The sequence below is a fragment of the Pelophylax lessonae genome (assembly GCF_965119305.1).
Source record: "Pelophylax lessonae genome assembly, chromosome: 1".
NCBI lineage: Eukaryota > Metazoa > Chordata > Amphibia > Anura > Ranidae > Pelophylax > Pelophylax lessonae.
The window spans coordinates 95,809,124-95,881,212 of NC_138768.1; positions in this window are offsets into that span (position 1 = coordinate 95,809,124).

Genomic DNA, 72,089 nt, shown 5'->3' on the forward strand with positions numbered 1-72,089 from the left:
TGCTGGCATGACCCCTGAGTATTCAAGAGGGGCCCATCCCCTGCCAGCCCACCTTTCTGGGGATTGGTTGGGGCCCCTGTCAATACTCTAAGCAGCTCCTTCTAGACTCCACCCTCCACTTATGGAAGCTTCTCCAGAGAGCAGAGGGAGTTACACGAGGTGCTACATGAGACATCCAGCCTCTCTGAGTCACTTAGCCCTAACCCAGATTAAGCCCAGGCCTAATGCAGTGAGACCTGTGACCATCACCCTGCAAATTTGCCTTTTTTTGCTTACTCTATATTTACACTTATCATTTACAGTTGATTCAGTACTTTTGATAGTTATGGGCAAACAGGATCAATGCTCTTTTAGGGACACTTACACTGTTGTTTTGATCCAGTATGGGATTTTATTGATGTACATATTTTTAATGTATATTGTGTTAATAAAATTCTATGAATTTTGAGGTTGTGTATTCACTTTTTCCAGAGTTATGTTTGGCACCTTAAAGTTTTTCTTTACAGAGTAAAGTTTCACCTCATTCCCTAAATTTTGGGGAAAATTCCCTTGCAGAGTTCAACTTCACTTACAAAGTGTACAGTCTATTTGCCTTTAGTAAATCAACCCTATTGCTTGCCTTTTACCCCCTTCCACAATGCGACCTGACTTCACATAGTTTGGAAGCTATGAATTGTTGCACCAATGACAGCTAACAAGCTTTCAACACTTTATAAATGCTGGGTAAATAGTTCTATATTTGTTATACATTTGTTATAAATGAAGTGTTCTGAATGTGCAGCAAGCTATAGGGACATACAATAATGGTCTACTGTATATAGCTCTGGCTACTATCTTTTGTAGGATCTTCTGTTAGGATAAGGAATACATTTAAAATGGGAAAAGGTTGAATATCACATTTTTTAATATTTGAACTGAATTGAGTCAATTTTGTAGAAAAAAATACAAAAAGATGGCTTGTCTTAAAGCTTGGATATAAAACTATATTTACAGAGGTATTTTAGAGTTTTTGTTCACTACTGTGTTACAACAAAGCCTTTTTGAAAGTTTTTCTAAACGCAGATAGACGTTTCACTGAAAAACAACAAAACGGCCATGACATTTATAATATTGACAATTTCAGAAAACGTGGATTCTTACTTTATTTTTATTTTTTTCTTTCAACGAAAATGCAATGTGCCTGTTCCTAAAATAAGCTTCATGTGTCCATTTCACATTATACAAAACCAATTTTACCATTGTTTTCATTTGCCATTCACTCCTTTCTGTATCTATATCTTTTGTTTAAATTCAGGCAAGAACTGTTCCTCAGAAATAAAAAAGACTGAACAATAACTATGCCTTTTTTTTTATAAAAAAAAAAAACAAACAACCACCAAGCACATTTACGTGAGGGCACCTCGTGCAATGCTAAATACAAAAGAGCTAAACAGTTGTAGGGGAATAGATAAAGGCGGAATTGGATAATTTATTAGAATTGCCTTCTGTATACATGTGAGCCTATGCATATGGGGTTAGCTAACTCAAACATAAACAGTCATCAGGTCATCAGGTCCATGGTTAGTTATTACACCTCACATCACAGTTCTTACCCATTTTAGATAATATAGGCAAAAAAAACTCCCTTTGTGACTTCAAAGGCTTTTAACTCCTGCTAAATTATGGAGAAATACATTTAAATGTAATATGTTCTTCAACAGCCACACAGGATATAAATAAACTTTGCGCACAACAACATGTCTTTGCAAACCCAAATATTATCTTGTAAAAACAGCAGTGACATCATCACTGATCTGCACAAAAGGGTGGGGGAAACGAGCAGCGCCGTCTGAGTGTAGTATAAAACCGTTTATTCGGCAAACAGTATATGTAACTCACAAGATATCGGTAGGAATGCACAGGGAAACAGTGGTTGTCATCCCCTCTGTGGACATGGAGTAGGAGGATAGGTGTGCAGCCACTGGCCAGATGTGTCGGTGGTTTCCGGAACTTCCTGGATCTTTGGCGCCTCCGCCTCACTAGATGTTGTCACGTCCGGTATAAGCATATATATATATATATATATCAGAGGGAAAATATATTCCAAATAAAGTGTAAGTGTAGGAGATATATATGCAACAGACCACTATTTCCCTGTGCATTCCTACTGACATCTTGTGAGTAGGGATGAGCTTCGAGTTCGAGTCGAATGTAAGTTCTACTCCAACATCGGGCATTTGTGTGTTCGCTGAACACATGAACAAATGGGGTGCTCAGCGGAAAGTTGGCCCGCTGGTGAGCGCCCCATAATGCACTGCGCTGGTGCAGTGAATAAATCACTGATTTTCTGATGATTGGCCAAAGTATGCACAATACCTGTATGCTTTGGCCAATCACAGCACAATGTCCGTGATTGGCCGAAGGCAGGGTGCCTTTAGCCAATCATGGCTCAGGGGCTACGTCCACGCCACACACTATATAAAGCTGCTGCTTATACAGCAGCCGTGTATAGTGTGTTAGGCGAGATAGGAGTGAGATTAGGCAGGTAGTTAGTGGATTGTGTATTGAATCTAGTAATAGATCAGGCAGTGTAGTATATATATATATATATATATATTAGTCATTGCAGCATATATATCAAGCAGTGCAGTGTAGTGTAGGGCTGATTCTTATGACATTTAAACTTGCTCGCAGCTGTAATGTATTGTCGGCTCCCGGCAATACAGATAAAAAACAGGAAAAAAACGGTGTGGGGTTCCCCTTAAAATCCATACCAGACCAGATGGGCCTGGTATGGACTGGGGGGGACCCCACACTGTTTTTTAATGTTTTTCTTTCTGTATTGCCGGGAGCCGACAATACATTACAGTCGCGAGCAAGTTTAAATGACATTTTTACCTTTAGAAATGTTAGTATAGCTGCAGCAGGCTAGAAACATCGCAAAAATGTGCCACTTTACAGGCACATTAAGGCCCCCCCCAGGCATGATATTTAAAGGAATTTTTCATTTTTATTGTTTCACTTTAAGCATCATTAAAATCACTGCTCCTGTAAAAATTATAGTTTTTAAAAACATTTTTTGCAGTGATACATGTCCCCCCATGGCAGTACCCAGAACCTAATACACTTTTTTTTTTTTTTTGGGCAATAACTTGCATTTAAGCCTTTAAAATTAGGACTTTTGATTTTTCATGTTCAAGTCCCATAGACTTCAATTGAGTTTGCATGTTCTAACGAACTTTTCCCCTGTTCACTGTGTTCTGGTGCGAACCGAACCGGGGGGTGTTCGGCTCATCACTACTTGTGAGTTATGTATACTGTTTGCCAATAAACAGTTTTATACTACACTCAGATGACCCTGCTCTTTTCTCTTACCCTTGTCTGTTCACAGAGTTCCTTCTAGCTCTTTCAGAGCTGACAGCTTCCCTAGCAGTGTGGTCATCATCCAATAGACTCTACTAAACGGACTTCCTTAAGGACTTACACTATTGTGAAGAGCATTGATTCTCACATACTGTGTTGTGCACTGTCCCTTCCCATTTACATCATGCTCACTGTGCACTGATTATTGTAATTGTTACTGATCTGCACATAGCCTGTGTAGAGAGCAGAAAAGGGGACACCAACTACAGGCTGCGCTAGAAAACTACAGAAGGGGTGGAGACAAGACCAGTCAGCCAGCACGAGGAGTGAGATCATCAGTGACCGGTCTTCATTACAGGAAGCTCCTGAACAGAGGCAAAGTTTTACACTGGATTACTTCATAGATCTCGAATAAATACAGAAAGCACACCAAGATTCAAATGAGAATACACATGCCACCTATATTTAGACAATATCTGTTTATTCTAGATTTCACCTTTAAAACTTTTTTTATTTGGTATGCTTATATTCCACTACTGTGTGAATCGTTATCTCTAGTAAACTAAATTCATGTTTTTGTGACAGCAATTAAATCTAACACCAGATTGTAAACCAGGGCCCTCCTGTCCCTTCTGTATTGAACTGTATTGTAATTGTACTGTCCCCCTTTATATTGTAAAGCGCTACGCAAACTGTTGGTCCTATATAAATCCTATATAATAATAATATAATAATAATATTAATAATTATGCGTATAACAAACAGAACAGAGTTCATGCTAAGCTGTCCAGTACTGATCATGTATGTACAGGAAAAGCACCAGATTGTTCTGATTGCTTTTACCTTTACTAAGTTTAATGTTAAAGTGTTACTAAACCCAGGACCCTGCATTCACTATATCTGATCTCCCACCGTACACAGAACATGGAAATGCAATAGTTTTAGTAAATATGAACTGCTAAAAACCTTTTCACATCAGCAGTATATAGCAAATCGTGTGACTTCTATCAATGACTGGGTAAAGCTTCTAAGAAGGAAGAGTTTTCATTCTCCTCTGATTGTCCTATGAGGCTATAGGATACTTGACCCTCTATCTGTACAGTACTGATTGGCCCTTTGCTGATCACATGCACTTTTTCTCCCAAGAAAAAAAAAAACCTCTCTGGCAATAAACACCAAACTGAGCATTTGCAGCATGTCCCCAAGGCTCTGTTCTATCAGGAAATAGCATGCTTTACTACATATACACACTGATGTAGTAAACATAATAATGTATCAATAATTTGTCATTAAAAATACACTTTTTGTTATACATTAAGGTCTTTTGGCAAATGTTACCATCCCAGTATGGGTTATTCAGGCTGATATCCCAATAGTGCAGGCTCAACCATTCTGTCACCAGACTGTATAGCCTTCAGTACCAGGTAGGTTTATCATCAAGAAGGAGCTGTAAAACAACAAGAAGCACACATCTCTGCTACACCCTTTAAGCTGGGAATTCAGAATTCAGTGACTTTGCGTGTCAATTATGAAGCAACCACTAGTGTTGCTAGAGTGCTAGAGTTAGCTTTTGTACAGACAGAGTAGTTAAATTGTTCAGGCTTGGCTGGCAGCCAAGCCTGTATTGTTGATAATCTGGATCACTAGAGTGACTCAGGGAGGGCTGGTATGACTCACAGGCAGCATCTCTAAGACCTCCCCCTACTTCTAGAAACATGCAGAAGGTTCTAGAAGGATGGAAGTGGAGGGGAGGAGGAGCTCCCTGGAGTATTCATGAGAGCCCTGAATAATCCCCAACAGATGAGTTGGCAGGGGATAGGCCCCCTCAAATACCAAGGGTCAGCCCAGCTGGGGCAGTGAAGTTCCATGGAAGATGAAGATGGAGTATTAGGCTGTTGGAGGTTTTTGAGGGTAACCCGCTAGTCTGAGGGGGTGAACTTGGGTCTGGGCTCGGGTGCAGAAGGAACCTCTCTTCAAGGCACAGGTCAAGGCACAGGGAGATCCTGACCAGGAGGCATGGGAGCAAGGAGAGGACAGCAGGAGCACATTGCCGGGTAAATCTCCAGGGAGAAAGACAGCCAGGAGACCTAGTGAGTGACATACAGTCAGGAGGACTGGGAGGCATGCCTGAGAGGACTAGGTGCAAGCAGTCTGGAATGGATGCAGAGTCATTCAGGAGAACTGTGGTGGAATAGGCAGGAGAAAGGGGCATTTGCAGCCAGGTAGGCTTGCAGTGCCTGAAGAGGTGGTACTGGGATCAGTAGCCACAGGAAAAGGACAGCTAAGCACTAAAACCTCTTTTCTGCTACACTACTAAAGGGGCCCGCAGTCCCAGCCTGCAAAGGGCACTTGCTCTGGATCTGACTGAGTCTGTGTTCAATCACCTTTTCAGTGATTGCTGGTTCTGGGAGATGTAGTTCTACAAGCAAGATGGTGCTGTAGGTATAAGAGGAGAAGTGTATATGTTGTGTGTATATATTTGTGTCCCTGAAGAATTCTGTGTTGATCAAGTGGGCATCCCATAATAACCCTATTCCCTATCCAACTCCCCTAATAAAATACAAAAAAAAAAAAAAACAACAGAGCTGCAAGGACTGACTTCAGCGTATGTGGGAAATGTGTGTGCCTGGCTGTGCAGAGTGGGAGATACCCACATAATCACCAGCGGCTCCTCAGAGGGAGTGCTACAGTAAGTAAATGTCCAATCCACCGTTTCACTCACACTGCCTAAACCATGAAACCAACTATTGACCAGTGCTGTTTCAGTAGATTATAAAGCCCGGACACAAATGTCACATCAAGTGTCTTTACCCAGATACCCCTTTGTTAAGGGTTATTTGCATTTGGCATTTTACCTCTTAGAGAGTTTTACCTGAAACAAGTGTCCCCACTGGAACATTTCCCCTCACATGTTGTTCTAGAGACAACTCTAAAATTTTGCATTTCCCATCACTGTCTTTCCAAGTCAATGATCACTAATTAAGGGAGGTGAATTTCCCAATGGGGACACCAACCGCAATGAAGTCTTGATCAAGGGTTTAACCAATCTGAACTCAATTCAAAACTAAAAAAAAAGTGTTTGACTAGAGATTAATTTTAAAGAATATCTCCATCCAAAACTTTTTAGTTTTGTGCTGAGCAGGGGTGGATGCGAATCTCTGTTTTTACTGATCTCTGTACTTAATGTGTTACCAGACCTGGCAGCAAAGGAAATCTACGTAATCTCTAATAGGGACAGAAAAAGCATAAAAACACTCTTTAGTAGTGTAGGGGAACACTACAGCCCCATCAGTTTTTTCCACATTTCTTGTCCAGGTACCAGCGTTTTTAGTGGACAGTAAATAAAGTTAAATAACCCCCAAAGAAGTCAAAATTGTTATTTGTAGCGCAAAACAGTTGAAATTAATTATGTTTTTAGGCAAGGAACCTGGTATATCTTTTAGGATTTTTTGATAAAGAAAACCCCTCATCTACCTCAAATACGCTAAATATCTTAAATTAGAGATGACGTTTAGGTATGGCAATTTCTACATAGTTACATTGGTCCAGCTTAAACCAGAGAACACTTTGCATTCACCAAGAAAATGTAGAGTCTCAATGGCTCCTGTGCTGAGCAAGGGACCTCCAGTGTTTAATTAGCAGCTAGGGGTACATTCAGCATAGGACATAATAAATATATATATACAGTATCTCACTAAAATGAGTACACCCCTCACATTTTTGTAAATATTTTATTATATCTTTTCATGTGACAACACTGAAGAAATGACACTTTGCTACAATGAAAAGTAGTGAGTGTACAGTTTGTATAACAGTGTAAATTAGCTGTCCCCTAAAAATAACTCAACACACAGCCATTAATATCTAAACCGCTGGCAACAAAAGTGAGTACACCCCTAAGTTAAAATGTCCAAATTGGGCCCATTTAGCCATTTTCCCATGTGACTCATTAGTATTACAAGGTCTCTGGTGTGAATGGGGAGCAGGTGTGTTAAATTTGGTGTTATCGCTCTCACTTTCTCCTACTGGTCAATGGAAGTTCAACATGGCACCGCACGGCAAAGAACTCTCTGAGGATCTGAAAAAAATAATTGTTGCTCTACATAAAGATGGCCTAGGCTATAAGAAGATTGCCAAGACCCTGAAACTGAGCTGCAGAACAGTGGCCAAAACCATACAGCCGTTTAACAGGACAGGCTCCACTCAGGCCTTGCCATGGTCGACCAAAGAAGTTGAGTGCACGTGCTCAGCCTAATATCCAAAGGTTGTCTTGGGAAATATGAGTGCAGCATTTCTGCAGAGGTTGAAGAAGTGGGGGGTCAACCTGTCAGTGCTCAGACCATAAACCGCACACTGCATCAAATTGGTCTGCATGGCTGTCGTCCCGGAGCATTTGTGGGGTGTACTCACTTTTTTTGTCAGCGGTTTAGACATTAATGGCTATGTGTTGAATCATTTTGAGGGGACAGAAAATGTACACTGTTATACAAGCTGTACACTCATTACTTTAGATTGTAGCAAAGTGTAATTTCTTCAGTGTTGTCATATGAAAAGATATAATAAAATATTTACAAAAATGTGAGGGGTGTACTCACTTTTGTGGGATACTGTATACAGTTAGTGATGAGCCGAACACCCCCCCCCCCCCCCCTGTTCGGTTCGCACAAGAACATCTCGAACAGGGGAAATGTTCTGGCGAACATACCAACACGAACATGAAAAATTGCATGTCCTCATTTTAAAGGCTTAAATGTAAGTGACTATTAATCACGCGCTGGCTAAGAATTCAAACCCTCAGCCTCTCACTTGCTAGCCTGTTTATTCTAACAGCTACACCACTGAGGCAGCTGAGCAACCTAAGACTCTCTCTGCCTAACAATTCTCTATCTGAGTTTGACAGCTCTTTTATAGGGCTCTGACATCACCAGCGCCCCATAATCCATTGCTCAGGTCCAATGAATAAATTACTGACGTCACTTCAGAAGGGGGGGGACAATTAATACATTTTAATTAAAATCCATAAGTAATATTAATGACCCGCTGGCCTGGGGATTCAAGCTCACAGCCTTTTGTTTACAAGCCTATTATTCTACCAGCTAAGCCGCCAAGCACCTGATTAACAAGTTCCCGCGGAGAAGTCCATTTGTTCGTCATTCGACGAACGAGTGAACAGCCAATGTTCGAGTTGAACTTACGTTTGACTCAAACTCGAAGCTCATCCTTATATACAGTGCATCCGAAAAGTATTCCCAGCGCTTTGCTTTTTCCACATTTTGTTATGTTACAGCCTTATTCCAAAATTGATAAAATTCATTATTTTCCTCAAATATCTACAAACAATACCTCATAATGACAATGTAAAAGAAGTTTGTTTTAAGTCTTAAAAATCTAAATTTTTTAATTTATTAAAAAATAAAAAGTAAAAAAAATCCCATGTACATAAGTATTCACAGCCTTTGTTCAATATTTTGTTGAAGGACCTTTGGCACCAATTACAGCCTAAAGTCTTTTTGAGTATGATGCTACAAGCTTGGCACACCTATTTTTGGGCAGTTTCTCCCATTCTTTTTTGCAGGGCCTCTCAAGTAGGGATGGCCTTGCGGTTCGCCCGGCAGTCGGTTCCCGGCAAATTTTGCTTGTTCACTACCCGCCAAATTTGCGAACACATGGCGTTGTTCGCGGCGGCCATATTATTTTACATTGGGGAGAGCTTTGACCCATGACACAGCTGTCAGATGGAACAGGACAGCCAATTAAAACATTTCAGCACATGGACATGCTCCCTACCCTATAAATAGACCTGAGCTGTCGGCCATTTCACATTCCGCTTTTTGCCAGTGTAGGGAGAGGTCTGCTGTGCTCATGAGGGAGATTGCCAGACACAAATAGCTCTGTGAAGATCCACAAAAGTCATTTTCAGGGCTGGGATTTCGGTATAGGTCTACTAGTATCTTCTCAGGTTAGGGGCAGGTATCCAGTCGGTGCTTTAGGGGCAGTTAGAGATCGACAGCAGTCATATACAAATTGTTCTGTTAGTGTCCACAAAAGTCCTTTTCAGGGGTGGTAGTTCGGTATAGGTCCAGTCTCTTTTCAGGTTAGGGACAGGTATCCAGTCTGCGCTTTAGAGGCAGTTAGAAATCGGCATCTGCAGTGACACAAATCGCTCTGTTAATGTCCACAAAAGTAATTTAAAGGGCTGCAATGTCGGTATAGGTATATTACAGTCTCTTCAGTATAGGGTCATGTATCCAGTCTGTGCTTTGGGGGCAGTTAGAGATCGGCATCTACAGTGACACAAATCGCTCTGTTAATGTCCACAAAAGTTATTTAAAGGGCTGCAATGTCGGTATAGGTCTATTACAGTCTCTTCAGTATAGGGTCAGGTATCGAGTCTGTGCTTTAGTGGCAGTTAGAGATCGGCATCTGCAGTGACACAAATCGCTTTGTTAATGTCCACAAAAGTAATTGAAAGGGCTGCAAATGTTTTGGTATTGCTGTGCAGTGCACTAAAAAGGGGGGGGGGGAGGGGGCTAATCCACAGTATAATATACTTTGTAGAAAGCATATTATAGTGGATTAGTAGTATTATTGTGCACTGTGCAGCATTGTGACAGGTGTGATGACTGAGCGTTGCTGCAGCAATACTACACACAGTGACAAAAGCACTTATAATGTATTATAACTGGTGTGATAGACCAATGGCCCCCCCAATACCACGTATACCTTTACATGTTTGTGTCCTGCAACAATATTGCCTCTTTTGCTGAGTTAAGTCTCATACACACAGTGCCAAACTCACTGGCCAATTTTTTTTGAACTGCTGTGATAGACCAGTGGCCCCCCAATGCCACATATTGAAGTGGGGTGTTATTTAACAGTATAATTTTCTAAGAGTGTTTTTTAGTCCTGCAAAAATTTGGCCTCTTGCTGTGTAAAATGTGGTACACACAGTGACAACAGTTACTGGCCAATTATTTGTAGAACTGGTGTAATAAACCTGTGGCCCCCCCAATACCACATATTGAAGTGGGGTGTTATTTAACAGTATAATTTTCTAAGAGTGTATTTTAGTCCTGCAAAAATTTGGCCTCTTGCTGTGTAAACTGTGCTACACACAGTGACAACAGTTTAATGGCCAGTTATTTGTAGAACTGGTGTAATAAACCTGTGCCCCCCCCCCCAGTACCACATATTGAAGTGGGGTGTTATCTGAGTTTTCCTTTACAAGTGTATTTGTGTCCTGCAACAATATTGCCTCTTTTGCTGAGTTAAGTCTGGTACACACAGTGCCAAACTCACTGGCCAATTTTTTGAACTGGTGTGATACACCAATGGCCCCCCAATACCACATATTGAAGTGGGGTGTTATCTGAGTAAACTTTTACAAGTGTATTTGTGTCCTGCAACATTATTGCCTCTTTTTCTGTGTTAAGTCTGGTACACACAGTGACAAACTCACTTGCCATTTTTTTGCACTGATGTGATACATCAATGGCCCCCCCAATACCACATATTAAAGTGGGGTGTTATCTGAGTAAACTTTTACAAGTGTATTTGTGTCCTGCAACAATATTGCCTCTTTTGCTGAGTTAAGTCTGGTACACACACAGTGCCAAACTCACTGGCCAATTTTTTGAACAGGTGTGATATACCAATGGCCCCCAATACCACATATTGAAGTGGGGTGTTATCTGAGTAAACTTTTACAAGTGTATTTGTGTCCTGCAACAATATTTCCTCTTTTGCTGAGTTAAGTCTGGTACACACAGTGCCAAACTAACTGGCCAATTTTTTGAACTGGTGTTATACACCAATGGCCCCCCAATACCACATATTGAAGTGGGGTGTTATTTAACAGTATAATTTTCTAAGAGTGTATTTTAGTCCTGCAAAAATTTGGCCTCTTGCTGTGTAAACTGTGCTACACACAGTGACAACAGTTTAATGGCCAGTTATTTGTAGAACTGGTGTAATAAACCTGTGCCCCCCCCCCCCAGTACCACATATTGAAGTGGGGTGTTATCTGAGTTTTCCTTTACAAGTGTATTTGTGTCCTGCAACATTATTGCCTCTTTTTCTGTGTTAAGTCTGGTACACACAGTGACAAACTCACTTGCCATTTTTTTGCACTGGTGTGATACATCAATGGCCCCCCCAATACCACATATTAAAGTGGGGTGTTATCTGAGTAAACTTTTACAAGTGTATTTGTGTCCTGCAACAATATTGCCTCTTTTGCTGAGTTAAGTCTGGTACACACACAGTGCCAAACTCACTGGCCAATTTTTTGAACAGGTGTGATATACCAATGGCCCCCAATACCACATATTGAAGTGGGGTGTTATCTGAGTAAACTTTTACAAGTGTATTTGTGTCCTGCAACAATATTTCCTCTTTTGCTGAGTTAAGTCTGGTACACACAGTGCCAAACTAACTGGCCAATTTTTTGAACTGGTGTTATACACCAATGGCCCCCCAATACCACATATTGAAGTGGGGTGTTATTTAACAGTATAATTTTCTAAGATTGTATTTTAGTCTTGCAAAAATTTGCCCTCTTTTGCTGTGTTAACTGTGCTACACACAGTGACAAATGTTACTGGCCAATTATTTGTAGAACTGGTGTGATAAACCTGTGGCCCCCAGATTGAAGTGAGGTGTTATTTAACAGTATACTTTTCTAAGATTGTCTTTTAGTCCTGCAAAAATGTGGCCTCCTTTGCTGTGTTAACTGTGCTACACACAACGACAACAGTTACTGGCCAATTATTTGTAGAACTTGCGAACTGACGGACCGGCAGATAGTGAGGAGAGGCAGGCAGAACTTGCATTGCACAAGAGGTACAAAGCAGACTGCAAATGTATCAGGAGCGAGCCATCAACCATGTACAGTCACATCTGGCGCTCCCAGGACGCCGTCACATGGCTCCGCAGTGTGGGCTTTTTTTTAATGTGTCCGTTGCTGACAGTGTTGCCATCTGCAGCCTTTGCAGTCAACGCATAAGTTGTGGTAAGCCCAACACTCACCTAGGGACAACCGCCTTAAGAAGGCACCTGAAATCCCATCACTGAGCCCAGTGGTAGTAAAACCGTCAGAACCCACAAAGCCACACTCCAGGCTCTCACTGTCCAGCCTCTTCTCGTTCTCCTATTCTCCTGTCTCCTCACAGTTGTCCAACACTCCACCTTCCAAATGTTGTAGCGTAAAAAAAGGTGTTCGACAGGTGTCCGACTACATTGGGTTAAGGGCCGATGTGGACGCTCTGAGGAGTGATGAACCCATGGACTACTGGGTGGGCAGGCTTGACCTTTGGCCAGAGCTTGCACAATTTGCAATGGAACTGTTGGCTTGCCCCCCGTCCAGTGTCCTGTCCGAAAGGACGTTCAGCGCAGCAGGGGGGATCGAGACCGATAAGTGCACTCGCCTAGCTCATGACAGTGTAGACTACCTCACATTTATAAAAATGAATGAGGCATGGATCTTTGAGGAATTCAACACATGTGACCAGTAGACCATGTTTCATTGAAATTCCTCATGACAGGCCCCAAATATCTGCCAGACCGCCATCCACCCACAACAATTCCTGGTCCTTGTCTTCGCTAAATACAGCGGCATAAAAGGCATTTCATGCCCATTGAATGGCTAATTTTTGCAGCCTATACAGGCCGACACTTACTTTATCCTGTGTGAATGTGTGAATGCCTAATTTGTGAATGCCTAATGTACCTCTAGCCATCAAATACTACGTTCTTTGCTGTCAGTTAAACCCATGTGAGCCAATTTTTGGAGCCTACACTGGCCGACACTTACTTCTGTATACTGTGTGAATGCCTAATGTACCTCTAGCCATCAAATACTACTTCTTTGTTGTCAGTTAAACCCATGTGAGCCAATTTTTGGAGCCTATACAGGCCGACACTTCTGTATACTGTTAATAACTAATGTACCTCTAGCCATCAAATACACTACATTCTTAGCTGTCAGTTAAACCCATGTGAGCCAATTTTTGGAGCCTATACAGGCCGACACTTACTTCTGTATACTGTGTGAATGCCTAATGTACCTTCAGCCATCAAATACTACATTCTTTGCTGTCAATTAAACCCATGTGAGCTAATTTTTGGGGCCTATACAGGCCCACACCCTCTTCTGTATCCTCTGAATGCCTAATGTACCTCTAGCCATCAAATACACTACGTTTTTTGCTGCCAGTTAAACCCATGTGAGCTAATTTTTGCAGCCTATACAGGCCGACACTTACTTCTGTATACTGTGAATGCCTAATGTACCTCTAGCCATCAAATACTACGTTCTTTGCTGTCAGTTAAACTCATGTGAGCCAATTTTTGGAGCCTATACAGGTCGACACTTACTTCTGTATACTGTGTGAATGCCTAATGTACCTCTAGCCATCAAATACTACGTTCTTTGCTGTCAGTTAAACCCATGTGAGCCAATTTTTGGAGCCTATACAGGTCGACACTTACTTCTGTATACTGTGTGAATGCCTAATGTACCTTAGCCATCAAATACTACGTTCTTTGCTGTCAGTTAAACCCATGTGAGCTAATTTTTGGAGCCTATACAGGCCAACACTTACTTCTGTATACTGTGAATGACTAATGTACCTCTAGCCATCAAATACACTACGTTCTTTGCTGTCAGTTAAACCCATGTGAGCTAATTTTTGGAGCCTATACAGGCCGACACTTACTTCTGTATACTATGTGAATGCCTAATGTACCTCCAACCATCAAATACACTACGTTCTTTGCTGTCAGTTAAACCCATGTGAGCTAATTTTTGGAGCCTATACAGGCCGACACTTACTTCTGTATACTATGTGAATGCCTAATGTACCTCCAACCATCAAATACACTACGTTCTTTGCTGTCAGTTAAACCCATGTGGGCTAATTTTTGGGGCCTATACAGTCCAACACTGACTTCTGTATACTGTGAATGCCTAATTTACCTCTAGCCGTCAAATACACTACATTCTTAGCTGTCAATTAAACCCATGTGGGCTAATTTTTGGGGCCTATACAGGCCGACATTTACTTCTGTATACTGTGTGAATGCCTAATGTACAACCAGCCACCAAATACTACGTTCTTTGCTGTCAGTTAAACCCATGTGAGCTAATTTTTGGGGCCTATACAGGCCGACACTTACTTCTGTATCCTGTGAATGCCTAATGTACCTTCACCACAGAATACTACGTTCTTAGCTGTCAGGTAAACCCATGTGGGCCTATTTTTGGGTCCAATACTGGCCGACACTTACTTCTGTATCCTGTGAATGCCTAATGTACCTTCAGCCACAAAATACTATGTTCTTAGCTGTCAGGTAAATGCATGTGGGCTAATTTTTGGGGCCTGGAATGGCCGACACTTACTTCTTCATCCTGTGAATGCCTAATTTTTCAGACTGGAATTGAAAATCAATGGGTCTGTAAAGGTTGCGCCAAATTTAGAAATGGATGCGGACCCATTTTACAGATGTGTGAATGGACCCTATATGTATTAGACATGTATTTACCGGCTGCTGTCAGTTCTGGCTGATTTATGAAAAAAAAAAAATATATTTTTTGCTGTAAAATAAAAAATAAAAATTAGGGCAACTTTTCCAATTGCAATACTTCTGTTATGACATTGTCCATGTGCTGGGACTATTTGTGCACAGCTAGTACGTCTTTTGTGGCTGCAAATATGACCAAAAGGTTTTTAAAGTTTGCCTCCCATTAAAGTCAATGGGGCCCACCGCGAACTTGCGGTTCGTGGACTTTTGAGAAAATTTGCGGCTGACGTTTGTGAACCGCCCCGGCCGATGTTCGTCCTTCTCTACTCTCAAGCTCCATCAGGTTGTATGGGGAACGTTGGTGCACAGCCATTTTCAGATCTCTCCGGAGATTGTTCAATTGAGTTCAAGTCTGGGCTCTGGCTGGGCCACTCAAGAACATTCACAGAGTTGTCCTGTAGCCACTCCTTTGTTATCTTGGCTGTGTACTTAGGGTCGTTGTCCTATTGGAAGATGAACCTTCACCCCAGTCTGAGATCCAGAGCGCTCTGGAGCAGGTTTTCATCAAGGGTGTCTCTGTACATTGCTGCATTCATCATTCCCTCAATCCTGACTAGTTTTCCAGTTCCTTCCGCTGACAAACATCCCCACAGCATGATGCTGCCACTACAATGCTTCAATGTAGGGATGGTATTGGCCAGGTGATGAGTGGTGCCTGGTAGGGATGATCGAACGGTTCGGGTGGACCATCGGTTCGGCCCGAACATTGGGTGTTCGAGGTTCGGCCGAATTTAGAACTTTTTGCCCAAAAAGTTCGGAATTCGGCAACCAGAACCGCCCAAAATGCAATGCTTCAGGAAATGGGCTTTAAAAGCCAGTGATTGGACCAGAACCATTAGCAAAAGCCAATTGAGGGGGCAGGAGAATGCTAGGAATGTGATTGGAGTGACTAGGGGGTCCCTAGACCAATCATTAGTGAATACGCCCCCCAGTATATAAGATCGCCCCCGCCATATTCCTAGCATTGTTATACTGGACATGGAAGAGAGTGGAAGCAGTTCTGTTAATTTTACTTTAAAAGTGTCATTTAGCTATTTTTAGTGTGAGGAAAGGGATATCTAGTGTAGTTAGAGTGCTCCTTTACACTTAAGTTAGCTTCAAAAATTTAGTTTCTGTAGGGAAAGTGTTAAGTGTAAGGGGACCGTAGTGTAGTGTAGGGTTAACTGGCAGTGACTGCTATGGCAGGGTGACAAAACCCTTCCATAGCAGGGTGACCGCTATAGAGAAATGATCATTTCTCTGAATTGCTTCGGCACACCCATATGGTTTCTCACCAGCCAAGCATTTTTTATGCTGCAGGGGCTGCACTGCCAGTGCTTTTTTGAGGACATGTTTGATGTCAGACATGACATCTGAACATGTGTATAGGGGGTATATATACACATATATGTCTGAATATATACCCCTAGACATATATAGGTGTGATAGTAGCAGAAATAAATGCTTGCGCTAATGAAATCATTTACAGTAATATATTTCTGCTACTATCACACCTATATATGTCTAGGGGTATATATTCAGACATATATGTGTATATATACCCCCTATACACATGTTCAGATGTTTTGCCTGCCTCAAAAGAACCCAAAAAAAATGCCAAAAAAAACGCTAGCGTCAAAAAAAAAATGCCCAGGTGTGTTTTTGCTGGCATTTTTTGGGGGGTTTTGGAGGCAGGCAAAACATCTGAACTTGTGTATAGTGGTGTATATACACACATCCATATATTTATATACACACCTAGACATATATAGGTGTGATAGTAGCAGAAATATATGCTTGCGCTAATGAAATCATTTACAGTAATATATTTCTGCTACTATCACACCTATATATGTCTAGGTGTGTATATAAATATATGTATGTGTGTATATATACCACTATACACAAGTTCAGATGTTTTGCCTGCCTCAAAAGAACCCAAAAAAATGCCAAAAAAACGCTAGCGTCAAAAAAAAAAATGCCCAGGTGTGTTTTTGCTGGCATTTTTTGGGGGGTTTTGGAGGCAGGCAAAACATCTGAACTTGTGTATAGTGGTGTATATACACACATCCATATATTTATATACACACCTAGACATATATAGGTGTGATAGTAGCAGAAATATATGCTTGCGCTAATGAAATCATTTATAGTAATATATTTCTGTACTATCACACCTATATATGTCTAGGTGTGTATATAAATATATGTATGTGTGTATATATACCACTATACACAAAGTCAGATGTTTTGCCTGCCTCAAAAGAACCCAAAAAAATGCCAAAAAAAAAGCTAGCGTCAAAAAAAAAAATGCCCAGGTGTGTTTTTGCTGCCATTTTTTGGGGGGTTTTGGAGGCAGGCAAAACATCTGAACTTGTGTATAGTGGTGTATATACACACATCCATATATTTATATACACACCTAGACATATATAGGTGTGATAGTAGCAGAAATATATGCTTGCGCTAATGAAATCATTTACAGTAATATATTTCTGCTACTATCACACCTATATATGTCTAGGTGTGTATATAAATATATGTATGTGTGTATATATACCACTATACACAAGTTCAGATGTTTTGCCTGCCTCAAAAGAACCCAAAAAAATGCCAAAAAAACGCTAGCGTCAAAAAAAAAATGCCCAGGTATGTTTTTGCTGGCATTTTTTGGGGGGTTTTGGAGGCAGGCAAAACATCTGAACTTGTGCACAGTACCACTATACACAAGTTCAGATGTTTTTCCTGACTGCAAAGAACCCAAAAAAATGCCTGCTTTGAAACCGGCAAGGTGTGAAAACCAAGGAGAGAAGCTAACCCCCTGAGCTGAAAGTTTTCTAATACATACAATCCTTTTTTTTTCTGGTTTTGGACATGCTACAGAGCTGAAACTTCACAGGTACACCTTTTAGACCCCCCAGACACAAAATCACACAAAAAAAGTTCTTAAAAATTGTCATTTTTGATAAAAAAAGGAAATTATTGAAAAAATAAAAAAAAAAGAGATTTTTGGATTTAGTATCTGGGGGGTCTAAAAAGTGTACATGTGAAGTTTCAGCTCTGTAGCATGTCCAGAACCATAAAAAAAAGATTGTTTGTATTAGAAAACTTTCAGCTCAGGGGGTTGGCTTCACTGCTGTAACACCTTGCCGGTTTAATAGAAGGCATTTTTTTGGGTTCTTTGCAGTCAGGAAAAACATCTGAACTTGTGTATAGTGGTACTGTGCACAAGTTCTGATGTTTTGCCTGCCTCCAAAAACCCCCCAAAAATGCCATCAAAAACGCACCAGGGCATTTTTTTTTTGACACTAGCGTTTTTTTTTGGCATTTTTTGGGGTTCTTTTGAGGCAGGCAAAACATCTGAACTTGTATATAGTGGTGTATATACACACATACATATATTTATATACACACCTAGAAATATATAGGTATGATAGTAGCAGAAATATATGCTTGCGCTAATGAAATCATTTACAGTGATATATTTCTGCTCCTATCACACCTATATATGGCTAGGTGTCTATATACATATAATTATGTGTGTATATACACCACTATACACAAGTTCAGATGTTTTGCCTGCCTCAAAAGAACCCCCAAAAAATGCCAAAAAAAACGCTAGCGTCAAAAAAAAAATGCCCAGGTATGTTTTTGCTGGCATTTTTTGGGGGTTTTTGGAGGCAGGCAAAACATCAGAACTTGTGCACAGTACCACTATACACAAGTTCAGATGTTTTTCCTGACTGCAAAGAACCCAAAAAAATGCCTTCTATTAAACCGGCAAGGTGTTACAGCAGCGAAGCCAACCCCCTGAGCTGAAAGTTTTCTAATGCAAACAATCTTTTTTTTTTATGGTTCTGGACATGCTACAGAGCTGAAACTTCACATGTACACTTTTTAGACCCCCCAGATACTAAATCCAAAAATCTCTTTTTTTTTTTTTTTTTAATTTTTTCAATAATTGGCTTTTTTATCAAAAATGACAATTTTTAAGAACTTTTTTTGTGTGATTTTGTGTCTGGGGGGTCTAAAAGGTGTACCTGTGAAGTTTCAGCTCTGTAGCATGTCCAAAACCAGAAAAAAAAGGATTGTATGTATTAGAAAACTTTCAGCTCAGGGGGTTAGCTTCTCTTCTCGGTTTTCACACCTTGCCGGTTTCAAAGCAGGCATTTTTTTGGGTTCTTTGCAGTCAGGAAAAACATCTGAACTTGTGTATAGTGGTACTGTGCACAAGTTCAGATGTTTTGCCTGCCTCCAAAACCCCCCAAAAAATGCCAGCAAAAACACACCTGGGCATTTTTTTTTTTTGACGCTAGCGTTTTTTTGGGTTCTTTTGAGGCAGGCAAAACATCTGAACTTGTGTATAGTGGTATATATACACACATACATATATTTATATACACACCTAGACATATATAGGTGTGATAGTAGCAGAAATATATTACTGTAAATGATTTCATTAGCGCAAGCATATATTTCTGCTACTATCACACCTATATATGTCTAGGTGTGTATATAAATATATGGATGTGTGTATATACACCACTATACACAAGTTCAGATGTTTTGCCTGCCTCCAAAACCCCCCAAAAAATGCCAGCAAAAACACACCTGGGCATTTTTTTTTGACGATAGCGTTTTTTAGGCATTTTTTTGGGTTCTTTTGAGGCAGGCAAAACATCTGAACATGTGTATAGGGGGTATATATACACATATATGTCTGAATATATACCCCTAGACATATATAGGTGTGATAGTCGCAGAAATATATTACTGTAAATATTTCATTAGTGCAAGCATTTATTTCTGCTGCTATCACACCTATATATGTCTAGGGGTATATATTCAGACATATATGTGTATATATACCCCCTATACACATGTTCAGATGTCATGTCTGACATCAAACATGTCCTCAAAAAAGCACTGGCAGTGGCAGCCCCTGCAGCATAAAAAATGCTTGGCTGGTGAGAAGCCATATGGGTGTGCTAAAGCAATTCAGAGAAATGATCATTTCTCTATAGCGGTCACCCTGCTATGGAAGGGTTTTGTCACCCTGCCTTAGCAGTCACTGCCAGTTAACCCTACACTACACTACGGTCCACTTACACTTAACACTTTCCCTACAGAAACAAAATTTTTGAAGCTAACTTAAGTGTAAAGGAGCACTCTAACTACACTAGATATCCCTTTCCTCACACTAATAAATAAAAATCAAAAAATCTCTTTTTTTTTAAATTTTTCAATAATTGGCTTTTTATCAAAAATTACAATTTTTAAGAACTTTTTTTGTGTGATTTTGTGTCTGGGGGGTCTAAAAGGTGTACCTGTGAAGTTTCAGCTCTGTAGCATGCCCAGAACCAGAAAAAAAGATCATATAGGTGTTAAAGGAGGGTCCCACATCCCTCCCTGTTCTACTGAAAAATTATCTTTTTTTTTTTTTCATGGTTCTGGACATGCTACAGAGCTGAAACTTCACATGTACACTTTTTAGACCCCCCCCCCCCCCAGATACTAAATCCAAAGTCAAAATCAAAAAAATCTCTCTCTTTTTTTTTTTTTTCAATAATTATCTTTTTTATCAAAAATTACAATTTTTAAGAATTTTTTTTTGTGTGATTAATAGTTAATGGGGCATGACCCAGAACCCTAGGCACTTTTTAGGGGCATTTATTGGGTTTTAGGGCTTAAAAATTGTGTTTTTTGATTACCGAAGTTCGGGTCCCATTGATTTCAATGGGGTTCTGAAATCCGAACCCAACTTTTGGGAAATTCGGGTGTTCTGGTCGAACCAAACTTTTCAAAAGTTCGATCATCCCTAGTGCCTGGTTTCCTCCAGACATGATGCTTGCTAATAAGGCCAAAGTGTTCAATCTTTGTTTCATTAGAGGAATTATATTAGTCCCAACCAATCAGGTCCTGCACCATCACCCCAGTAAGGATATGTATAGAAATTCGAAAGAAAACGGAGCTAGACAACTCCACTCAGTATGACACCATCAAGAAGAATGTAAAAAACATTCATTTTATTTGTATCAAAAATATAAAATGCAATCCAAAATATGATTCAATCATATTTCATACAGAATTATACAAAAACACATTCATCATAAAATGACCTCTTCCTCAAACAATCCAAACTTGACCTCTCACTGAAACACACAGTCTCCGTGTGCCCATGTGTATGTCAGAGGGCAAGACTGTTCCGACGCATTTTGCCTTACAGGTTTCCTCAGGGGTATTGGGCGAAGAGGGCTCACAATGCCAATTTACTACAATGAAAATAGTAGCTGTTAACTGTGGGACCTTATATTGACAGGAGTGTGCCTTTCCAAATCATGTCCAATTACCTGAATTTACCACAGGTAAGCTCCAATTAAGTTGTAGAAACATTTGAAGGATAATCAGTGAAAACATGATGCACCTGAGCTTCATTTTAAATATCATGGCAAAGGCTGTGAATACGTACTGTATGTATGTGATTTTTTAATTTTTTATTATTTTTTTTATATCAAGAAGAACTTTATTAAACTTTGTGCAAAGAAAAAAAACCAAGACAGAGTCCAGGGCAGGCACGCCCGCAGCATACATACAGCAAACAAATGAAATAAACATCCTGCAACACAGTCAGTAACCAAACAAAGCAAGAAAGGATACAGCACTCCCAGCACCCAAACGGGCAGCCCCCATCGTCCTCCATACAAGGAAGGGACAGTCCCGCCCCCCACAGAACCACAAGTGCCAGACCATACAGAAGTCCCAAAGATTACACTCACAGCCCACCAGCTACAAGTCTGTCCAGCACCAAATCCACAGGCACCAGCCCAGGCGCTGCCAGCCAGGGGGCCCATAGCTTTTCAAATTTACCCGGGCTGCCCCTGTGTTGATAAATGTATTTCTCCAATATAAGCGTCTCCCCCATCTGGGCAATCCACTTCTTAATAGAAGGAGGACTTGTAGAGATCCAGTGCCTCAAAATCAGTTTTCTGGCCTGAAACAAGGCCCTAAGAATGGCTTGCTTGGTGACCTCAGGGAGCTGGATCTCACCCATAATTCCTAACAGGCATAGCTTGGGATCCTCTGGCAGAGTGATCCCGAACGCCATTGACAGAGTGTCGAGCACCCCCCTCCAGTATATGTGAAGTTTTGGACACCGTCATAGATGCCCATGGTCTCTCGTGCACCTAATACATAGAGGGGTGTCTCTCCTACCCATCCTATGCAATCTTGCTGTAGTGTAGTGAGTCCTGTAAAGAATATAAAGCTGCGACAACTGCTGTGCCACATTCAGAGAGCTTAGCTGTATCGCCTGAAGGGCCTCCTCCCACTGCTAATCCTCAAATGAGCCAACATCACGTTCCCAGGGAGCTGACATACGCAGGGGGTGTTGTTCCAGAAATTAACCCAAGAGTAAGGAATAGCAGTGTGATATGAACCCCTTAAGGGAGCCCACCTCGGACATTTTTACACTTCAATTGGGATCCCATCCTCACCCTGGGCTTTAGTATTAGGAAACAGGGAAGTGGCATGGTGCAACTCCTCCAGAGTCAGGGGGGCATCCAGAAGGCCCCGTTCGGACTCGGACAGGGACAACAATGGGACAGCCTCTACGTATCCAAGAGCTCTGCCATAGAGTGAGTCTGCCATGACTGATATAAAGACGAGTAATATGATACCAGAACATCCATGACTCTATCAGGGTTAATAACCACATGACCCTCACTACCCCTCAGGGCCCCCAATCGAGGGGGAAGTCTGATGGGAATGAGCTATCTTGGCAAGGAGGTGACCAGTGCATCCCCCCTCCTTGTAAAACGCTAAATGATTGAACAATCATTTCCTCTCAGCCCCAGAGGTATTGATGCGCAGGAGGGCCTCCTGCCCCGCCAACCAACTATCCCGGTTGGCCTCTGAAGGCTCCTCGATAAAACGGGCCTCCAGGCGGCCAACCAACTCCTCCACCTGTACTCCCTGGGCGGCAGTCTTCCTCTTAATAGACTGAACCTCAGCTATAAACAAATCCCTCATGTAGGCCTTGAATGCCTCCCATTTAAGACCATGCTCCACTTCACCAGCATGCACCTCCCAATACTCCAACAACTTAGTTTTGATGTCAACATGTGAGGGGAACAGGTTCAGCCAAAAGGCATTCAGCTTCCAGGGTGCTTTCCACAGGGTGGCACTGGGCCACACCCCCAAGTATAGCACCAGGGGGGAGTGGTCCGACACACACCCCTCGGATCATACCTAATACTGGAGACATATCTGAGCGCGGCCACGGAACAGAGGCACAGGTCTATACGGGACAATGACATGTGGGTTTTAGAAAAGCACGAAAAAAACTTTTCTTCAGGGTGGCGGAGCCACCATGGGTCCACCCATCCCAATTCCTCAGCAAGTTTTGCCTGAGCCCCCTCCCCCCACCACCGCAGAGTGTCTATCCAGAGTCCTGTCACATACACAGTTAAAATCACCGATAATATATACCGGAACATCAGGGTGCTTCATCAAGTATGTCACCAGCTCACGGAGGATCCCACTATGGAACGGCGGTGGCACATAGATAAAGGCTTACACACAGTGCAAAGTATACAGTTTACAGTATAAGAAAACAAACCTCATCTCCCCATCATTCAGACAATGATGTTCCTGGAAATCCAGGGAAAGGTGGACCAGTACGCTCACCCCCCTAGAGTAAGAAGTGTGCGTTAAGTGGTACTCCCAACCCACCCAGGCAAAATGTAAACAGGACCGTGAGTCCACAGTCAGATGCGTCTCTTGCAAAGCACAGATGGCAGGTAAGTGTCTGCGGAGGGCGGAGGACACCATAGTATGTTTAAGCGGGTCATGTAAGCCTCTCATATTCCAGGAAACAACAGGTACGGACGTCATGGCGGCCGGAATGTCAGGAATTCGAAAAGGGACAAACAGGCAGAGGACAGTGCAGGTCCTGTGCCACGTACCCTAGGGTGCACAGAAGTGGGGAGATTGAAGTCACCGATGCAGGTATAGTATCCAGGGCGAACCCCGGCTGGACTCATACATAGAGTGGCCAACAGGGCCAAAAAATGAAACAGGAACCATAGTAACACTGGGGCACCGGCGGGCATGAACCTCGGGCTGCATTGCAGGCCATCACTCACAAGGCCCATCCCGCCCAGCACCAAAGCCAACACGACTGGAGAACACTCCAGGACTGACTGCACCCCACTGAGTAGGACAACTGGACCCAGCAGGTGCAGAGTAGGGGCAGAAAAGTAGTATAAGTTAAGGGGGTAGTGTGAAGCAGTTGTATGAACCAAAGGTCCCCGGTATGGTCAGGTCCTTTGAGCTCTAAACAGCAAGAATGACTGGATATTCCCATCAGGTCTCCACAGCAGTATAAGCAAAGGGATAATAACCCACCACTTCAGCCTCGCAAAAGCCAGTAGAAGGGACACATGCCTCAATCATCTCCCTCCAACGGTGGCGGGCGAGGGCGTAAAACGTGATCATTGCGTTCTATCCAGGAGGAAGCCTCAGCAGGATTCTCAAAGAAGTGGCTCTGTCCCCCAGCAGTGATCCTAAGTTTAGCCGGGTACAACATAGCATATGAGGCCTGCAGTTGCCGCAGGCGTTGTTTAAACTGCAGAGAACTTCGCCCTGTCAGGGTAGTAAGAGACTCTCACACCATTAAATTGAACTTCACAGCGATCCCTGGCAAGCTGCAGTATAGTCTCTTTATCATTGTAATTAAGCAGGCGTGCAAGCATGGTGCGCGGAGAATGGCCCGGCTGTAGGGGACGAGGGGGGACCCTGTGGGCCGGCAAATAAAGGGGAGAAGGCATTTTTGCCAAAAATGTCCGTCAGCCAAAGCTCAACAAAGCCTTTGGGATTTCTACCCTCCACCTTTTCTGGGAGACCCACGATCCTGACATTATTTCGCCGGAGGCGATTCTCCATATCTTCATCCCGCGCCTCCAGGGCCCTGGTCAGCCGAGCAGTATCCTGAAAGTCCCTGGCAAGGGGGGTTAACTGATCCTCTGACTCACTGATCTGGCCTTCAGCTGCAGTGGTGCATTCTCTAACCTTCTGCAGGTCCTTGTGGATCAATGGCTTCAGTCAGGCTGCCAAACTGTACTTGCAAATGGTCCACCGAGGCATTACACTTTTGGATAGCCCTGAATATGTCTGCCAGGGTGGGCTGATCAGCATCCCCTGGGTCCCCCTCCTGCACTCCCAAGGCCTCAGAGTCAGTGTTAATGCCCATAGGCACACTCCCTCCCTGCACGGAGGCCTCCGCCACTCCCGGGCTGTGCACCGGCCCCGCACTCACCTCCTTCTCTGCTGGAGTGGGGGATTTCTGAGTGAAAAAGCGCATATCACGCTGAGCCTCCTTCTGGGCAAGTTTGGGCAGCTTACGGACATTGCTGGAGGGGGCGGCTTCTTCCCGCGGTTTTCAGCATTGCATCACCTGGGAACTGAAAGAACAGGAGCGTCGCGTGTTCCAGGGGCGACTGGGCATCAGTGGTGTCCGGATGGTAGAGCTGGGAGACCGGGAACAGGATCACTGTACGGATTACTGCGGGAGCTCAGTGAGACACGTCCACTCACATGCCACTCTTGGCCACGCCCCCCTTCATTTTTTATTTTTAATAAAGTTGCAAAGATTTCAAATGATTTTCTTTTACGTTGTCATTATGGGGTATTGTTTTTAGAATTTTAAAGAAAATAATGAATTTAATCAATTTAGGCTGTAACAAAACAAAATGTGGAAAAAGTGAAGCGCTGTGAATACTTTCCGGATGCACTGTGTATATATATATATATATATATATATATATATATATATACTGTATATACAGTATATCCCAATATACTGTAATATATTACAGTTAGTGTTGAGCGAACATGGACTGTATTATTCGGGTTCGTACCGGATAATTGGATTTTTTTTACCCGGACACGGACCCGAAAACTTTACTGTATGTTCGGGTTTAAAATCCGTGTTCGGTAATTTTTTTTCCTGTTTTGTATGTAATGGCGCGCTTTTAATGGCAGGCTTTCAACAGCCAATCAAAAGCGTTTAACTGGTGTGCGCCATCACAGCCATGCCTACTAATGTATTAGGAGCTGTTATTGGCCATCTGAAGCATGTGACCCATGTCTTTATAAGCTCGAGAGACACAGCGCGGTGCATCATTCTGCTGTAGTGTAGGGAGAGAGCACACATCATACGTGCTGGCTGCTGCTGATTAGGGACAGACAGGGAAAAATTGTGCCCGAAAAGAATGCAGGGACAGGTTCGGAGTGTAGGCAGGGAAAGATATTTGAGCATTTTAGGGACAGGCTGGAGAGATTAGGCAGGGACAGATAGGAGACACAGGACAGAACAATCGTCCGTTAGCGATCTACATCGATTTTGCTGTGTGGGGGGTGGTGCAGTGAACAATCTTTTTGCCCTCACTTGAGCCCACTGAGGAGGAGGAGGAGGAGGAGGAGGAGGAGGAGGAGGAGGAGGAGGAGGGAGAAACAGATATATTTTTATCAGTCTGTTGTGTGCAGCGTTCAGCTATATTTTACTACAGATTGCTGTTCTAATCTGCTATTTAAAAATTACAAATTTAAAGGGGAATTTTTTTAAGAGCACTTGCCATGCTCTTAACTACATTTTGCTGCCATTTGCAGCACTCTAGCCCTTTCCATTGTTATTTTAGAGCCATTTTAGTGCCTGAAAGTTCGGGTCCCCATTGACTTCAATGGGGTTCGGTGTCCGGGTAAATTTCGAAAAAAAGTCCGGGACACGGACCCGGACTTTTTTTTCAAGTTCGGCCGAACCCGCTGAACACGGACATCCAGGTGTCCGCTCAACTCTAATTACAGTATATTACAATAATATCCCAACATACTGTATATCCCAATAAATTAAAGTAAAAAATACATATATAATATATTGCCCCTTTTATACCTTACTGTAGATGTGGTAGCTGCATTCATTTTCTTTTTTACTTATTTTTACCTGGCAATACTGCCAACATCCTGAGGTGAGAAAGAAAAAACAGGGGAAGCGCCTCTAAGTGCAGTAGATTTATTAAATATCGGCACACAAGTGTAAAGCAACTCACAGGAGAGAAGGTAACAATCGGCTCATTCAGAGGTCAAGCGGTGAGCGGACAATCCAAGGCATCCAATTCAGAAAGGAAGGAGAGGGTGGAAGAGTCCTATCCGATGGATGGCACTGGAGGACAGAAGGAAGCCGGCTGCTGTCTTCCGGGACCGGTGGTTCTCTCGTGGCTTGCTGGAGCGCAGCGTCCGCCACGTGACGTCAGGGGGTCAAAGAGTACACGACGCGTTTCAGAGCATGCGCCAAGCTCATGGGGAGCATGGGCGCTCTTTTCTCAAGTGTTAGTCTGAGGTGAAACGCTCACTTATTGTAATGTATCTGTAGAGGAGCAATGTTGTCCCCCTAGCATAGAAAGCATGGGGCTACAGAACGTCTCCCCTATTCTCTTCTCCATAACATAGGTGGGAGGTCTTTTGTTGTTCACTGAAGGTAGTTGAAAAGGCTGACAACTTTAAATGAAATATCAATTTAGTACATAGGAAGTTACACCTAGACTGGATTTCTGACAATATTAACAGGTATTTTCCTGCACTTGAAGAAGAAATATTTGAAAAAGAAAACAAGCCACCACGTTTCTAGGATTAGTAAGCTGCAATATTTTGCATTTTTGTTTTTGTGGAGTTTAAACACACTTTAAGAAATAGAAAAGCCATTACAATGACTACACTTTTGGATAAAAGTTATAATCAGTTTTTCTTTTGCAAAATGTAAATTGTAAAATGTAAATTGAAGCAGTAGAAGCTCTATAGACTACAATTCAACCCCAATCAGTTCAATCTGAAGAAAAGTATCTAGTCACACTGGCAAGGTACATTGTTGGGTGGCATTGTGCTGTAACTAGTTGGTAGATACTGCAACAAAGGATGTTTTTGGAGAGGTTTAATTTATGTCTATACCCTGAGAACTCTTTGGAACATTACTTTAAAGGGTAAACACATTTGCATGGCTGACCAGTTAGTAAATGCCCAATCCAATGTCCAATGTGTTTCACTCACACAGCCTGGCCTTAGCCAAGCCAACCACTGAGCAGTGCTATTTAAGTCGATTGGGTAAGCCTGTACATGAATGTCACACCAAATGACATTACTCAGATACATATCCCTTTGTTCAGGGTTATTTGCAGGTGCAGGAGTCCAGGTCGTACATTTGCCTGTTTGGCTATATATATATATATATATATATATATATATATATATATATATATATACAGTGCCTTGCAAAAGTATTCGGCCCCCTTGAAATTTTTCGACCTTTTGCCACATTTCAGGCTTCAAACATAAAGATATAAAACTGTAATTTTTTGTGAAGAATCAACAACAAGTGGGACTCAATCATGAAGTGGAACGAAATTTATTGGATATTTCAAACTTTTTTAACAAATAAAAAACTGAAAAATTGGGCGTGCAAAATTATTCAGCCCCTTTACTTTCAGTGCAGCAAACTCTCTCCAGAAGTTCAGTGAGGATCTCTGAATGATCCAATGTTGACCTAAATGACTAATGATGATAAATAGAATCCACCTGTGTGTAATCAAGTCTCCGTATAAATGCACCTGCACTGTGATAGTCTCAGAGGTCTGTTTAAAGCGCAGAGAGCATCATGAAGAACAAGGAACACACCAGGCAGGTCCGAGATACTGTTGTGGAGAAGTTTAAAGCCGGATTTGGATACAAAAAGATTTCCCAAGCTTTAAACATCCCAAGGAGCACTGTGCAAGCGATAATATTGAAATGGAAGGAGTATCAGACCACTGCAAATCTACGAAGACCTGGCCATCCCTCTAAACTTTCAGCTCATACAAGGAGAAGACTGATCAGAGATGCAGCCAAGAGGCCTATGATCACTCTGGATGAACTGCAGAGATCTACAGCTGAGGTGGGAGACTCTGTCCATATGACAACAATCAGTCGTATACTGCACAAATCTGGCCTTTATGGAGGAGTGGCAAGAAGAAAGCCATTTCTTAAAGATATCCATAAAAAGTGTTGTTTAAAAATTGCCTGGGAGACATACCAAACATGTGGAAGAAGGTGCTCTGGTCAGATGAAACCAAAATCAAACTTTTTGGCAACAATGCAAAACATTATGTTTGGCGTAAAAGCAACACAGCTCATCACCCTGAACACACCATCCCCACTGTCAAACAAGGCGGTGGCAGCATCATGGTTTGGGCCTGCTTTTCTTCAGCAGGGACAGGGAAGATGGTTAAAATTGATGGGAAGATGGATGGAGCCAAATAAAGGACCATTCTGGAAGAAAACCTGATGGAGTCTGCAAAAGACCTGAGACTGGGACGGAGATTTGTCTTCCAACAAGACAATGATCCAAAACATAAAGCAAAATCTACAATGGAATGGTTCACAATTAAACATATCCAGGTGTTAGAATGGCCAAGCCAAAGTCCAGACCTGAATCCAATCGAGAATCTGTGGAAAGAACTGAAAACTGCTGTTCACAAACGCTCTCCATCCAACATCACTGAGCTCAAGCTGTTTTGCAAGGAGGAATGGGCAAAAATTTCAGTCTCTCGATGTGCAAAACTGATAGAGACATACCCCAAGCGACTTACAGCTGTAATCGCAGCCAGGTCCAGATTAATGTAGGGGCTATTGGAGCTGCAGCTCCAGGCCCCTACCTTTATATAGGCACCGGGTTGGCCATATTCACTGTTACCACTCTTCTGTCACTTGTAAACACAGAAGTCTGGCTTCTATGCTCGCTTCCCCAGGCAGCTCCCTCAGAACCTCCCCACACATCACGAAGGCCGGACAAGGAGGGACAGTTGCCGATGCATGGATGTGTTTATGGGCTTCAGAGACAGCATCCCATGTTGAATTAGGCATGCATGGCTGCACCCTTCCTCCTCTGGGTGCATGCCAAGGCACGGCCCTTAACCACTTAAGCCCCGGAAGATTTTACCCCCATTCCGACCAGGGGGTATTTTGCGATTCGGCACTGCGTGACTTTAACGGACAATTGCGCGGTCGTGCAACGCTGTACCTAAACGAATTTGGCGTCCTTTTTTTCCCACAAACAGAGCTTTCTTTTGGTGGTATTTGATCACCTGTGCGATTTTTTGATCACGCGCTATAAACAAAAAAAGAGCGTCAATTTTGCAAAAATAGCAATATTTTTCACATTTTTTTATATGAAATTCCCCCCAAAAAAATTTAAAAATCAAAATTTTTTTACTTTTTCGGCCAATTTGTTTTATGCTACCTATGTTTGTTAAAAAAAATCGCAAAAAGCGTATTTTGATTGGTTTGCGCAAAAGTTATCGCGTTTACTAACAAAGGGAAAGATTTCTGTCATTTTTGTTGTTTTTTTTTTTAACGCGTAATGGCGGCGATCTGCGATTTTTTTTGCGGTACTGCGACATTGGGGCGGACAGATCGGACCCTTGACTGACATTTTTGACACTTTTGGGGTTACCAGTGACATTTCTACAGTAATCAGTGCTATATATATGCACTGTTACTGTAAAAATACACTGGTAGTGAAGGGGTTAACTTTATTTGGGAGGGAGGGGCTGTGTGTATCCCTAGGGGCGTGCTTTCTACTGTGATTGGCTGGGGCTTGAGCTGTATGGACACTGATCAACGGATCTACATACTAGATCCGAGTGATCAGTATCCTAACAGCAAGGAGAATGACAGGCAGCTTGTTTACACAAGCTGCCTGACATTCTCCCTCTCCCCCGCCGATCGCCGAGTGACCGGCGGACATCGGGTCCGCCGGTCACACGCGCGGGGGGGTCCGTGACCACGCGGGAGCGCGCCTCCGGGGGCGCGCGCTCGCTCCCTAGACCCTCACAAGCTAGTGACGTAGCCCTACGTCACTTTGCCTGTGAGGGGCTGACTGCCGACGTAGATCGGCGTTAGGCAGTCGGCAAGTGGTTAAGGCCCTTCAAAATCCTCAGCACCAAGCCCATGATGCTCTTAATCCGGCCCTGATCGCAGCAAAAGGTGGCGCTACAAAGTATTAACTTAAGGGGGCTGAATCATTTTGCACGCCAAATTTTTCAGTTTTTTATTTGTTAAAAAAGGTTTGAAATATCCAATAAATTTTGTTCGACTTCCTGATTGTGTCCCACTTGTTGTTGATTCTTCACAAAAAATTACAGTTTCATATCTTTATATTTGAAGCCTGAAATGTGGCAAAAGGTCGAAATGTTCAAGGGGCCGATTACTTTTGCAAGGCACTGTATATATATATATAAATATGTATATATGTATAGAGCTCAGATGTCAAACTTAAAATCACCTTAAAAGCTAAACTGACATTGCTCACTCAGATTTCGCTACACACTTTACATTTCTCACAGTGTGCATTCGAAGCTGCAGCAAGTCAGCCGATTTGTGGCCTTTTACTCACTGGATTTCAGTTCTTTCAATCATGAAGGTTCAGCATCATATATGGATGTTACCTAGAGCAGTCTGCATGCAAATGTAAAAAATATAAGGTGATGATGATGAACCCTAAACCTGCGCAAAATGAAAAAATCGTGAGGAACAAATACATTTTTTTTCCAAATGAAATGTCAAAAAATTACAAAAAATGAATGGTGACAAAGTGAAAAGCAAACAACAGTGGGGGAGTGTTCCCAAATTAGAAGCAGCAATCAACACAAAAAACGTGAAGAATGATAAAATAAATACTTATTGCTAAATATACGATTGCGCTAAACCAAAACCACTGTGTTAATCAATGAAGTGTAAAATCAACAAAAATCTGTGCAAAAAGATATTTTGTGCAAAAAATATCTAGTATATGGTGAAAATATAAATAACACATTCAATCAAATACAAGTGTCCATAAAATAGTCCATAAAATAGCAACAGATATCCGGATGTTGAATACCAATGGATAAGCTTGTTATATGGCACTATATACCTCCAGTAGAACTCCCAAGATATGTATGCGCTTACCAGAAGCTGTGGATCCCTTATTATAGGGGGTCAAACACGCGGATAAGATCATGAGCACCAGGCATAGGACGGAGGCACCTTTTCCCTGTAACCACTGTAGATCCCAATCTGTTAACCCGGGAGATGGGCTTCCAAAAAATATGACCAGGGAAAAAACAAAAAGGGCTCGATAGTGAAGTACGTTAAACCACAAAAGTTTATTAAGAAAAGGATGCACTTAAAGCTAGGTAGATAAAATAATCCCTCCCCTCAGAGTATAGATGAAAGACGGAAGCCCCAACCTATCATCTTGGGCAATGATAGCAATAGTCACTAGATCGCCAACCGGAGGAGATTATGTGATACTCACAGGAAATACCCATATATTATATTGTAATAGATAAAGGCGGAGGGATAAATACCAAGCAGGAATATGACAAATGACAATTAGTCCCAATAACCCTAAACAAAATATTTCATAATCAACAATAACATGTAATTTATATATTTAATTAAAATTATTAAACCGGGTAACTTTATTCAAAATTAATTCATATTCATAATTAAAAATAAATTACATAATTGTTCTGGGTGACTTTAGTAAATATAGTAGATTATAGATTAATGTTAAAATTGATATTAAAATTCTGAATGACTACATTAATTAATAATAATATTAATAATATAATTAAATTAAGGGTGAGAGGTAGATAACTGGAATGAGTATGTAAAAATTCCCCAGATGGAAACCCATGGGTGCCTGACTAAAAATAGTGGGATCACTAATGTGTAACAGTAAAAGAGGTATCCATCGGGGACAATAAATAGGTAAGAGTCTAAAAACATATCTCAGATAAAAACGAATGGGTCCCTCACTAAATAGAATAAAATCAGTAATTAGATATAAAACAATTTAGGTCTATATCCAGTGGCGCCTGTTGTATATGGGGCGCAAGGGCGCCGCCCCCCCATCCATGCGTCCGGCCCCCTAATCTGCATGCAGGGCGCTGGACGCATGAAGCTTAATGGGGTTTTTTTTTTAACATCACCTGATTAGAGCCAGAGGCTCTAATAGGGCGATGCAAAGGGTGGAGCCGGGCGCAGAGCAGTGCGTCCCGACTCCACCCATTGTGTGACAATAGCGAATGAAAATTTGCTATTGCCACACCGATCCTCCTCCTGGCCAATCAGGAAGCGTGTCCGATACGTGCTTCCTGATTGGCCGCAAGGCAAACCCCTTGCCATTGGCCGAGGAAGAGGCGGGACCGTAAGTACTCGTGGAGACGCGCCGGAGTGAGGAAAAGCCGCGGCCGGGACTGAAGAGGAAGCTGCCGCCAGGTAATTGCATTGGTCTCGGGGGGGAAGCCCACACTGCATTGAGGGAGGCACGCTGTGGCGCTCTGCATTGATTGGGGACAATGCTGTGGCGCTCTGCAATGATTGGGGACAATGCTGTGGCACTCTGCATTGATTGGGGACAATGCTGTGGCACTCTGCAATGATTGGGGACAATGCTGTGGTGCTCTACAATGATTTGGGACAATGCTGTGGCGCTCTGCAATGATTTGGGACAATGCTGTGGCGCTCTGCATTGATTGGGGACAATGCTGTGGCGCTCTGCATTGATTGGGGACAATGCTGGGGCGCACTTCAATGATTGGGGACAATGCTGTGGCGCTCTGCAATGATTGGGGACAATGCTGTGGCGCTCTGCATTGATTGGGGACAATGCTGTGGTGCTCTGCATTGATTGGGGACAATGCTGTGGCGCTCTGCAATGATTGGGGACAATGCTGTGGCGCTCTGCAATGATTGGGGACAATTCTGTGGCACTCTGCAATGATTGGGGACAATGCTGTGGCGCTCTGCAATGATTGGGGACAATGCTGTGGCGCTCTGCAATGATTGGGGACAATGCTGTGGCGCCCTGCAATGATTGGGGACAATGCTGTGGTGCTCTGCAATGATTGGGAACAATGCTGTGGCGCTCTGCAATGATTGGGGACAATGCTGTGGCGCTCTGCATTGATTGGGGACAATGCTGTGGCACTCTGCATTGATTGGGGACAATTCTGTGGTTCTCTGCAATGATTGGGGACAATGCTGTGGCGCTCTGCAATGATTGGGGACAATGCTGTGGCACTCTGCATTGATTGGGGGGCACGCTGTGGCACTCTGCATTGATTGGGGGGCACGCTGTGGCATTCTGCATTGATTGGGGGCCTGCTGTGGCACTCTGCATTGATTGGGGGCACGCTGGTCACTAATTTTTCTGTTTGCGCCCCCCAAAAATTTTGAGCACCAGCCGCCACTGTCTATATCAATGTTTAAACCAGCAGGATGTAAAGTCTGTAAACGATAGATCCATTCGGTTTCATTCATTGATATTTTTTGAGTTAGATTGCCCCCTCTCCAGTTTGGTTCCACCTTATCAACCTAACCTAAAGTTACCCGGGTTAATAATTTTAATTAAATATATAAATTACATGTTATTGTTGATTATGAAATATTTTGTTTAGTGTTATTGGGACTAATTGTCATTTGTCATATTCCTGCTTGGTATTTATCCCTCCTCCTTTATCTATTACAATATAATATATGGGTATTTCCTGTGAGTATCACATAATCTCCTCCGGTTGGCAATCTAGTGACTATTGCTATCATTGCCCAAGATGATAGGTTGGGGCTTCCGTCTTTCATCTATACTCTGGGGGGAGGGATTATTGTGATGGCGGAGTTGGATTGGATACCAAAGCGAGGCTTGGTTGTGTTTAAGGCGTAGACGTAGTCACGGTCACATGCCCCTGATGACATAAGCCGGAGTGCTTACGAAACGCTTCAGGACGCTAGGACCTGTGACTACGCCATCCTTACTTGTAGCTTCTCGGTGGTACGCTTGTGGAACGTGGAAGGCGTCCGTACACCGGAGACCATTTGATGTGCATCTAAGCTCCATTTTATCTACCTAACTGTAAGTGCATCCTTTTCTTAATAAACTTTTGTGGTTTAATGTACTTCACTATCGAACCCTTTTTGTTTCTTGTTTTTTCCCTGGTCATATTTTTTGGAAGCCCATCTCCCGGGTTAACAGATTGGGATCTACAGTGGATACGGGGAAATTACCACTTTTTGGAAAGAAGACTTCCTAATGAATGTCCTGAGAGGCATGTTGAGACAAAAAAAATTACAAAAAAAAAATTAACAAAGAGTGGTCAATGAAATTATTTTTTGCTCACGCATGCCATGGGTATATGTGTAATTACACCCCAAAATATATTTTGCTGCTTCTCCTGAGTACAGGGATACCACATGTGTGAGACTTTTTGGAAGCCCAGCTGTGTACGGGACCCTGAAAACCAATGACCACCTTTAGAATTTCAAAGGGCGTAAATTTCTCATTGCACTTTCCCACTACCTATCATGATTTTGGAGGCCCTGAAATGTCAAAATAGCACAACCCCCCCCCCCCCCAAAATGACCCCATTTTGCAAAGTAGACACCCCAAGCTATTTGCTGAGAGGCATGGTGAGTCCATGGAATATTTTATATTTTGCCACAAGTTTTGGAAAATTTTTAAACACAAAGTTGTCACTAAAAGATAAATTGCTTACACATGCCATGGGTATATGTGGAATGAGGCCTCAAAATACATTCTGTTGCTTCTCTTGAGTACAGGGATACCACATGTGTGAGACTTTTAGGGAGCATGGCTGTGTAGGGGACCCCAAAAACCAATCACCGCCTTCAAGCTTTCCAACGCCATGTATACCTATTTTTTTTAACTCTGGTAGTGAAATCACCTCCTACAGCACTGCCATCAGAGATTTCCATATATGCTGAGCGCAAACGCTGATTGTGTCAGAATATATAAAATCAGTGTGGCAGCTGATGCTGATGCCTGCAAGGCAAACTGAACAGTATACATAAAACAATACATTGGTACCTGAAAAGTAAAAAATGGTTACGAATGAAAAACAGTAAAAGTAGGAAGAGTAGAAGTAGAAGAGCAGAGTAAGAACAGAAAAATAACTCACACAACAACTATTTTTGACTTTTTTATTTTATGTTTTTTTTGTAATTTTTTTTTACAGTTTTTTTTTTCTTCAACGTTAACATTCCAGCTTAGGGTCTCTCAAAATGGTGATAGCCATTGAACATCTTTCGAGACCCTGTGTAAGTGTGCCCTAGACTGTGCCGTGCTGTACCCTATACTAATAATCTGCTAGTGTGTGGTAGCGACGGAAACAGTCACCATGGCAAATACCAGGTCGGTCAGACACAGCATCTTTTTTGGGGGTATCTTTGGCAAATGACACTAAATACAGTGATCAGTAAAAAATCTGTATACCACTGTATATAGTGTACACTATGAGGGGTTTGGGGGGGGTGATCAGGGGGTGATAAAGGGGTTAAAAGTGTACCTATGTGTGGTAGTGTCAGTGTAGTGTCGTGGAGCTCACGTTTAGATGCTTCTCCTTCTCCTGGAACCGAAAGGGCCCCAGGAGGGAAAATTACATCACTTCCCCTCCCTGTGTTTACATTACACAGGCAGGGGACATGATGCCATTGGCCAGAACCGATCACCAGATCTAGACCAAAAATCATTGGTCTACATCTGGTGACTGATCGTTCTGAGCCATATCAGACCAGGATCAGGCTCGAGGGGCATGGGTAGGTCTACGTCGCTGGACCTAGCAGAGCCGCACTGCCACAGTAGGATTACTATCGGCAGTTGGCAAGTGGTTAAAGCACAGCCAGGCCCTCAAATACAATCTGAAAATGTAACCCCACTTTATTATTTTAATTTATTTTTCATGGATGATCTGCTGAACTACATCCTGGAGCAGTGTAATCTATATGCCAGCCAACATATTGCCAGCAATCCTGATTCTTCCTACGCCCACCCTTTTGTTTGGAAACCCCTCACTGTGGAAGAATTTAACATTTTCCATGGACTAACCCTCAACATGGGGCTGACAAAAAAAAATGAACTCTGTTCTTACTGGTCAGACCAGGATCAGGCTCGAGGGGCGTGCGGGAGAGCGCCCTGGAGCCATGAATGCGCCCTACGTAGGTCTAAGTCGCTGGACCTAGCAGAGCTGCACTGCCACAGTAGGATTACTGTCGGCAGTTGGCAAGTGGTTAAAGCACAGCCAGGCCCTCAAATACAATCTGAAAATGTAACCCCACTTTATTATTTAAAGTTTTTTTTCACAGATGATCTACTGAACTACATCCTGGAGCAGTGTAATCTATACGCTAGCCAACATATTGCCAGCAATCCTGATTCTTCTTACGTCCACCCTTTTGTTTGGAAACCCCTCACTGTGGAAGAATTTAACATTTTCCATGGACTAACCCTCAACATGGGGCTGACAAAAAAATGAACTCTATTCCTACTGGTCTACCCAACCTACCCATCATATGCCAGTCTACTCCTCTTTGATGCCTAGAACCCGTTATGAAATGATAATGAGATTTTTACATTTCAACAACAATACCCGGTGCCTCCCTCGAAATCATCCTGATTATGATAAATTATTCAAAATTCAGCCCCTAACCAATTTATTTTGCTCCAGCTTCAAGCAAACGTTACCCCTGATATAGATATTTGTGTAGATGAATTCATAGTCCACTTCACCGGAAAACTTGGCATCAAGCATAACCTCTACAGTAAACAGGTCAAATATGCGGTAAAATTTTACAAGGTATGCAACAGGGTTATGGGTTACACATATGGTTTTAAAATGTATGAGGGAAAGGACAGCCAGCTAACACCCCCCCCCCCCCCCGGATGCCCTACCTATATGGGGACAAATGGCAAAATCGTCTGTCAGCTGATAGAACTACTGTTTGGGTGGGAAGGGTTACCACCTATATGTAGACAATTTCTACATGAGTCTCTCACTTTTCTGCCATCTGTACCTAAAGAGGACTGTGGCCTGTGGGACAGCACGGTCCAACCGCAAGGGTTTCCCACAGAGATTGGTCGGGGGGAAAAAGCCAGTATGCGGAATGAAGAGGTACTAGCCCTAAAGTGGAGAGATAAAAGAGATGTCTACATCCTTTCCACAATACATAATGACACCTTGGTGGAACTTCAGACAAGATGAGGTCCCATCCAGAAGCCAAAATGTATACATGAATATAACCTATTCATGGGGGGGGGGGATATGAATGACCAGCTGATGCATCCATACTTGGCCTGTTCAATTCATATGTTATGTTTTCCAAGTGCACCCGAAGATCCCTAACCTATCTAAAATTGCAATGTCATCACAGCCCTTCTCTATCCCCATGGCCATGTCCCTTAACAAATTCACTCTGATACTTTAGCCAGACTTCATGAAAGGCACTTCCCCGATATCGTTCCTCCTTCCCACACAGGCCACAAACCCCCCTGAAAAATGTAGTGTATGTTCAAGTAGAGGAATTCACTGTGACACCGGATACTACTGTCCCCAATGTCCCTCCCAGCCAGGTCTCTGTATTGGAGAGTGCTATCAGATTTATCACACTTCACTACACTGTTAGTGAAGTAATATATTTTTTCCAGCTTCCACTCTCTGCCATCTCTGTGTATCACCCGGACTGTTTATCGACTATGATGTGAAGATAAAAATTGTTCACGTTGCTTCTTACTAATATACCTTGGACTGTCATATTTACAAAAAGGGGGCATTTGGGGGGTATTTGTACTGTCCTGACATTTTAGGGCTTCAAGAAGTGAGAAAGCTAGTCAGTACATCAGGATTGATTAATTTTCATTGATGCGTAGCCTAGCTTGTAAACTCTATAACTTTCGCACAAACCTATTATCATACACTTATCAGGATTTTTTTTTTACCAAAGACATGTAGCAGAATACATTCTAGACTAAATGTTTGGCAAAATTTTATTTCTTTTGAAACAGAAAGTAAAAAATATTGTTTTTTTTTTTTTTACATTTTCACTCTTTTTCGCAAAAAATAAAAACCCAGTAATAAATAAATACCACCAAAAAAAAACTGTATTTGTGTGAACAAAATAATAAAAATGTAATTTGGGTACAGTGTAGCATGACTGAGTAATTGTCATTCAAAGTGTGAGAGCAATGAAAACTAAAAATTGGTCTGGGAAGGAAGGGGGTGAAAGTGCCCAGTATTGAGGTGGTTAAAAGATGTCATACATCCAAGTGGAGGAAGGTTTTCTCAGCTAAGCACATCCTACTGTCTGCATGCCTGAGCTAAGAAAAGATGGATTCCAGGAAGCAAGTGCTTGAGTAAGGGCAGAATCCTCTGCCCTTACTCAAGATGGCCACAGCCACAAATGCTAGAGGGGTTTTTCTTCAAAGTGAGTTCCCAACAAACTAAAGCATGAGGACATGGATGGATGGGGGAGTTTGCTTTGAATATTATCAATACATTAAATAGTGTTTTTGGTTTGTAGTGCTCTGATGCAGAGTAGTTCTACTTTAAACGTCAGCTTTAAATATTTTTTTAAGAAATAAGAAGATGTAGAAGTGGATTTTTTTTCCTTTTTTTTACAAGCCCTTCACAGAGAAAATTAGCTAGCAATTAAAGGCACCAAAATATAAAAAGGAAGAAGGCTAATGTGAAATTGTATTGTGTGAAACAACAAAAAAAATAAACTATATATATATGGTCAACCCTGGTGGACTGAATAATAAATGTATTAAAGCAGTGGGTATGTTGTGACTGTTATAAAAGCAGCAAAGCCTTATACAACTTTTACTTCTAACATTTCCCACTGCCATTTACTAAGAATGCACCTTCAGATCACGGAAATGTAACAATAATAATAAAGCTGAGTATTTTTTAAGACTGTGTATTCAAACTATGCAATTTAATGCACAACAAAACCCCCCTTCTGCGTTCCTTCTGTATTTTAGTTGCACAAAGTGTTCTGCCGGCATAGTTTGTGTGTGCAGTGCCCATTGATGTCAGATTTCAGTACCTGGTTGAAGTGCATCAAATTTATCTGCCTTGAATTCTTTGTTTAAATATAATAACATTGATCTCCTATTTTCTGAAAAATATATGGATTAAAATATTTAAAGCACAATTCCATTGTTACGCATTCACTGTGTTAGAGCGGCCTGTTGGACACAATCTGGTGTAACAGCGCCCTCTGCTGTTCATTTATGATAGCATGAACACGTTATCAATTATTTAATTTCTATTATTAGAACTCTAACATCTAAAAATAAATGAATAAATAATTTAAATATATATATATATATATATATATATATATATATATATATATATATATATATATTCTCTTTGCTAAGTTTGCTAAGTGAACTGTTATTTATTCTGTTATACATAACATATCCGAAAATACTGAAACTGGAAATCTGCAACACCACTTCCATTTTTTATAAAGCTCCTATTTTTATCATATTTTTTATACACTGTTCTAATTTCAAATGCCATCTTTAGTGGGTTTTTTTTCCAAATAAAAAGACTTGTTTTTTTTTTTTTTTTTTTTAGATAGTCACATATTTGTCATAAAGGAGTTACCCACATTATTACAGTTAGTCATTAATGAGTTTTATCTTTTACTATCTTCTGTTGACTGCAGTCAAGAGATTTACTTAGCAGAATACCTTGCTCAGCTGCACAGGTAAAATCTACAATAGAGGCCTTAAAGTAGAATTAAACCTTAACTGAATATCAACTAATTTGATTAAATGTGTATATTGGACAGTTGCCACGTTTTTACCCAAAATAATTTTTTCACTTTTTCCCCATAATTTGTTGCATGACAGTGCTGCTGATCTCTGGCGTGGTCTTTGCAGTCACTTCCTGCCTATATACATCCAATCCAGTGCATGGTGCAAGGTGCATGGCATTTATCAGAGCAGGTTTCCTTATAGTGGACCATGCCTGTGGCTCATGAGCTGAAACTGCCACTTGTCATCTCCATTGGAGGTCAGTGTGACAGGATCATAATGCAGGAGACAGGGACAGAGAGCTGTCACCCTGTAACAAAAAGTAGGCTATCATGACAGTGTCACTAGATATTATTTTAATTAAATCTGCAGATTAAAAATATTAAACATGAGATTTAAAATGACATAAAGATTATATGGAATTTAAATGTGTGGGTTTACATATCTTTTGGAAGACCTCCAATGCTAGCAATACATGTAGTAATAAGCAATCTAGATTTTGATCATTTCAAAAGATCTTTTTATTCAAAGTCAATATTACATTTCATTGAAATATATAATTGATTTGATTGTGCTCTATTATATTAGATATGGTTTCTAATAGATACCTACATCCCAAATTACATGATTCTAGAAAAACCAACTCCTCCCATGGGACATTGGTAAAAAGTGGGCTTGGGGGGGACTTTTTCTGGCATCGTACTCAAAAATATACAGCTGCATATATATAAAAATTGACAAATTTTATTAGTGTCTAAAAAAAGGACATTTGTGATTTACATGTTGAAATTACAGAACATACATAAAAGAAGTAAATATATAACCAAAATAATACTGGTGACAATTCAAGGTTGTTTGACAAGTAAGGTCCTCCTCATTTGAGTGGGGGGCTAATGATGCCACCACTTAAATCCTTGCCCGACATGTTTCGCTATACAAAGCTTCTTCAGGGGGCGGATAAACTCGATAGAGATATCAATACTGTCTATAAAGTAATAGTTTATCCGCCCCTGAAGAAGCTTTGTATAGGGAAACATGTCGGGCAAGGATTTAAGTGGTGGCATCATTAGCCCCCCACTCAAATGAGGAGGACCTTACTTGTCAAACAACCTTGAATTGTCACCAGTATTATTTTGGTTATATATTTACTTTCTTTTATGTATGTTCTGTAATTTCAACATGTAAATCACAAATGTCCTTTTTTTAGACACTAATAAAATGTGTCAATTTTTATATATATGCAGCTGTATATTTTTGAGTACGATACCAGAAAAAAGTCCCCCCAAGCCCACTTTTTACGAATGTCCCATAGGAGGAGTTGGTTTTTCTAGAATCATTGAAATATATATATTCATATATACCTTAAAGTGTTTGTAAACCCAGGAGCCTGCATTCACTATATCTGGTCTCCCACAGTACACAGATCATGGAAATGCAATAGTTTTAGTAAATACACTGCTCAAAAAAATTAAAGGAACACTTTTTTAATCAGAGTACAGCATCAAGTCAATAAAACTCAGCCAGTTAAGTAGCAGAGGGGGTTGTTAATTAGTTTCAACTACTTTGGTGTTTATAAATCAGGTGCATTAGATTGGCAACAATGAGACGACCTCCAAAACAGGAATGGTTTTACAGGTGGAGGGCACTGACATTTTTTCCTGTACTCATCTTTTCTGACTGTTTTTCATTACTTTTGCATTTAGCTAGGGTCAGTGTCATTACTGGTAGCATGAGGCAATGCCTGGACCCTATAGAGGTTGCACAGGCAGTCCAACTCCTCCAGGATGGTAAATCAATACGTGCCATTGCCAGAAGGTTTGCTGTGTCACCCAGCACAGTTTCAAGAGCATGGAGGAAATTCCAGGAGACAGGCAGTTACTGTAGGAGAGCTGGACAGGGCCATAGAAGGTCCTTAACCCATCAGCAGGACCAGTATCAAGTCATTTGTGCAAAGAGGAACATGATTAGTACTGCCAGGGAGCTACAAAATGACTTCCAGCAGGCCACTGGTGTGAATGTCTCTGACCAAACAATCAGAAACAAACTTCATCAGGGTGGCCTGAGTGCTCAACATTCTCTAGTGGACTCTGTGGATTGACTACCAGATTTGGCAGGTCCGCAGCTGGCACTCTGTGCTTTTCACAGATGAGAGCAGGTTTTCCCAGAGCACATGTGACAGATGTGAAAGGGTCTGGAGAAGCCGTGGAGAACATGCTGCCTGTAACATCATTCAGCATGACTGGTTTGGTGGTGGGTCAGTGATGGTCTGGGGAGACATATCCATGGAGAGGCGTACAGACCTCTACAGGCTAGACAATGGCACCCTGACTGCCATTAGGTATCGGGATGAAATCCTTGGACCCATTGTCAGACCCTACGTGGTTCAGTACATCTTGAGTTCCTGCTAGTGCACGTCAATGCCTGGCCTCATGTGATAGAAGTATGCAGTCAGTGACTGGAGGATGAAGAAATCGATACCATTGAATCGTCCCCACGCTCGCCTGACCTGAATCCTTTAGAACATCTCTAGGACATTAGGTTTTGGTCCATTCAATGCCACTAGGTTGCATCTCAGTCTGTTCAGGAGCTCAGTAATGCCCTGGTCCAGATCTGGGAGGAAATACCCCAGAACACCATCCGTCGTCTCATTAGGAGCATGCCTCGACATTGTCTGGCATGCCTAAGAAACACGTGGGACCATACAAACTACTGAGTACCATTTTGAGTTACTGCAATGAAATTTCAGCAAAATGGACTAGCCTGCTGCATCATTTTTTCACTTTGATTTTCAAGGTGTCCGCCCTCTGTAGGTTGATAATGTTAATTTCCATCAAACAACGTGACATCCTTTTCGTTCCTAAAACATCACCCAGTCCATATCAGTATAGATATCTAGCATGAGATGTGTTTTCAAAGTGTCCCTTATAAACTGCTAAATACCTTTTCTCATCTGCAGTATACAGCAGTCTTGTGACTTCTATCAGTGTCCAGCTGCGCACCAGTTGAAGCTTGTAGAGGGAGTTTTCATTCTCCACTGACTTTCCTATGAGGCTGCATGACCTCTGACCCTTTGTCTGGACAGTGCTGATTGGCCATGTGCTGATCAAATTCACCCTCCCAAATAAAAAAAAAAACTCTCTAGCAATACACACCAAGCCGAGCTTGTGCATAGTGCCTCCAAGGCTCTGCTCTATCAGCAGATGGATTGGGGACAGTAAACGAAGGGGAGGATCAGAAAAGACAGAATAAAACAGCCTTTTTACACAATGTGGAGGATTAACCCCTTAGGTTCCACAGTGAGTATACCAAGCATGCTTTACTGCATATACAGACTGATTTTACTATTGTGGGTTTAGTAACAGTTTAAGTTCAGGGACTATTTATGCAACAATAGGAGATCAATATAAGTCACTACTTAATAAACATTCATAACTTTTATTAATTACAAAGTTTAAAATTAAAATTGTATTTTGAACTTTTAAAAACATTATACAAGGCTGATAGGAGTAGTGACAGCGGCAGTGATTTTGACAAGGGAGTGGCTGCTGGGCATAGGATTCCCTGAATTTGCACATCATGGTGGGGAGACGCAGTATGGCATCTTTGCCCTGGGCGCTGAAAGACCTTGCCCTGGAACTGCCTGTCACCATTACTAGCTTCCATCATCTCTGCTGGCCTTCCACCATTACCACCTGATACCACTTCTGCAGTCCTGCCACCAAGTAGTAGTCTCTCTCTGCACTGGCAATCACCAAAATACTCACCTGACAGGTCATGCACAGGCTGCATTTAGAGGTGGCTGCCAGCAGAGGGCTCTTTAGTCACAATCCTGCCATTATAAATGTGAAAGAGCTAAACTTAGGGCTCTTTCACACGGGCGGTCCGATCAGATCCGCCTGTCAGTTTTTTAGGCAGATCTGATCGGATCCTCCATGCAGCTCTATGGGGCAGCGGGTGTCAGCGGAGACACCTCCGCTGACACCCGCTGCCATCCGCATCCGATCCTGTGCTTGAAATCTGAACGGATGGAAACCCTATTTTTCCATCCGTTCAGTAATCGGAGCTGATCGGATCTGATAAGAGCGGACAAGCGGTCCGCTCTCATCTGATCCCCCATAGAGGGCAGCGGGGGCTGTGACACCTCCCTCTCCGCTCTGCAAGCGGAGACGGAGCTGTCATCCGCCCGGCTCAGAGGGGATCGTGGATCAATCCCCGCTGGGCAACACGGATCCGCCTACGGAGCGGACCGTGTGAAAGAGCCCTTAGGTACCGCACTTATGAGCTGCTGGCGCTAAAATTTGTGATATCAAATTCAACTGAATGTTTAAAGAAAAAGTAAAGCACTGCTACAATTCACCATGTATAACCTGCAAGAAATTAAACAAATAAAGTGACAATATATTTAAAGTTATAAACAAACCAATCACCATATTAAGTGCCCCTAAGTGTCCATACAAGCCACACAATATGTAAAATAGGGAACAAGTCTCCTACAATCAATAATTAATGATGACTATCTATTCCAAATGGCACCCAGTGTACTCTCCCTTTGATAATGTCTAGTACGAAGAAACGCTAAGGGTGGGACTATTAAACAGGACATAATCATGCACACCACTGCCGGAAGTTCAGACCTCATGGGATTTTTTGCTCATCTGATGCATGCAATCTAGTACAATTTACTTTTCTGTTACAATATGTGAGTGTATATATGTATTTTAATAAATTGCCTATACTTAATTATATTATTGTTAGATGTTTTTACTTCTTTTGCCCTGTTTGTTGGGAAACCTATGAACATCTTGTGTCAAAGCATACAGACTGATTTGGTGGAGACCGTTAACTTGTAACCCTCCATGTGCTGACCATTTAGCATATAATTGTTAATTTTGCTCTGGTAAGAGTCTGTTGCATGCATAGTATTGAGCACTGTACACTGGGTGCTATTTGGAATTTATAGCCATCACAAAGGATTGATAGTGGGAGACTTATTTTCCCTATTTTACACTTTAGACTTATTGATAGAAGTCCTTTTTTGCTTTTATGGACACATATTGATACTTAAAGTGATTGTAAACCTTTGTTTTTTAATGAAAATAAAAAACATAGTTACATAGATAGTCTGGCTGAAAAAAATTGATTCAGTTCAATACATGTTATACTTACCTGTTCTGTGCAATGGATTTGCACAGAGCAGTCACAATCCTCCTCTTCTGGGGTCCTCCACCAGTGATCCTGGCTCTACCCCCCCACCAAGTTGCTGGCTTTGGGGGGACACATGCATGCTTGCTCCTGAGCTTGTGGCCCAGCCCCCTGCTCCCTTGTCACTGGCTCTGATTGACAGCAGAGGGAGCCAAGGGCTCTTGCTGCTGTAGCTGAGTCAATGAGGAGTGAGAAAGCCATGGTTCTTCTGAAGATCGCTGAAACAAGATCAGGCTCAGGTATCTATTTAGAGGGGGCTGAGGGGGGGGGGGGGGACTGCATGCAGAAGGGTTTTTACCTTGCTGCATAAAATAAAGTTAGTAAAAAAAACCTTCTGCTCTTATAATCACTTTAATATGGTGATTGGTTTGTAACTGTGTATCATTTCCAATATATATTGTATTTATCGGTGTATAACACACACTTTTTCCTCCTAAAAATGGAGGAAAAAGCAATAGTGCGTGTTATACGCCGATATTTTAAAAAAAAAAGGCCAGAAAGCAGCGCCGAGAGCAGAAGGGGGCGGGCTGGGCCGAGAAGAAGGAAGGACGAGCTGTCATAGAAAGTCCTGCCTCCTCTGCCGAGACTTGTGACGTCTATTGCGATCTTCCAATGACAGCGATCGCTTGTTCTCCCTTCTCCTGGGCCCGGCCCGTCCCCTTCTGGTCTCGGCGCTGCTTCCTGGCCTTTTTTAAATCTGATTCGGATAGTGTCAATGCCGCTTGTGAGGCTGCATATATGGACACTGCGCTGGCGAGGCTGCATTGCTGGACACTGCTGATGAGGCTGCATTGCTGGACACTGCGCTGATGAGGCTGCATTGCTGGACACTGTGCTGATGAGGCTGCATTCATGGGCACTGGTGAGATGTCATTGGATTAAAAAAAATGTTCTGAGTTCAAAGCTGTTTATTTTAAATTAAGGCTTTTTTTTTGCTGAAATGTCTCTCCTAATATTGAAATGCGTGTTATACGCCGGCACGTGTTATGCGCCGATAAATACGGTAGTCAAATTTTTTTGTGTTATTTCTGCTTGTATTTTTATATATTTTGGTATATACAGTTTGCACTAGTTAATGTTTTTCTATTAAATATATTGATATATCTTGTAGGTTATACATGTTGAATTATTAGCACCACATCGCAAGACTTGCCGCAGTCGCTATCAGAGGGCGAAATCAAGGAAAGACTTGATAACATTAATACTAATAAATCACCCGGACCGGATGGCTTGCACCCGAGAGTACTCAAGGAACTCAGTAGGGTTATATCTAGACCATTGTTCCTAATCTTCACAGACAGTATATTGACAGGAACTGTACCAGGTGAATGGAGAAAAGCTAATGTGATACCAATATTCAAAAAAGGGAGGAGGGATATTCTGGGAAACTATACACCGGTCAGCCAGACATCAATTGTATGTAAATTATTGGAAGGGTTGATAAGGGACTATATCCAAGAATTTGCTAGGGACGACAGTATCATCAGCAGTAATCCGCACGGGTTCACAAAAGGATGTTCTTTCCAAACCAATCTGTTAACATTTTACCAGGAGGTGAGCATTGAGCTATATAAGGGGAGACCAGTGGATGTGGTGTATCTGGATTTTAAGGCATTCAACACAGCTCCCCACAAACACTTAATCTACAAATGAAGGTCTGCAGGCATCAACCTTCAAGGTTTGTTCTTGGATAGAAAACTGGTTACATGGGTGTGTCCAAAGGGTGGTGATAAAAATCGTGTACTCAGACTGGTCTGGAGTGGTAAGTGGGGTCCCCCAGGACTCAGTCCTGGGACCAATTTTGTTCAATTTATTCATCAATAACATTGAGGACGGAATCAGTAGCTCAATCTCAGAGTCACGGATAACACAAAGATATGCAGGGCAATAACTTTTCATCAAGATATAGACATTTTACAGAATGACCTGAACAAAATAACAGAGTGGGCAACTATATGGAAAATGAGATTTAATGTAGAGAAGTGTAAGTTATTACACTTGGGGGCAAAAAACATAAAGGCAAATTATGCTCTAGGGGGGAACCTCTGGGGGAATCTAGGATGGAGAAGGATTTGGGGGTTCTAGTGGAAGATAGTAAAAAATAGGGGGGTGACCAGCGCTATGGAATAATCCCAGAGACTTATTGCAAGTAGGAAGCTGCCACCAACCAACCCCTAGGGAGTAGGGGCCAGGTAATGTAAAAAAAGGATAAGTAGTTGGAGTCGGCGCTACCTGATATATGCTTCGGTAAAAATAGTTGTATACCCAAACCGCAAGATAATAATCACTTTAAAAACATGTGCGGAGTAAAGTGTCAGTGCAAAGGTGCATATAACCAAAGAATACCGTCTAGGTAAATTATATAATTGAAATTGCTAAAATATTAAAGGAATGTCACAAAGTGCTGATAAAGAATTTTAATGTGAAGTGACAAGAAAGTATATACTAGAAATGATGAAACCAGGGGACAATCCCCTATATATGGCTGTGCTCAAAATAAAAATCGGTAGTGAGAAGGTGAAGGTGAGTGTAGTGAACTCAAGTGCTTGTGACTCAACTCTCCACTAGAGGTCTCACTCACCCTTGAACAGAAAGGTAACCAATAGTGGCTATGAGAATGTCCATAGGGGGATTTGTATCCAGTCTGAAGCTCCTAAGTCTGGTTCCTGGAAATCCTGTCAGATAAGCGGTTCCCATCAAAGGCAAGTATTTCACAGGTCAGATGGTGAGTGATAATGTTCTCCAAATCATCAGGCAAATTATCCAGACTAGCAGGCAGTGAATTTTCTTGTAAATCTTGTTCTGACTCCTGTTGCTGTGTGGGGGTTGGTTTCTCTCTAATACCTCTCAAACTCAGTGACAGATAGTGCCCAAAAAAGAATGGAACAGGCAATAGTGCATTACCTCTTAAACGACTTTATTAAAAAAGGTAGAACACTTACAGTTAAGTTGAGCAATAGGCGAATGCAAATTCAAACGTGGCCGCTCTGCAGCGCGGACCACGGGTGGTGATGGCGCAGGCTTCTCCCCCCGACGCGTTTCCGGTGATTAGGCATCGACTCCATTCCCAGTCGATGCCTCATCAGAGGAAACGCGCCATCACCACCCATGGTCCGCGCTGCAGAGTGGCCACGTTTGAATTTGCATTCGCCTATTTAATCAACTTAACTGTAAGTTAAGTTGCCACAACCAGGTAGCGTTTCAACAGTGCCCTTTGCCTTGAATTTGCGAATTATGCTTCCTATGGTGTCTCTTGGTATGTTTAACATCTTTGCAATCTTCTTATAGCCGTTGCCCTTCCTGTGAAGAGTAATCACCTCTTCTCTTGTCTTCCTGGACCATTCTCTTGACTTCACCATGTTTGTAACCACACCAGTAAATGTCTAGAAGGAGCTGAGTATCACAGTCATTTTAAAGCTGCCTAATTGGTGCTTATTAGGCTTTATTGCTGCTCCCTGACATCCACAGGTGTTTTCAATACCTGATTGAAAACACTTCAATGAACCTCTGTTCTTCAGAGTGGTAGTCTTTAAGGGGTTGAATAATTGTGCCAATGAAGAATTCACAAAATAAACATTTACTACTGTATTACAAAACCAATTGATGTCATTTTAGTTGCATATGGTTCTTTAAGAAGTCCTTGTAGGATTTCATTCTGAATACAATTACAAATGTACACCAAATTCCCTAAAACCCTTTACAGCATTGGGGGGTTGAATAATTTTGAATACAACTGTACTATGTAACTATGTAATTTTAACAGCGCTGCACTTTTCTTTAAAAACAATTCTGCCATTGGTGCCACAATTAGTGCCTGTTGTATCTAGGTCTAATTATTTACTTAGCAACATAGACCCCCCCGCTTTCCCTACATTAAAACCTTGTAAACAGGTTAGCTGCTTCTACTGGATGCCCACCCACCCCCTTGCATTGGCCCTGTACCCTAGTTTAGTGTTAACTCACCAGCTCCCAGCTCACCAGTCCGAAATGTGCCCTGCAGGTCACCATCACAAAGAAGAACATGGTAACCAATAATCCATATCCTTACCTGCCACAACAATGTTTACACAAGCCCAAGAGGGGAGAGACCTGGTAGACCACATAACATCAGCATGTGGCTTCAACAATAATAACAGATACAGCCGGAGGCAGACACGGCCCCCCCCCCCTCTTCCTGCTCCAGTTGATTCACAGAAATGTTGCTAAGATGGAATAGCCAAAATGATTTAGTTTGTGCGCTCCTAGGTCGCAGGGTGTCTAGGCGCACAAAAGAGAGGGTAACTTAAGGGTGCCACATCCTAATTTGCAAAGTGATGAAAATGGAGGGAAGAGATTGGACTTTATAGGCACCAATATTAAAATAGTGTATTCTTTATTAGAGAATTTACAAAAGCACATTGATAACAAAACGCGAAAGAAGAAAAAAGGACAACATGTCATATACAACAATTATAAAAATAAGGCGGCAAAGCCTCAAAACAGTTGTGCAAATCACATAGCCTGTCAGATATTGATTATTTGTACAGCAATCACACGTGATACAAGAATGACCTGTGTTCATGAGGCGGCCCTGGAGAAGGGATAGCCATCTCCAAAGGGTCGTCTGTACATAGTAGATGCAGATGTTAGGTAGAATCCCAGCTGTCCTACATGTTTCGCTTAACCTAGTAAGCTTCTTCTGGAGCATATAATGAAGGCAAACATCTGAGAGAGATATTTCAGGTGAAAGAACCTTATGATGAATCAAGCCTTAAAGGCTAGAAGAAATAATAACGAGGGGGACATACGGTCACTGTAGCGGTAGCATACACAGCCTGAACACACCTGGGTTATTTGAAGTTCCTTGTCTTATGTTAGGTCTGGCAATCCTACCAGGCTTTTTGCTCCAACTACAGCGTACCGATCCCCCTCGTTAATATTTCTTCTAGCCTTTAAGGCTTGATTCATCATAAGGTTCTTTCACCTGAAATATCTCTCTCAGATGTCTGCCTTCATTATATGCTCCAGAAGAAGCTTACTAGGTTAAGCGAAACATGTAGGGCAGCTGGGATTCTACCTAACATCTGCATCTACTATGTACAGACGACCCTTTGGAGACAGCTATCCCTTCTCCAGGGCCGCCTCATGAACACAGGTCATTCTTGTATCACGTGTGATTGCTGTACAAATAATCAATATCTGATGGGCTATGTGATTTGCACAACTGTTTTGAGGCTTTGCCGCCTTATTTTTATAATTGTTGTATATGACATGTTGTCCTTTTTTCTTCTTTTGCGTTTTGTTATCAATGTGCTTTTGTAAATTCTCTAATAAAGAATACACTATTTTAATATTGGTGCCTATAAAGTCCAATCTCTTCCCTCCATTTTCATCAAGATGGAATAGCCACCCAGGCAAGGGACACCAACATTACAGCTAGAAAAAAAGCAGGGACACATTCTTTAAAGTGATTGTAAAGTCTCGTTTTTTCTTTCAAATACCAAACATGTTATACTTACCTTCTCTGTACAGTTGGTTTTGCACAGAGAAGGATCCTCCTCTTTTTGGGTCCATCGTTGCTGCTCCTGACCCCTCCCTTCTATCAAGTGCCCCCACAGCAAGCAGCTTGCTACAGGGGCACCCAAGCTGAGCTGCAGCTCCATGTGTCCATTCAGACACAGAGCTTTCCTGCCCCCTCTCTCTTCTGATTGGCTCACTGACTTTGATTGACAGACGCAGGAGCCAATCAGGAGGGAGAGTCCCAGAGGGACTCCTGGACATCGCTGGATAGAGATGGGGCTCAGGTAAGTATTAGGGGGTGCTGGGAGGACTGCTACACACTGAGGGCTTTTTATCTTAATGCATAGAATCTATTAAGGTAAAAAAACCTTCCTGCCTTTACAACTCCTTTAACTGGGTGCAAAATCTGGGGCACTTTTTTCCTGAGGACAACCCCTTAAAATCTGGGATCCAGGGCATCTGGTCACCCTAGTAAATCATGCTTGGTCTCTCGGCTTGCAATCTATGCTAGTGCTATAGGACTGAAAAATATTTGTGTCTATTGTCCGTATGAAATAATACACTTCATTATTTATTTAAAGATAGAAACTGTCTTGTATATTCCTCCTTCAGTAAATTGCTTACATACTGTCCTGTGACTGTACAATATTTGTGGCAATTGTCTCTGGTATAATACATTACATTTTTATTTAACTGTAAAAACTGCCTGGTCTCCATTTTACATTGAAGCCTATTTAAAATTCTATTCTCCAGCTACTGTACTATATGTAAAAGTAATACACTCTAAATTTTATTTCAGGATAAATGTAGTTTTTCCACTGGAATGTGGGTTGTGAATTGATATTGGAGTGTTTTTATGCGCTCTGTTTTGGCATTTTATTAAACTTTTAAGACAATACAGTATGGTACTGCAAAAATAAGCTCACAAACTATTTCATGAAATTAATTTACCAGTGGCTAATTGGTACTAAGTTTGTGCTTTAGTTGTATTATTTAAGAGTACATTTTCCTAAAGCTTTTACTTATAGTGACTGTTACTTACACTATTCAGGCCTATTACTGCTGGAAAAAACAGGTGATGTAGCCAAAACATTTTTTCAAGTTGTATGGCTGTATTTGAGCAAAGCAATAATGCAAAGTATAAAAATCAATTACACATGCAAAAATATGTAATGCCATAACATGGTGTTGCTGACACTGTCTGTGATGATTGTAATTTTTCGTAACATCACATACAGATGTAGCACCCTCCTAGGTAGTTGCTAGGAAAAAGCATCTATTTGCTCCTTCTGCTTATTATCAGGGGAGCCTGACCTGTTAGTTTGCCTGTTACAAGTTTCCAGATGTGATTCACTGGGTTTGAGGGAGTGTCCTCACTGCATCCAATGAGGGATCTTGTTGGACAGTGGAGGAAACCCAGTCAGTGACACATCAGGGTTTATGGCAGTCCCAGAGGGAGAGCATTCCTGCAATGCATCCTGGGATTGGCCATAAATACAAACGGGACATGTGACAGGGGGTCTTTGGCGGCAAGCAGAGTCCCAGGAGAAGGTAGGCGGCTGGTCTCTCCTCCTGCAGTGTGAGAGGAAAGTGGTCTTAGGCAGTCGGCCTTGTGAACCGGGTGTGAAGCTGAGCTGCAGAGGATCCAGAGTGCTGACAGTGGAATTGGTGGCAAAGTCTCTCGGGAAAAACAGTGTTATGAGTACTCGGGGACTTGCCAAGGGGTCTGCCCAGGAAGGGGGACCACTCTAGAGAAGTCAGGGGGATCAAGGAGCCAGCTCACACAGGAAGTGTAACAGTAAAGGGGGTGCCGTGTAGTTGACCCTGAAAAATAGGGATAAAGGGGGTGCCAGGAAGGATCCTGAAGATTGTTCTGCAGTACAGTACAGTGCCCCTCAGACAGTTAATTTCTTACTACATCCTTGCTACTGACAAAGTGAAGTCGTCCCAGCTACAGTGGGTACGGAAAGTATTCAGACCCCCTTAAATTTTTCACTCTTTGTTATATTGCAGCCATTTGCTAAAATCATTTAAGTTCATTCTTCTTCCTCATGAATGTACACACAGCTCCCCATATTGACGGAAAAACACAGAATTGTTGACATTGTTGCAGATTTATTAAAAAAGAAAAACTGAAATATCACATGGTCCTAAGTATTCAGACCCTTTGCTGTGACACTCATATATTTAACTCAGGTGCTTTCCATTTCTTCTGATCATCCTTGAGATGGTTCTACACCTTCATTTGAGTCCAGCTGTGTTTGATTATACTGATTGGACTTGATTAGGAAAGCCACACACCTGTCTATATAAGACCTTCCAGATCACAATGCATGTCAGAGCAAATGAGAATCATTCATAAGGTCAAAGGAACTGCCTGAAGAGCTCAGAGACAGAATTGTGGCAAGGCACAGATCTGGCCAAGGTTACAAAAAGATTTCTGCTGCACTTAAGGTTCCTAAGAGCACAGTGGCCTCCATAATCCTCAAATGGAAGACGTTTGGGACGACCAGAACCCTTCCTAGAGCTGGCCATCCGGCCAAACTGAGCTATCGGGGGAGAAGAGCCTTGGTGAGAGAGGTAAAGAAGAACCCAAAGATCGCTGTGGCTGAGCTCCAGAGATGCAGTCAGGAGATGGGAGAAAGTTGTAGAAAGTCAACCATCACTGCAGCCCTCCACCAGTCGGGGCTTTATGGCAGAGTGGCCAGACGGAAGCCTCTCCTCAGTGTAAGACACATGAAAGCCCCCATGGAGTTTGCTAAAAAACACCTGAAGGACTCCAAGATGGTGAGAAATAAGATTCTCTGGTCTGATGAGACCAAAATAGAACTTTTTGGCCTTAATTCTAAGCGGTATGTGTGGAGAAAACCAGGCACTGCTCATCACCTGTCCAATACAGTCCCAACAGGGAAGCATGGTGGTGGCAGCATCATGCTGTGGGGGTGTTTTTCAGCTGCAGGGACAGGACGACTGGTTGCAATCGAGGGAAAGATGAATGCGGCCAAGTACAGGGATATCCTGGACAAAAACCTTCTCCAGAGTGCTCTGGACCTCAGACTGGGCCGAAGGTTTACCTTCCAACAAGACAATGACCCTAAGCACACAGCTAAAATAACAAAGGAGTGGCTTCACAACAACTCCGTGACTGTTCTTGAATGGCCCAGCCAGAGCCCTGACTTAAACCCAATTGAGCATCTCTGGAGAGACCTAAAAATGGCTGTCCACCAACGTTTTCCATTCAACCTGACAGAACTGGAGAGGATCTGCAAGGAGGAATGGCAGAGGATCCCCAAATCCAGGTGTGAAAGACTTGTTGCATCTTTCCCAAAAAGACTCCTGGCTGTATTAGATCAAAAGGGGGCTTCTACTAAATACTGAGCAAAGGGTCTGAATACTTAGGACCATGTGATATTTCAGTTTTTCTTTAATTTAATAATTTAATAAATCTGCAACAATGTCAACAATTCTGTGTTTTTCTGTCAGTATGGGGTGCTATGTGTACATTCATGAGGAAGAAGAATGAACTTAAATGATTTTAGCAAATGGCTGCAATATAACAAAGAGTGAAAAATTTAAGGGGGTCTGAATACTTTCCGTACCCACTGTACCTGTGCATAGTTAAATAAGTTGGAGTATCCCACTCATTCCCTTCTCCCATCCAGGTTCTCAATAAAAACACAAAAACCTAAACTCCTAGACTGTTTCCTGACTGAGCCAAAATTACTTGGAGAATGTTGAACGGTCGTGTTGTTGCTAATGGTAACCCATGAGAACCCGTAACCAGCAGCTCCCAAGGGAGTGCTACACAGATAAAGGCACCTTTAATGCATGTCATTTGAAAGGTCATTACTCACATCCCCCTCAAAGTTGCATAAAAAGGAAAATCTTCTCACCATAAAATATTTTTGAAAATGTTTTTTCATTGGTACATGTTCTCTATGTCATTGTTCAGCTCAGGCCCTTTGTTTGACAATACCTTGTTTATTAGGTTTGAAAATTGTCAGAACTGATTTTCAAGCTTCCTCCTTCCACTGCCATTTTGAAATACAAGTTCACAAGCCAGAAGGACAGTATACAGTTTTAATAGTTCAGTAATGGTACAATCTTGTTTATCTATAAATACATGTGAAAAAATCAGAACATACCCTTTTAATTCTCTGATCTCTAATATCAACTGAAAGAAATACTTAGGTCTTAAAAATGGATATTTACCAAGTAATCCTTGATTCAGAGAAGCTCAGTTTGGTTAAAATGTATGTAAACACTAACAATGACTCTCTCTTCTTTTTCTTGCTTTTCACCTGTTACATATACCACTGAAGAATGGTTTTGTTATCTGATAAGTGCAAAAATGCTTGTTGATCCTGCCAGAAATTTTGTGAGATGAGAGATTCTAATGATTTCTGCTTGTGCTGCCTCTAATCAATTAGCTTTTAGCAATTAGTTCCCAGCTAACATTTTGGACTACGAAACACTCCCCTATAGTAAAAAGAAGAAGGGTAGGTGTTCTATTGTCCAATATTTCTAAGGGTGATAGCACTGTTTCTTTATAGAGTACAGAGACCATTATTTCCTTGGACAGGAAGTGTGTTACTACCCTGTTTCCCCGAAAGTAAGTCATCCCCCCCCCCCGAAAATAAGACCTACTTAGAGTTTTGCCTCTCGCTGAAATATAAGGCATCCCCCCGAAAATAAGACCTCCCTGATAATAAAGCCTCCCCTGAACATAAGGTCTCCCCGATTATAAGGCTCCCCGAAGCTACCGTAACTCTGGACCGTAGCGCCGGGCACCACCGTGCGGCTCACTGTTGGCCGCAGCGCAGTCGGAGCAGACAGGAAGTGCAAGGTCTCTTTTAATCAGAGTGCTCGCGCCACCGCCAGGACAAGCTGCCACCTGCTGCTCGTTCTGCCCTGATGGAGTCTGGCTGACTCACAGTTAGACAGGTAGTCACGTGGGGCAGGAGTCGGGCACATTGTGTGGACATACAGGGGTGACTGAGGTAGGGGGGAAATGTCTGATAAAGGATGGGGTGGATGTCTGGTGAAGGTGTCCACTGGCACAGGGGTGGGGGGAGTGGGATCACTTAAAATGACACAAGGGGGATCAGAGGGGGAAATCAAAATGACACAGGAGGATCAGAAGGGGGGGGGGAATCAAAATGACACAGGAGGATGTAATTTGCTGGTTTGTGATGACAACTACTACCGTACCGTATACAGGTAATACATTTCCTTTTTCTTTGTTCAACAATAAATGTGTACCATATTCTTCTTCATGGAAAAATAAGACATCCCCTGAAAATAAGACCTAGCGCATCTTTGGGAGCAAAAATTTTTTTTTTTTCGGGGAAACAGGGTAGTGGGTTACCAGGTAAAAATGTAATTAAATAAAAAAAAAAGCCTGAAAAAGAAAACCAACGCAGTCTAAGGACTGGTAAGTTGCAAAATATAATTTGCTCTTGGATTTAAATACCCTTTAACCGCTGCAGGTTGCTGAATCAGCCAGCTTTGACATCACAGAAAGCTTCTTTAGAGATGTAACAATTTTCAATTGTGAAGAGAAGGTTCAATGCACATCCATAACTAATGTGTATAGGAGGGTGAGAATTTGCATACCAATCTCTTTTCCCAGGAGATCTCTTGTATTTTCTTACTACAGACTCTCTTGCTGGCTGGCTTAAATTCAAGGGAATGGATATTAGTTTATCTACATGATGCTACTGGCCAGTGGCGGCTGGTGTTCAAAATTTTTTGGGGGGGCGCAAAAAGAAAAATGTAATAGGTATTGCTTCGCGGCAAAAAACGCGGTAAAAAAATTGCATGACTTTGAGGTCATGGTACAGGCATGGCACAGGTGATGATATAGGCATGGCACAGGTGATGGTATAGGCATAGCACAGGCATGGCACAGGTGATGGCACAGGTATGGCACAGGTGATGGTATAGGCATGGCACAGGTGATGGTATAGGCATGGCACAGGCATGGCACAGGTGATGGTATAGGCATGGTATAGGCATGGCACAGGTGATGGTATAGGCATGGCACAGGTGATGGCATAGGCATGGCACAGGTGATGGTATAGGCATGGCACAGGTGATGGCATAGGCATGGCACAGGTGATGGTACAGGCATGGCACAGGTGAGGGCACAGGCATGGCACAGGTGATGGCACAGGTGATGGCATAGACATGGCACAGGTGATGGCATAGGCATGGCACGGTTGATGGTATAGGCATGGCACAGGTGATGGCATAGGGATGGCACAGGCGATGGCATAGGCATGGCACAGGTGATGGCATAGGCATGGCACAGGTGATGGTACAGGCATGGCACAGGTGAGGGCACAGGCATGGCACAGGTATGGCACAGGTAATGGTATAGGCATGGCACAGGTGATGGTATAGGCATGGCACAGGCATGGCACAGGTGATGGTATAGGCATGGTATAGGCATGGCACAGGTGATGGTATAGGCATGGCACAGGTGATGGCATAGGCATGGCACAGGTGATGGTATAGGCATGGCACAGGTGATGGCATAGGCATGGCACAGGTGATGGTATAGGCATGGCACAGGTGATGGCATAGGCATGGCACAGGGGATGGTACAGGCATGGCACAGGTGAGGGCACAGGTATGGCACAGGTGATGGCACAGGTGATGGCATAGGCATGGCACAGGTGATGGCACAGGCATGGCACAGGTGATGGCATAGGGATAGCACAGGTGATGGCATAGGCATGGCACAGGTGATGGCATAGGCATGGCACAGGTGATGGTACAGGCATGGCACAGGTGAGGGCACAGGCATGGCACAGGTGAGGGCACAGGTCGGCTTCAATCACTTACCTTCTGACGGCGGCGGGATGGCGGGATTCCGGGAACCCGAGACGAGCAGCGCCTTGGACGTCCTCCTCTTCAGTCTTCTGTCTTCTGGTCCGGGCGGCGGGAAGGAGATCGGGCGGTGACGGTGCGTGACTGACGCACGCACCGGCACCGCCCCCATTGCGTCAGCGATGTCCTGGATGATGATTGGTCCAGGCTGGAGACTGGACCAATCACAGCCAGGATATCACGAAGGTGGGGGTGGCTCAGCGCTTTTTCCTGCGCCCAGGTTACGCCCCCAGAAGGCAGCCAATCAGCGCCTCTTCTGGGTCGTAAACCCCCCCCCCCCATAGCCACCAGGCCCAGCGCATAGGCCTGCGAACATGATTTTTTTTTTTTTTTTTGCAAAACTTTATTTGTTCTTTTTGTAATTTTTTTTTTCTATTTTTTTTTCTTTTTTTTTAGGGGGTAGGGGGGGGCGGCGCTCTGGCGCCCCCTATGCACGGGCTGCCACTGCTACTGGCCTTTCCACATAAAACTATTGAAGACAATTTTATATACCAATGTCTAATGCAACCTACGTATAATGATATTATGTGCTTTTAATTTTGCATCACCTTTTTATTATTATTTTTTATGGTCACTACTCCTGCACTGAGCAAATCTTTGAAATTTTCAGGTGAGTGACACCACAGACATAGAGAAGCAGTGAGGTACCTAGCGCCAGAAGTGCCTTTTTCCCCAGCTACAGCCACCTGCAAGGTGCCATGGAGGATTATCCCAACTGGCTGTGCCTGTATAGTCCAGGGGCCAACATCATATAGTAGAACCATATATACTGTATTTACTATAGTCTATTTGTTGTCTACATATTGTCACAATTTCTAGTTGGCTGCCCACGTAGTCTCATTCTCTGCTTAGCAGTACTAGGATCATCAGTCAATCCCAACTATGGCACTACCTGCCTAAAGTTTGCATGTTCTCCCTGTGCCTGCGTGGGTTTCCTCCGGGTACCCTGATTTTCTACCACACTCCAAAGACATGTTGATGGTGTAATTTGTTCCTGTCTAAATTGGTCCTAGTATGTGTATGTATGACTGTAAGTTAGGGACCTTAGATTGGAAGTTCATTAAGTGCAGGGAATGGTGTGAATGTACACTGTATATGTAAAATTACTGCACAAATTGATGGCATTATATAAGTAACTGTAAGAACTTATTGCTTATTTATTGATTTTATGTTGTCATTATTGCACTTTTGTTGTCTGCTTATTGCCATGATTGTCTATTTGTTGTGCACTTATAAACATTGACTCTTTATTTACCACATACTGTATTGTATATTATTGCCTATTTGCAGCCCATGTAGTATCAGAATTGACAATACATGACAATAGAATATAGGGTTGACCATTTGCCCACAGCAAGTGCGGCTTGCATATTGTTAAAGGTCAGTAAACTAGGAGTCATCACTTGTGGTGCACAATATAGCGACAGTCAATCCTCAATTGCCATTAGAATAATGTAACTGGAATCAAGTAACATCTTATGTCAATCTATACCATGGCATGTGACATATTTATGCTAATGCTTCACTACAGTCTTAAGAAATATAAATGAAAAAACAAAATGTAGTGTGTTATGATTTCTGAAAAATACCCAAAGTGGCAAAAAGAACAATCAATATAAAAGTCTATCTTATTCCTCATTACTGGCACTTACAAAGCATTAGAATTCCGGTAAGACCCTACAAAGCAAATGTTTTAAAATCTGAAGTGTAAAGAAAAGTCCATGTAATGCCTTCATATCACAATATGACCTCATAAAGCAGCAAGGAAAAGAAAGCTAAATATACAAAAACAGTTTCTGTTGAACAATAGCTATTGCCAATTTGCCATGCTAAAATAAAACTCCTTTGTTATTGAAATTGCTAACATTCTAAATTAGCTGCACAGTTTATTTTCTGCTGTTCTTCCACCATTGGAGTCAAGATACTAAAATTAATGTGCACAAAAGAAAACCCAAAAGTCATGGCCTGTTGCGGTCCTACAATACACTGTGAAACATGCAACAACATATTATCTATGTCTAGTTAAAAAAAAAAAGTACAATAAATGAGTTCCTTTACGACCTTTCCTCATGCTGAGTGTAATATTGTTCTTTGTATTGGAAACATGCACAATACAAAGACTCTTTTAGACAGAAATGTAATATTCTTTTGTGTTGTGTTGTTTGTTTGTTTGTTTTTTTTTTTTCTTGATGTAAAAGAAAAGCAAGTAAACTAATTTTCAGATAAAATAACATGAAATAATGATCATATTGAACGTTCAAATGTTTCTCAATACAAAAGTCTACTTTTCAATTAATTCATAATGGTATTTACTTACATGTATATTAGATTAATTAAATAGATGCAAAACAGTGACTTGATTGTCACCCACCTTGCGTTTTAACTACTTTGAGTATTTACTATTCCATTGACTTTAATTGTAAGTCTCTGACTAGCGTGTTTAAAAAAAATATAAAAATCAGACTATAATAATGTTCAAATTAATTATACTGCATGACTAATATTTCACCATTTCAGTAAAAATTATTTTCAGGGTCTTTTGTTGCAATGTCTCACTCATTTGAACATTGTAACTAGAGAAATGTAAGCAAATTAATTATAGTTTTAAAAAAATGCATTCTATGCCATTTCACCCTGTGATATCTTATGAAGGTAGAATAGATATTAAATGCAATATAAATATAAAATTAGAAAATAACTTTTTCATTTTAGTTTATTAAGCAAGCAGTGTAAAGCAACAAACAACCCAATTCCAATCAATATTAGACATACCAACCAAAATTACCTTCACATGTACAAGTAGCAATATCTTTTTACCTAACACGCTTAAAGTGGTTTTTCGTTTTAGATGAAGTATGGGGGGGTTATAACCCCTGTTGGTTTATTTTTTTGCTATCTGCGTGTCATTGGTGAGATTTATCTTCACTTCCAGCCCCATAGACGAAACAGGAAGTGATAGGAAATTCCTGAAAATTTAGGCAATTCCTTGGGGACCCCCAGGCAACCAGAACTAGTGTCCCCGTTGGAAGACTTTCCCTCTATTACTTTTCTTGGGACAACCCTAAAATTGGGATTTTCTTTTACTTTCACTTTCATACTAATGGTATATAGAACAAATTGCGATAGTTATTTTCCCTAAAGAGGGCCCAGACAGCAATAAAAACTATATATACATAAAGCTGCGCTAACAAATGAAACAGTCCATGTGAATGTCCATAAATGAGAGGGAAAAATGATGACCCTTGTGCAGGTACCGCTTACCAGATTCCAATCATTAAAGAGCCAAGAAATTTAGAGGCAGAGTCTTCAAATGTGGAACACAGCAAGCTTCATAGGGCTCCGATGTAAATCTCCTCAGTGGTATATGAATAGAAGGAGAAAAACAACACCATAGTGTAAACCAGTAAAAAAAATGGAAAAAATTGCGTTGTAACTTGTGCGGGTACCGCTTACCAGAAGTAGCAGATGCTGTAGCCAAAATAATGGGAACCGAATCCACAGACCTCAGAAGGCAGCAACCCGTACCGTGGTGATGCAGGTGTCCAGGGATAAGTTTAAATGAGGGAAAAAAAGGCAAACGCCATAGCGTAAAACCACAAAACAAACGATGATAACACCCAAATAGTGATAACTAAAAATCCAATAGTGGTGAATAATGACAGCCACCACCGAAGAGGGTAGGTTCCCTTATAGACTGTACCAAGAAGTTTAAGCAGGTAGTGAGATAAACCGCTTACCAGATAGACTAGAAGGTAGACGTATAATAGAACCTAGAGGGCACCAGTGAGAATGGGTACTCTTACCAGCTCCAGATATTAATTGAGCGGGGGTTCAAAGTGACGCTGGACAACACTCCTGATAGCGCTCGTCAACCAGACTCAGGGAGGGATGCAGGTTACCCAAGAAATGAGGAGGGGAGAGCCATAGCATAAAATCCAACGACTATTTATTGACACAAAATGTATTGCACTTACAAAATATCAGACGACAAGGAACGTGGATGAGAGGGGTTGGAGGGAGGTAACAGCCGCCGGCCGGACGGCTCCGCTCGCCCGTCCTTCACAACAAGTAGGTAGGTTAGGCAGGTCACCTTTGAAAAAATCATCTTTGATGAAACTAGTCAGGTCACGGCGTGCTGACGTCACACCCACCTACTTGTTGTGAAGGACGGGCGAGCGGAGCCGTCCGGCCGGCGGCTGTTACCTCCCTCCAACCCCTCTCATCCACGTTCCTTGTCGTCTGATATTTTGTAAGTGCAATACATTTTGTGTCAATAAATAGTCGTTGGATTTTATGCTATGGCTCTCCCCTCCTCATTTCTTGGGTAACCTGCATCCCTCCCTGAGTCTGGTTGACGAGCGCTATCAGGAGTGTTGTCCAGCGTCACTTTGAACCCCCGCTCAATTAATATCTGGAGCTGGTAAGAGTACCCATTCTCACTGGTGCCCTCTAGGTTCTATTATACGTCTACCTTCTAGTCTATCTGGTAAGCGGTTTATCTCACTACCTGCTTAAACTTCTTGGTACAGTCTATAAGGGAACCTACCCTCTTCGGTGGTGGCTGTCATTATTCACCACTATTGGATTTTTAGTTATCACTATTTGGGTGTTATCATCGTTTGTTTTGTGGTTTTACGCTATGGCGTTTGCCTTTTTTTCCCTCATTTAAACTTATCCCTGGACACCTGCATCACCACGGTACGGGTTGCTGCCTTCTGAGGTCTGTGGATTCGGTTCCCATTATTTTGGCTACAGTATCTGCTACTTCTGGTAAGCGGTACCCGCACAAGTTACAACGCAATTTTTTCCATTTTTTTTACTGGTTTACACTATGGTGTTGTTTTTCTCCTTCTATTCATATACCACTGAGGAGATTTACATCGGAGCCCTATGAAGCTTGCTGTGTTCCACATTTGAAGACTCTGCCTCTAAATTTCTTGGCTCTTTAATGATTGGAATCTGGTAAGCGGTACCTGCACAAGGGTCATCATTTTTCCCTCTCATTTATGGACATTCACATGGACTGTTTCATTTGTTAGCGCAGCTTTATGTATATATTTTCTTCTTGGGGTGTCAGTCGCACTTGAAGCTGCTGCTTTGCTTTTTTGAATTAGCGCAGTTGTTTTTTCTCCTTTATAGCAATAAAAACTGACAGGTGTTCTGATCCCTCTATACCATATATAAAACTAAAGAAAAAGTTTTGCCTTTAGTTTTTCTTTACCTAATATTGTCTAATACATTCCAGGACTTGGAGTTGGTACACTATATTCAGTAAACATCCTATGCTTCTAATTTCCAACCCTTGCCATCTCTATTTGGGCAGTCACCTAACAAATCCTCAGACCTGAATTTTTCATCTAGGTCTGTAAGAGCTTATGTTACAATCATAGCCAGTGTTTGGCACCTACATCTCCAAGCTCCAAATAGTTATATTGCCAAATGGCCACTAGCACCATGCTCCTCACTCTACTAATTCTCTAAGGCTCTCTTCTGACAGATCCCTATATACACTGAGTATTGAATGGAATCTGAGACATGCTAATAGTGACCGAACAAAAAAAAGGTCACAATGGTGTAATCCAAAATTGGCTTTTTAAAAAAAAACTGACCTCATGGATAAAAAGAGCTCTGCCTTTACATTTCATCTCAACTTAGATAAATCAGTACAAAAAGCCATACAATGTTCTTTAGAAATGCTATCTCCTAAAGGGTTAAATATAAGCAAGCTACATAGCTTATATTGACATTCAGGTACTTTTCCTAAAGGAATTGCTGCAGTTCTAATGGAACAATGCCAATGCAATCTAGGAATAGTGATAGACAAACATCTGCCGGGACAGTTCGCGAAGGCGATCGGCGAACTCGCTCAAATGTTCGCGAACCTGCGGTTCACGGCGGACCCCATTCATTTTAATGGCAGGCGAACATGAAAAACCTCCAGTTCATATTTGCAGTCACAAAATACGTACTAGCTGTGCACACATAGTCCCACAACATGGACACTGACATACCAGAAGTATTGCTATTGGAAAAGTTGCCATAACATCTTTTTTTTTTTTTCAGCAAAATTTTTTTTTTTCTAAAACAGTCAGAACAGGCGTTCACCTGACAGCAAAGAACTTTGTATTCTGTGGCTGGAGGTACATTAGGCATTCACAGGATACAGAAGTGTCGGCCAGTACAGGCTCCCAAAATTAGCCAACAGGCGTTCACCTGACAGCAAAGAACTTTGTATTCTGTGGCTGGAGTTACATTAGGCATTCACAGGATACAGAAGTAAGTGTCAGCCAGTACAGGCCCCAAAAATTAGCCCACAGGCATCCACCTGACAGCAAAGAACTTTTTATTCTGTGGCTGGAGGCACATTAGGCATTCACAGGATACAGAAGTAAGTGTCGACCATTACATTAGGCATTCACAGGATAAATAAGTGTCGGCCATTACAGGCCCCAAAAATTAGGCATTCAACGGACATAAAAGGCCTTTTATGCCGCTGTATTTACCAAAGACAGGGACCATGAATTGTTATGGGTGGTGGCGGATATTTGTGGGCTGTCATGAGGAATTTGAATCAAACATGGTCTGCTGGTCACATGTGTTGAATTCCTCCAAGATCCATGCCTCCTTCATTTTTAGAAATGTGACGTAGTTAACACTGTCGTGAGCTAGGCGAGTGCACTTATCGGTCACGATCCCCCCTACTGCGCTGAACGTCCTTTTGGACAGGACACTGGACGAGGGGCAAGCCAACAGTTCCATTGCAAATTCTGCAAGCTCTGGCCAGAGGTTAAGCCTGCCCACCCAGTAGTCCAGGGGTTTATCACTTCTCAGAGCGTCCACATCGGCCGTTAACCCGATGTAGTCAGACACCTGTCAGTCTGGGCATTCCCTGATGCTGGATCCGGAGTACAGCTGTGGATGGGTCGGCTGAAAGAATGATCTCATATCAGAAGTGACCAATACATCTTCAAACCGCCCTCTTCTTGCAGGCGCTGTTGGATTGGTACCCACAACTGTTTCTCTGTGAGTGGAAATTCCTCTGCCAGCGCACGCAAAAGCAGAATGCAGCATTTCCCGGAGCAAGGCCTGGAAGTGCTGCATTCTGACAGCCCTCTGTGATGGTCGTAACATTTCCACCATTTTTTGTTTGCACTGGGGGTCTAAGTACATTGCCACCCAGTACAGGTCCTTGCCCTTTATGCTTTTTATATGGGGGTCCCTCTTAAAAAACTAGAGCATGAAGGCCCCCATTTGCACTAAACTGGAAGCGGTGTAGTGGCCTGGCTCCTGCTCATCATTCAGGATAATGTCATCCTTGTTCTCCTCCCCCCATCCACAGACAACACCAGGGATCCCAGAAAGGTTTAAATAATGCTCTTCTTGCTCCTCCTCATCTGCCCCGGCACCATCCTCCTCTGACTCCTCTTCAGACTCCTGTTGTTGACTTGTCTCATATGGAGTAGCCCCCCCCCCCTGGGAATTCATCCAGCATTGCGACTTCCTCATCTTCCTGCTCCTGCTCCTCGGCGGCTTGATCAATAACACAACGTAATGCATGCTCCAGAAAGAAGGCGTAAGGTACGATGTCACTGATGGCGCCCTGGCTGCGACTGACCAGCTTGGTGATCTCATCAAATGGCCGCAGAAGTCTGCATGCGTCGCGCATGAGCAGTCACTGGCGCGGTGAAAAAAACCCAAGCTCCCCAGAACCTGTCCTGCCGCAGAGTTCGTACAGGTAGTCATTAACTGCACATTTCTGCTGGAGCAGCCTATCAAGCATATACAAGGTTGTGTTCCATCGCATTGGGCAGTCACAATAAAGACGTCTGATGGGCAGGTTGTGTCGCCGCTGAATGTCAGCAAGGCGAGCCATGGCTGTGTAAGATCTTCTGAAATGGCCTGAGATTTTCCTGGCCTGCCGCAAGACGTCCTGGACCCCAGGGTATTTGACAACGAATCGCTGGGCGACCAAGTTCAGGACGTGTGCCATGCATGGCACATGTGTAATTTTGCCCTGTTTCAGCGCACTCAGCAGATTGGCACCGTTGTCAAACACCACTTAACCAACTGTCAAATTGAGCGGTGTTAGCCACTGATCTGCCTGTGAACGCAAAGCTGAAAGGAGTGCAGGACCAGTGTGGCTCTTGACTTCCAGGCACAACAGACGCAGCACAGCATGGTATTGTCTCACCTGGCATGTCGAATAGGTTCTGGGGATGTTGGGCGGCGCAGCGGAAGAGACGGTAGCAGCAGAAAAGGAGGAGTCAGCCGAGGAGGAGAGGGAGGATGGAGTAGGAGGAGGAGAACAAGAGGCAGGCCTGCATGCACTCTGTGGCTTTAAAACCAAATCTACACGGGTGCCACGGTTACATGCTTGACAGTCATCAGAAGGTTCATCCAGTGGACAGTAAAAGTTATATACCTTCCCTGCCCGTGTTTGTTAGACCACGTGTCTGTGGTCAGATGTATCTTGGCACAGACACTGTGTGCCAGAGATACATTCACTTGCCGCTGAACATGGCCATATAGCTCTGGGATGCCCTTCTGCGAGAAATATTTCCTTCCTGGGACCTTCCATTGTGGTGTTCCAATGGCCACAAATTTTCGAAAGGCCTCCGAGTCCACCAGTTTATATGGCAGTAGTTGGCGGGCTATCAGTTCTGACAAGCCAGCGGTCAACTGTTGCGCAAGAGGGTTATCCGGCGTCATCATTTTTTTACGCTCGAACATTTGGGCCATGGAAGCCTGCCTTTTTCCAGAAAAACTTGAGGACGACATGATTTAAGGTGGAGTGGAGGACAATTGTAAGGAGAGAGGAGAAGGAGAAGCAGAAGAGGGTGGACGGTGAGAGCCTGGAGTGTGGCTTTGTGGTTTCTGACGGCGTTGCTCCCACTGGGCTGGGTGATGGGAGTCCAGGTGCCTTCTTAAGGCGGTCGTCCCTAGGTGAGTGTTGGGCTTACTGCGACTTATACGTTGACTGCAAAGGCTGCAGATGGCAACACTATTGTCAGCAGCGGACAGGTTAAAAAAAGCCCACACTGCGGAGCCATGTGCGGGCGTCCTGGGAGCAAATAGATGAGACCGTACATGGTTGATGGCTCGCTCCTGATACATTGGCAGTCTGGTTTGTCCCTCCTGTGCAATGTAAGTTCGGCCTGCTTCTCCTCCCTATCTGCTGGTCCATCTCTCCCACTGAACTCCCCTCCTCTTCCTCTCTTGTGGGCACCCACAAGGTTGTGGTCAATGCATAGACATACTGTATGTACAAAGGTAAAATTACAAGAAATGCATAAAAGAAAAATGACATTCAGAAATTTGGTTATTGGCTATGAAATAAAAAGCAAAAACGAAAAAAACATTTTGAGCAGTATGGTTTATCCTGCTGTTGGGAGCGCACAAAAATGTCAACAATCCACTTTGTTCATAACAAGGTTCTAATAAAATTATTCTGTTCATTTTTCATGCTGCTATATTTATTGTGAAGGTATATTTTATTTTACTTTAACAGGGTCTTTAATTTTCTTTCAGGGCAGTGTACACTTGTTGCTGACACAGGTAGTATAGTTCTAATCAGGGATTATAGACCTAACTGCAATATGCCTAACTTTTTTTTTGTCTGAGGTGATAGGGGGTTTGCAGAATGTGAGTGATGTAATGTGAGGTGGTTTATATGCACACTGTTCCTACACTTATTTTTATTTTTTTCAAACAATGCAAAACAATAAGCTCTTGAACAGACTGTCAGCAAAAACTGCCTGATGTGCTCAAATAACTCCATGGGGTTGAAAATTAAAGAGTTAGCTATCAATCAGTTGTTGCTGACAGATATTGCTCCTTAACCTCTAGCCGACCGCCCACCGTAGCATTACTGCGGCAGGGCAACTTGGCTGTGCAAAATCACGTAGTACTATGTGATTTCGTGCATGAGGTCTCGGCAGCGCGCACGCTTCCGCTGTGTTTAGACGATTGCCGCCGGCCTCCCACGGTCTTCAGATAAACTGACAGAAGACCCGCCTTCTTATGTAAACAAAGCAGGCGAGTCTTCTGTCAGACAGGCAGGGAGAGAACAGAAGTTTCAGCTAAGCTGAAACCCCGATCTCTCTGTGCTTGTCACAGAACCATTCCCCCACACAGTTAGTAAGCATACTTAGGTACACATTAACCCCTTTGATCACCCCCAGTGTTAACCCCATTGCCTGCCAGTGTCATTTATACAGTAAAAGTGCTTAAAATTTTGCACTGATTACTGTATTAATGTCACTGGTCCCCAAAAAGTGTCAAAAATGTCACAGTCCCGCTAAAAATTGCTGATCGCCGCCATTAATAATAAAAAAAAATAAATAAATAAAAATTCCAAAAATCTATCCGGTCGTTTGTAAACGCTATAACTTTTGCGCAAAAAAAAATAATTTTTTGGGGATTTTTTTTTTACCAAAAATATGTAGCAGAATACAAATTGGCCTAAACTGATAAAAAACAATGTATTTTAAAATTTTTTTTAATGGGAATGTTTTATAGCAGAAAGAAAAGATATGGCGTTTTTTTCAAAATTGTTTCTCTTTTTTTGTTTAAAGCGCAAAATCTAAAAACTGCAGAGGTGATCAAATACCACCAAAAGAAAGCGCTATTTGTGGGGGAAAAAGGGACATCAATTGTATTTGGGTACATCATCGCATGACCGCGCAATTTTTCGTTAAAGTGAAGCAGTGCCGAATCGCAAAAAATGGCCTGGTCATTAAGGAGGTAAAACCTTCCGGAGCTGAAGTGGTTAAAAGAGTTTTGGGTGTGCAGATCTGTGCACAGTGGCTAGGTACATAAGATGATGTACGATAGCACAGCAATTCAAAGAACTCAAGCAAAGTTTATTAAAGTAGATCTAAACCAACCACTAAAATGTTGTATGAGCTTTAACGGCTGTTGAAACTGATATAAAGGTCCTTGTCTGAGCACTTTATGCTGTGGGGTGACAATGTTCTGCCCCTGTCTAGAACAATCTCCTGCATGCAAATCACACTGTCACATGCTTTCCCGAAGGAAAACATAAGCTTCTGAGAACATGCAGCTAGTTATCAGTGAAAAGACAGGTGAAAAAAAAATACATTGCAGCCAGCAAAAATAACAAAAATACTCTTTTAAAACACACATTTAGTCTATTATGACTGTAGACAATACATGTATAGGCTGTAAATAGGCTGTAAAGGAGCTGTAGGACACACATAAATAGTATTACCAAGCAGGGCAGCCATCAGGGGGGGACAGCCCATACACATGTAGGGGGCCCAGGGGTTCCAAGGGGCCCAGCCACCCAGGCCCCAACCAACAAGACCGAGTTGTTGCTGCTGTAGTAACTAGCAATTGCTAAAGCATGGCAGCGGCAGAGTAAGCCGATGCAGCTGAAGGGATGTCTCTTTGCTGGATTGCGCTGTCTCTTTGCTAAAAATATGAGTCTGTCTCTTTGCTGGATTGGGATATCTCTTTGCTGAATATATGAGGTTGTCTCTTTGTTGGATTAGGATGTCTCTTTGCTGAATATATGAGGCCATCTCTTTACTGGATTGGGATGTCTCTTTGCTGAATATATGGGGATGTCTCTTTGATGGATTGGATTCATTTTCATTCATTAAGTTGTAAGAGTGTTAAAACAGAAGTGGGTGCACTGAAGGACTCGGTGGGATGGCCAGTGGGCAGATTCGGTGGGATGGCCAGAGGGCGGGCCCCAAAAAATGTTGGTGGTCAGGCCCAGAGGGGCCCAGGCCTAAAGCTGTGTAAGGGGCCCCAAAATTTCTGATGGCTGCCCTGTTACCAAGTAATTAAAGTGATTGCAAAGTCTTGTTTTTGTTTTGTTTCCTATGATAATCACAAACATACTAACCTGCCCTGTGCAGTGGTTTTGCACAGAGCAGCCCAGATCCTCCGCTTTTCAGGTCCCTGGCTGGAGCTCCTGGCCGCTCCCACCTGTTGAGTGCCCCCACAGCAAGCAGTTTCCTATGGGGACACCTGAACTGAGACTCAGCTCTGTGTATCCATTCAGACATGGAGCTTCCGTTCGGCACGCTCCCTCTCTCCTGATTGGCTAACTGAGTTTGACTGACATAAATACGAGCCAATGGCATGCTGTGTCTCAGCCAATCAGGAAAGAGAGTCCCAGACAGCTGAGGTATTTGTGGACATTGCTGGATAGAGAGGGGGCTCAGGTAAGTATTTGGGGGACTAAGGGGGGGGGGGGTGCTGCACACAGAAGGCTTTTTTTTTCTAATGTATAGAATGCATTCAGAAAAAAAACCTTCTGACTTTACAACCCCTTTAATTCTGTCACTGCAAAACCAACCCTGACCCGACCTACCCACCATTTGTATTATATTTCTGTAAATCAGTGGACTGCAAGAGGATGATCCCAAGTTAAATCACGGAACACTGCTTGTATTTAGTTTAGTTCAGCTTTAAATTAGTTTTCTCCTTTTTGTACTGCTTCATGGTGGCACCGCAGAAGAGCCTGGTGGCTGCCATGATTACCTTTATGCCTAAAGTATGTTTCACATAATCTTCTAACCACTGGTCGCTACTCTTTGAAGTAAATGCTAGGGAAGATAGCAGGCTGAGCAGGTCAACTAAAACTTCCATTAAAGTATAACTAATGGAAACACTTTTCTTCTTTTTTTTTTTAGTTTGGGATAGAGTGGAGAAGGATCAGATACCCTGTCAGGTTTTATTGATCTCTATGCCTCTGTTAGGGAAATTCACCCTCTCCCAAATTTTGGGTTGTCCTTGAAACAGGAATACAGGGGAAATCTTCCAATGTGGACAACAGTTCTGGTGACAACCAAGGATTCTCTCCCTTTGGAGGAATTCCTTTTCACTTCCTGTTTTGGCTATGTGACAGGAAGTAAATGAAAATCTGCCCAATGGGATGCAGCTGGCAAAAAAAAAAAAAAAAAAAACAACAGGGGTTTTGCCTGTACAGTAGTTCTACTTTAATCTGTTAATGGTGTTTTCAAGTTAGAAGATGTGACCATGTTAACATTTTCTGTTGTGTTATTGATGTTCCTTAACCACTTCTGAACCAGAAGGATTATCCCCCTTAATGACCAGGCCATTTTCTGCGATTCGGCACTGAGTTAATTTAACGGACAATTGCGCGGTCAAGTGACTGTACCTAAAAAAATTGATGTCCTTTTTTTCCCATAAATAGGGCTTTCTTTTGGTGGTATTTGATCACCTCTGTGATTTTTATTTTTTGCGCTATAAACAAAAATAGAGCTACAATTCTGAAAAAAAAAAAAACAATATTTTTCACATTCTGCTATATAACATTCCCCAAAAATCAATTTTTTTTAACAGTTTAGGCCAATTGGTTGTCTGCTACATATTTTTGGTAAAAAAAAATTGCAATAAGCGTATTTTGATTGGTTTGCGCAAATGTAATCGCGTCTACTAACTACGGGAAAGATTTATGTAATTTTTATTGTTTTTTTGTTTTTTTTTTACTAGTAATGGCAGCGATCTGTGATTTTTAGCAGGACTGTGACATTGCAGGGGAAAGATCGGGCCCTTAACTGACATTTTTGACACTTTTGGGGGGACCAGTGACATTACTAGAGTAATCAGTGCTATAAATATGTACTGTTACTGTAATAATGACACTGGCAGGGAAGGGGTTAACACAATGGGTGATCAAGGGGTTAAATTTAAGCCTAGGGGAGTGTTTCTAACTGAATGGGGGTTGAGCTTTTGAAATGATCACAGAGACCTGTGATCCTATACAGAAGGATCACAGGCACTCTGTGATCATTCCAGAGAGAGGAACGGTCAGCTGTGTTTACACAGCTGACCATCCTTCACTCTCAGCGGGGAGCGATCGCGGGTGGCAGGCAGCAATCGGAGCTGCCTGCCCTGTGCATCGGAGTCC